The 72,089-nt window shown below is 43.8% G+C and overlaps 2 protein-coding genes across 5 annotated transcripts in view; one reads left to right on the top strand and one right to left on the bottom strand.

Annotated features, from left to right (window-relative positions):
• Positions 1-15,563, top strand: part of TASP1 (taspase 1) — a 60,357-nt gene extending 44,794 nt beyond the window's left edge. For 2 of the 4 annotated variants that reach the window (XM_035110063.2, XM_035110064.2), the window contains exons 12-14: positions 1,298-1,408; positions 2,701-2,774; positions 11,382-15,559. In XM_035110063.2, coding sequence (XP_034965954.1) covers positions 1,298-1,408; positions 2,701-2,774; positions 11,382-11,474 — 278 coding nt within the window. In that variant the 3' untranslated portion in view covers positions 11,475-15,559. Of the gene's footprint in view, positions 1-1,297; positions 1,409-2,700; positions 2,775-11,381 lie in introns of all 4 variants that reach the window. The other 2 variants (XM_060272424.1, XM_035110065.2) reach the window with 2 other exon arrangements.
• Positions 15,564-41,341: 25,778 nt separating this feature from the next.
• Positions 41,342-71,380, bottom strand: ISM1 (isthmin 1). Its single transcript, XM_035110066.2, has 6 exons — positions 69,950-71,380; positions 51,553-51,792; positions 48,935-49,208; positions 47,966-48,109; positions 44,803-44,892; positions 41,342-42,785 (listed from the first exon to the last, which is right to left on the bottom strand). Exons 1-6 carry the CDS (start codon positions 70,070-70,072, stop codon positions 42,268-42,270), a joined length of 1,389 nt encoding a protein of 462 aa, XP_034965957.2. The 5' UTR covers positions 70,073-71,380; the 3' UTR covers positions 41,342-42,267.
• Positions 71,381-72,089: the final 709 nt, after the last annotated feature.

Genomic DNA, 72,089 nt, shown 5'->3' with positions numbered 1-72,089 from the left:
TTCTGAAAGCGTATGACATTAATTTCAAATCACACAAAAGAGGAATGCATTAGTTTTATTTGGCTAATTTAAAAATAATTACAGCTTCTGGTATAGCACCTTTTTTCAAAAAAGCATGTTTTGAATTTGAAAGGAAACATTTGTCAGACAGTTGTTTTCTGCTCTCTTGCCAACGTTTCTGACGGGCTTCTCAGCACGGAAAGCACAGGATGCAAACAGCACTGACTTTGGCCAGCTTTCTTTAGTAGTGGGTACTGGAACTCATAGAAGTCCCAGTATTTTAGGACCTGCTGTTTATTGTCACTTCAGTGGTAGCGTGCTTATTCTTCTTTGAAAACACAAGAAAAGAACGTTTCAAAATGCTTTGAAGAGTGGCTGAAATGCTTCAATCTGAGTGAGTGATCTACTTCTCTGCCAGTATGGGATGGGATTCTGCAGGGAGCTCCAGGGCCTAATGCTGTCGTCTAGGCCACTCCTCTATCTGAGGCCACACCCATCAATGGCCCTGCTCCATGGCCCTAGGCAACCCAGTCAGATGGCTGGAATGTGTATTTGAACTGTGTTACTGCCTGTCGCTTGCCTGAGTGGAGAGATGTGTGTGCAGAAACCTCTAACTTCTCTATGGCTTAAATGTGCTATATAGTACTCCTTGGTTTACAGAGGTTAAGACTCTGCACCCACGTTTTGTCTCTGGCTTCGCCCACCACTTGCCCACAGCCTCCAGAAGTTTGCCCAGGAGGAAATGTGACCCTTGAGATGGAAAAGATTCCCCACCTCTGCTATAGGGCTTAATTGGATCCTTCCTCCCTTTCCTATATGGTGCAGGGCATACCGGAACACAAACAAGCTCTTAACTTTGCACGTGTACTGAGTAACCTGCACTGCACAATCTTGGACAGGAGTGAAGTGGTTGATTCTACATATGGGAGACGCATGTTGGCCTCTTGGGGAAGGTAATGACCACATGCATTATTATGCGCTTTGCAGTAAACGCTTCTGGTTGAACATGAATTGTATCTTTTATCATTTCCTCTAATGAGAAATGTAATGGGCCTAATTTGATGTGAAGGACAGAGAAATGGGACCACCAGCAGACAATGAAGATTTATTTTTATTTTTGCATACTCAAGTGATTCCTCAGATACGCAGAAAAATGCTACTTGTTTTAAAACACATGGAGGCAAATGCCAGAAAAGTTCTGAAGTTCTGGAATTGAGGACATTAATGTATTTCGTACTATATAGTGCACTTTAAAAAAATCTATTTTCATGGTCCTCTCCCCCAAATTTCTACCCAGGTTCACCTTTTCTAGCCAATGAGGATGGTGTTCTCGGAGGTGTGATAGTTCTCCGATCTTGTTGGTGTTCTGCAGAGTCGAACTCTCCACAGGATAAGCAGTCTCTACTAGGTAAGTGTGTGAAGAAAGCCCTATTGAATATCTTATTTTTAAGTTCTTTAATTTAGATATATTACATTAACTGCAGCTTGTGAGAGCTGGGGGAAAAATGAATGGGAAGTCACAAATTACAACTCATATCAATTAGTTATCCTATATAATAAAGTCCCTGTGTCTCTGCGTCCAGTCCCTGTGTCCCTGTGTCTGCGCTGCTGCGCATGTGCCCCACGGACACAGGGATTGGACGCAGAGACTGGACGCACACGCACACGCTCTCCCCCCCTCAACCCTCTGCCTCCACGCACTCCCCGTCCCCGCGCACTCACTCACACCCTCGAATGCCAGAATGCAGTTCTCTCTCCCTCAACGGCTTCCCCTCCAAACCGCTGTTCCGCGCCTCGCCTCCCGACTAACAGCGTGAGGGGAAGAGGGAAAGGGACCGCGAGGGATTGTGATGCGAGCGCGTGATGGAGCGTGTGCGTTCGCGTCCCCGCCACTGCCATCCCCCACCCCATCCCCTCCCCTCACCCGGCGTGAGGTAAATCCTGGGCCCGGTCCGGCTCCCGCAGCCGCCGCGGCCCCGGAGCCCGATGCTGCCATCTTGGTCCGCCTCCTTCTCCTGACAACCCTCCCTGGCCCATGAGAGGAGCAGTGGGGCTGCGGCCTTCCCTCCCTCTCTGCGCTTGGCCGCAGGCCACGGCAGGAGAGCGAGTTTGTTTACTTGCTTTCCCGGCGCGTCCCGCAGCCGAGCGCGGAGAGGGAGGGAAGCCGTGGCCCTGCTGCTCCTCTCACATATGTTCTAGCGCCCGTTTATTTAACGGGCTCAATGACACTAGTAGCCCATAAAGCTGTCTAAATGTCAGCATTTTACTATTGGCTGTTTCCAGTTTTGTTCCTTCATTTGTGGAAGACTGCTTGTTCCATGAAAGGTTTCCATGAGTGAAAGCAGAAAGAAAGCAGTTTTTGCCAATTATACTTTTCTTACTCTGCCCCCTCCCTGCCTCATGCTACCTTACATTCTGTTTTCAAGGGATCCCTAAGCCCCTGCAGTGGAATGTGGCTGGGAGAGTGCAGGGTGCTGAAGGAGAAATTGGTGAAAATTACCTCTTCTATTCACCAAAGACTATGGGGGGATAGTATGTGTCTAGGTCCTCCTTCTATGCTCTCCTGAAGGGAAGACATGGATAATCCTTGCTATCTGCCTGTAATTTAGCATGATTTCTCTTGCCATCTGGTCATGGCTCTACATGGGCTTTCTTTTACACTTAATAAGTAAAGCATTACTGTTGTGTTTAAACCCATAGTAGAGTTCCTGTGGAGTCATACAACAGAGAGCATGTGTGTCGGGTATATGTCAGCACAGGATGGCAAAGCTAAGGTAAGTCACAAATAATACTTAGCATGTAAAAAATTGTGGTTATCTTGGGGTGTGTTTTCTCCCTATCCTTTTCTTGTCCCAAAACAAAAATAAAGGATGCTGAAGGGTTGTAAATTTCCTGATTGGATTTGGATTCTGTCTTCCCATGTCCATCCCAAGCCTTGGCCCAGTTCAGATATCATGGTCATGCTATTTGTTTAATGATCACAGGTGCTTATTTGTGCCTTATGCACCATCCCCTTTTCCTAAGTTGTTCATACCGTAGGCCACAGGGTGCTCCCAATTACCAAATTATGTTTGGCCATGATGTTTTGTGTGGGTTTCTTTCTGGCATAGCATACCTGAAATAGCGACTATAAGCAATAGAGAATGAATAGTGTTCTTCAGCAAATCCACTTTAAAAAATTGGCAAGAGCATTTCCTTTTGCTCCTGCTGCTTGGTCAATCCAGATCTTTGACCTCTAAATACTTTTGGGATCAGAGTTCTGGAATAAAGCAAAAGTAGATGCACTGATGAAGTGAAACTAAAGTAAATAAGTTTCAATGGCTTGTAAGAAGATGGAATTGGTGGGTGGAAAGTTAAGCCTGCCTCTGAGAAAGCTGAGGAACAACAAGCCTGCCCATTGAATGGTCTAGATACAAGCAACACAACTATGGGTTTCTTTTTAGTCAGGTGTTTTACAGGGAGGAAGTAAAATTAAAGGGACAGGTTTTCCTTTCAAGCTTTTATTTTAACTAGTCATATTGCAAGCCAAACTAATACAGTTCATTTGCTGATTTAGCCATATGTGAATATTTCATGGCATTGTGCAAAAGATACAATAAAAATATTCCTTATCAAAAGGAAGCTGCCATTTTGATGCCTTGCTCTTCTGGACTTGTGTAATGACACTTGACGTAGATTCAGAAAAATAAGACATGTCAATCCTTCAGCTTGCACTCTGTGCCCTTGTTCCTTATGACACCTCACAGTATCCAGTTTCCTGCATCCAAATGTCTTTATACCAAGAAAAATGGCTTATCTCCCTAATTCCCAGAGAGTCAGTATTTTGGGAGAGAGGAGTGCTACTGCTACTACTGCTGTATTGCTAGGCAAGTTCAATGTTAGATTAGAAGTACTATAATCCTAAACTTTATGTAGTACTAGGGTAGTATGTGCCTTGAAGGCAGCCTATGAGGCAATGATGCTAACAAGGCTAATAGTTCAGTTTGCCCAGATATCTTTTCCTACTTGCAGACCCTCCATCGGACATCTGGTGTGCATTGTTTTCATACTGCTGGCAAATTCTCCAGCTGGCAATTTTGATTGGGCTGACAGACACAGCTGCTCTTCTTGGTTCACTTTTAAAATATGCTTGTGACCTTCCTTTAGGAGAGTTAATCCTTCTCTTTCTTTTGAGCCCATGGCTGCAAATGTTTTCCAGAAAGTAAACCGCAAATGTCATGACCACTTAACTGCTAATGCTTAAGAAACCAACTGCTCTTGTAAAAGATGAATTTCTGTGTTCTTGGGAGTTGAGACAAACTTAAAGATAGCATGTAGAACTAAGAGAGTGTTTTTTTCTGTATAAAACAAGGTGCTGGTACTCATATATTGATAAAAGTGCTGTGTGTGCCAGCAGAAAATAGATGCTAAAGACGAGGGGGAAAAGAAGAGCTGGTACCTTAAAATAATATTTGGTGTTTGCTAAAATACTGTTCTTTTCTATATGTTGCTTGCTTAGTATGCAATGCCTTTGGCATTAGATGTAGCTCTAGGAACTTCTGTTTTTATGAAAATAGGCAACAGATTGTGCTACAAGATCTTGTTGATGGATTTCCCTTTTATTTGGAGGTTTGCCTTCAAGAATAGCACTTCCCATCATGAGGTGTTTTTTCATGGGCCTGCTCTCTCTCTCTCTCTCTTGACCAACCACCTAACAATAGAAGCACCAGACCCAGCAGTTTGTCCATTGGCTGCGGTTACTTTTTGGGTTGGCTTAATAGAAGTAGACAGCAAGAGCGGCCTGGCTGTAAATGGCTAATGATCAAGGTTTCGATTAAAGAATAGTAGCTCTCTGAGCTTGTAACCACTCTCTTTTCCAGCAACTGTATTTAGTCTGTCTTAAAATACACTTTTGAGGAGGAAGATGGGAAATGGTTGGTTGGGAGGAAGCAACCCATTTGCCTGTGGAAATGTTATTTTGGGCTACAGTTCAGTACAGCTCGCTTTCGTGCCGTTTCTGTCCTTCAGCACAACACTTCCTAAAATTAGTGCCGTGCTTCTTTGAAAACAGCATTGAAATAGGCATGTAGAAGAAGTCTGATTCAGATCTTCTTGAAGATTATAGAGAGGCATAAGTAAGTGCCTGAGGGAAGCGTGGTGCAGTTTCACTGTGGGTTCATGTATGGGTGGTAGGAAGGCAAGTGCTTATTATTGTGGGGTGGGCTCTTGTTCCTTTTGTTAAATGCTCTACAGCACGGGTGTCAAACACAAGGCCCGGGGGCCTAATCCGGCCCGCCAGACCTCGTCATGTGGCCCGCGTAGCCGCCGCCGACAAAAACCACTGACAGTAGTTCTGGAGCCTGCGATTGGCCGAGGGTCAAAACCAGGGGCGGGGCTGCAGGCGGAGGCCGGGGCGTTGGAGCCGCGCTGACAGCCTTGGCCAGGGAATTCCAATTTCGAATGAGGCTGAGGGAGGCGGTGGCACAGCGGCCAGACGGGGAAGTGAGATGCAGGAGGAGGAGGAGGAAGCCCGCCGAGGAGGTAGGAAAGCCCTACAGGCGCCGCCGGCAAAGTTGGTGCCGGGACGGAGCAGCACTGGATTTTTTTTTGGCGGGCTTTGCTGTTGTCTCCGAGAGCGAGTGAGGCGGCACTGGGGAGCCGCCGCCCGCCGCTTCCCTTCCTCTCCTCGGCTGCATCCAGGAGGTGGGCGAGCGAGCGGGCGAAAGGGACGCGGAGTGAGCCTGAGGGGGAAGTAGGCGAAGCGCAACAGCCACTCTCTTGATGGAGCCGGGTTTCTCGTCCCTCTTCCCCCGTTTTCTCCTCATAGACACTCGGGAGGGTGCCTGGCTTTTGCGCTGCCCCCCACCCCCGAGCCGCCCTTTGGCTTCTCAGTTCTGGCGGAGCTGCTCCCCGGGGGGGGCGGCCGGGAGGGAGGCGGCGGCGATGGCACGGGTTCCTGCTCTTCCCGCTCTGCCGCCGCCTCCTCTCAGCCCCTCGTGATGTAGGGCTCCAGATGGAGTCGCCTCGCGGTTTGAGTAGGTGGGAGGGGAATTTTTTTTGGGGGGGGGAGGTTTGCAAGCCTCCTCTGCCTGCAGTCCCGGTAGGGAGAGGCGGCGGTGAAGACGTCAACAGCGCGGGTGGGGGGAAGAGCAGCTCTGAGGCGAAGATGCACGTCCACTGGGGCTGCCGCCACCTTCCTCCTCGGGAAATCCGCTGCCCTCCCTCAGCGTGAGGGGAAGGGACTCTGGCGCTGAGGAGGGAGGATGCAAAAGCAAAGCAGGGAGTTGGTGCTGCACCGCATGTTCCTGCCCCTCTCCAAAGCATGGGGTGGGTTGCAGCGTGTGGCATCCTGCTTAGCGGGGTTTGGGTGTGCGCAGGGCGGGAGAGGGAAGCCCTCTTTCCATCTGCAGGTTTTTAATCCCAGCAGTGGCTTTCTCCTTCCTGCCGAAGGATTAGTTGAGCCCCCCCCCCCCGGAAGCCGTCGATCCCCACCTTTTGTTCAAATTTCCCTCGTTTACATCCCCTCCCACACGCGCCATGACGCAGGAATGTGATCCGCGTGGGGGCGGGAATGAGCTTACATTATTACAAAAAACAGTTATAATTGAATGCAGTGACAATAATTTATGATAATAAAGAGTGGACACATAGTCCTACAGACACAACCGGCCCTTTGAGGGTGACCAAACTGCTGATGCGGCCCCCGATGAATTTGAGTTTGACACCCCTGCTCTACACGGTTGCCAATAGCAGAAATGCAATCCCTCACTGTACCTTTTTCTATGCTTGATGGTGGACCTCACTCAGCTTCACCTAAGCTTTAACACAGGGGTCAGCAAACTTTTTCAGCAAGGGGCCGGTCCACTGTCCCTCAGACCTTGTGGGGGGCCAGACAATATTTTTGGGGGGGAAATGAACAAATTCCTATGCCCCACAAATAACCCAGAGATGCATTTTAAATAAAAGGACACATTCTACTCATGTAAAAACACGCTGATTCCTGGACCGTCCACGGGCTAGATTTAGAAGGCGATTGGGCTGGATCCGGCCCCCGGGCCTTAGTTTGCCTACCCTTGCTTTAACACGTTCAGTCTGATCTGCTGAGCAGTAAGCGCCACTTGTTGCCGTAGTGCTTCCAAGCTTGTTTACGTAGGACTATAGCATTTATGTGTGTTTAAACTGTAGCCCTCTTGTTTGTGTGGAAATATCAGAGATTTCTAAAACAGAATTTTAAGGAAGTACAGTTGGGGTGCTTCCTCAAAGTTGTTGCAGTGTAGACTGCTACTGTTCAGGTTTCCATCCTCTCCGTTCCACATATTCCCATCACTACTTTTCTCTCCCTCTTCCCAATAGTCAAGCATTGTGAGAACTCTAAATAGACTTACTTCTCATTGGGCTGGGTTTCTTGTAAGGGGCATGCCTCTTCAAAGGCAACTGTGGGGTGCAGCGCTCATCACGCTTCAGGCTGAGGGAGCTGGCATTCGTCCACAGACAGCTTTCCGGGTCATGTGGCCAGCAGGACTAAATCACTTCTGGAGCAACAGGACACCGTGACAGAAACCAGAGCGCACGGAAACGCCGTTTACCTTCCCGCCACAGTGATACCTATTTATCTACTTGCACTGGTGTGCTTTTGAGCTGCTAGGTTGGCAGAAGCTGGGAGCTCACCCCGTTGCGCAAATTTGAACCACCAAACTTCTGATCGGCAAGCCCAAGAGGCTCAGTGGTAGACCACAGTGCCACCCGCTCCTGAATATATATATTATGTGTGAAGCAGACTGAGGTGGTTTTTTCTCTTCCATTTTTATATAGATGGCATATAGCTATCATTTCCTGGTTGTAATGGAAATGGAAAAACAATAGGCCTACTTTTTTAAAAAAATTATTCCCCGGAGAGGGGAGAGAGCTCTCCATTGACATCAATGTAAATATTAAATATATCCACCTCCCTCTTCCAGCACTCTACTCTCGCTCTCCTTCCCACCCAGTTATCAGTTTTTAAAATCTCTTACTCAGTATTCCAGGCAAGTTATTATAGGGCTCTATGGTGGGAGAGTTGGGGAGGGGAAATGAATTGGCCCTTTTAGGATTTTTTTTAGCATCTTGCGGTTACCACGACTCTGCCAACCTAGCGATGGTGTGGTTTGGGCTTATAGCAACCCTAAAGTAAGAGCATGAGAAGAGTCGAACTGGTACCTGTGCCCTTTTCCTTCTCCCTCCTCAAAAAATACCTTGGTGCTTGTTGAAAATCTAAAAACGTCAGAAGCCAATGGGTTTGAGGCATTTCTTCTTTTAATATGCAGAGCAAGTGTTCTGAAAAAAGAGAGTAGTTTTATCATGCTGTGGAATAGAACAGCTTCTTGACATAGTAATACCTGCCACCTATAGCTAATTGGCTGGTATCTAAGGTAGCACTTTTGCAACTGCATGTTCTCCAGAGATGTTAGGAAATTTCGATACAGTCAGAGTTGGAATATAATTGAGTCTAAGATGATTTATGTTTTTAGTTAGTCTAGTATGAAGTCTAAATTTTGAATACGCAGTCAGTGAAGACACTCCAAATCCAACTGCCAATTTTAAACCTATTCCTTACACTTTGAATTTGTGCCGCGAAGCCTGAATCATCCCCTAGGCCTGGCTTCTATATTTTATTGCCAAATGTACAACCCCCCCCCCCCAATTTTCTAATAATGGTAGATTTCAATTTTGGTCCAAAGGAAAATAAATGTGATTCATTTCTGATCGCTACAATATAAGAAAGTATAATCTTTTCTCCATTCTGAGAACTCTGTGCCAGCTCTCAGCAACATACTGGCGTTAGTTTATACAAGAATGTTTTGTTCTTGTGCTATAAATATATTACTGAAGCCCAGTGCCTGTGTGTAGTAAACAAATGTAAGTGAATGTACATAATTGGGGGGGGGGTGTTTCTGCATTTCTGCCATATGGCAGCAGAACTGCTGAAATATGCATGTACCACTGTGTAATGTGTTCATGCAGTATTCCTTTCTTATAGCTTGCTTTCTGTATGAACATATTGTTTCAAACTATTTATGGTGTCCGTAAATTAGCTAATACTTATCTAAAAATTAAAAGGTTCCTATGTCCTTTTTTGGTGGGGGACGGGGGGACAGGGGAGAGACATGTGTTCCTTTGATTTCAAGATTTGGGGTATATTCTGTGACCCATTTACACTGTTAAAATGATCATGACTGCCTTTATACATACCAGTTACTTGTTTTATTGAAGCTTTAAAGCAAGCAAAATGGATTTTTCATTTCAACACAGTTTCTTGCAATTCTATCAACTTGTTTTATAAAATGAAAACATTTGTACAACATATTACTTTCTTCCAAGGAGCTCATACATGGTTCTTTTCTCTCTCCCCACTGCCCCCCCCCAATTCTCACAACAATTTTCCGTGTGTATGAACTTCATGGATGAGTGGAAATTTGAACTTGGGTTCTAGACTTGATTGATTGATTGATTATATTTCTATGCTGCTTTTCATTCACATGAATCACAAAGCGGCATACAAGCAATAAATAGCAATAACATAATAAAACTTCACAAATGCAACACAAATCATACAGAATAGTCAACAAATCTTCAGTAAAACAGTTAACAATCTATAAAACAATATTTTTAAAAAAATAAAAAGATAAACAGAAAAATTACAACAAAAGTCATATTATAAGGATTCAGAAAGTACTACAGCGATGTTAAGAAAATAGCAACCAAAAAATAAACTAAGCACTGTTGAATTCATACAGGCACTTTCCCCACCTCCATGACTCATAATCTTTCACTCGATTCAGTCCCTTAAAAGACACATACACACAATGCCCGTGGCAGCAACTCTAATCACATTAAGAGTGCAGATGTAATAGTCATAGTGTGAATTTGGCCAGGAGCAAACTGCGTGACTAGCTAGGGATCTGTTGAGGAGAAAATATGCTGAGCACAGACCTGTCTTCAGTTCAGCAGACTTTTCTTGAAGGCAGAGCCAAACCTGTGTAACGTAGTAATCAATCCAGACCTATTTCCATAACTTCTTCCCTGGTACCAGTATATAATTTGTATCTGATTATCTGGAGTGACTTTCCTTCTTACTCACCCATTAGCAGACCATAAATCTAAAGCCCATTGATGTATTTTATGCCCATATTTTTACCTCTCTCCAAGTCCCCTGTTTTCAGCACAGTGGAAGCCAGAAAAATGCTACTGAAGAAAACTGCAGTTTTCCAGGAACTGAGTAATATATTCTCCAAATGTTCATTGTGTTGAGACATTATTAGATTCCTTTCCAATATTAAGTGGAATGTCTGATTGTAAAGATTAGTCTATGCCGGGGTAACCAAGATGGCCTTCTCTAGATGTTGGATCCCATCAACCCCATTCTGCATGGCCAATGGTTAGGGATAATGGGTGTTGTAATGGGTGTTGACATCACATTGGCTGCCACTTGTATACAGTGTTAGGTGGATAGTTTGATATATGCCAGCAGCTCTTAGAACTCACAACAAGCCTTCTCAAAAACTGTCTTGATTCATTCATGAGTGCATTCATAGGAAGACATCCTTTGAAACATTAGTGCTGAATAATCCATTTAAAAAATATTCCCTTTGTGCAAAAGTATATATTAGTAATGCACTATTGCTGATATCCCACCTCCTGAACCTTCATGTCTGCTGATTTTAAACAAAGCATCCTAGTATGTGTGCGAGAAGAGGGATCGAATTGTTTAGTACTTCACATAAGTGTATCATAGCATGAAAAAAGTGTAAAGGGTGACTGACTTGTGCTAAAATAGCAAAGCACAGTTAGCATATTAAAGTACATTTAATAAACTTATTCCCATGGTGCATGTGCACATCTGTGCACACACACACACACTGTGCCATTGTAATGATGAGTGTTAAAATAGGATTATATTTTCCAGTACAAATTAAGCATTTACTAAAGCATAAATCAGTTTATGTACCTTATTTAATAATCACGTATCTTGGAGATGTTATTTTTCGGTTACAGTGGTACCTCAGGTTACGAACTTAATTCATTCTGGAGGTCCGTTCTTAACCTGAAACCGTTCTTAACTGAGGCGCGCTTTCGCTAATGGGGCCTCCCGCTGCCACCACGCGATTTCCGTTCTCATCCTGGGGCAGAGTTTGCAACCCGGAGCAACTACTTCTGGGTTAGTGGAGTTCATAAACCGAAGTGTTTGTAGTCCAGAGCATTTGTAACCCAAGGTACCACTATCTGAGGCTTCATGTTAATGAATTATAATTCTGTTATCTATTTTTATTTTGTCTTTTCTTTTGTCTAGTGGTTTTTTAAAAAATCTACCTGAAGTCTCACCAATTTCTCTCTTGTTCCCTGATTTCTCACCAATTTCTCTGCAGACCCACATTTCAAGACTTCCCCCTGGAGCTGTGGCGGGGCAGTCAGTGGCTATTGAAGGAGGAGTCTGTCGGCTGGAGAGCTCAGCAAGCTGAACCGCTCCTTGTCTGGTCAGCAAGCAGAGCACAAATCCATTATGTATATTAAGCTCCTTGGTGTTTTAACAGATGTTGAGGATTTTACTCTCATTTTATACTCCTTATTGCAACCACGTGCACCCTAACTTGAAACAAGTGCTGCTGTAGCTTTATATTCTTTGTTTGAATGTATATGAGAATTTGTCTCCCAGTGGAATAGAAACTCTGTTCCCAGTTGTGCAAATGAAAATAATGTATGGATAATTTAATGTTACGGAACATTTTTATGTGTTAATTGGTTAGCCTATAAGAAAATTCCAAGGGAAAATGGTTAAAATTTGTGCGGTAGTAGCAAATGTTGTTGTTTCACATTGTGAAGCTCGAGGCTTCTGAGCTGCTTGGAATACAGAAGTGACCAAATGCTCTTTACATTATTTAATAGTTTCAATGGGTCCAGTGGTATCTTAAACATGTTCTTTTCGCATATAATATATATAAACAGTGATTGGTTTCAGTGAAATAATTTGGAGGGGGCTATGGCCTGACTTTTTGTTCATACCTATTCAGTTGATGGTACTTTTTTGGCTTAAGTATTGCATACTTCAAGCAGTTATATGTTATGAAAGGCTCTGTAAAGATAAGGTACAGTCATAAAGTTGTTACTTTGTGTATAATGGAATATTGGAATGTAAATAAGAACAAAGTTTATTGGAAGAGTCAATATTATTCCTTGGTTTAAATATATTTTTAAGAGAATGGTGTAGAAATAAACATGATATTACTGGATAAATAATGTAAAGTGTATTAAATTGATGATGAAGAGGACCCTAATTCTACCTTTCTTCGTCAGTTCTTTAAATTCCAAATTTGTAGTAAAGGTATATAAATGTCTGCAATTATATTTACATGTTATGAATATAGAGTTACAAGTGGCCTTTTGAAGAATTTATACAGCCAAAATTCATGATATTGCATCATTTTATATACCTGATTCTTAGATATGATCTTATTGTTTCAGGATCTTCAGCTGTTTAATTGTTTGCATGTTTACAGGGATGTAATGGCTATAGAACAATCTTATTGAGTACTTGATGAGCTGTCAAAATAGACTAAGGGAATTTTCTTGGAGATTTTTTATATTGTGTTGAAAGATGTTATATGCAGCCTTTAGAAATAATTACTTGGCATCATCCAACATATTCTTAATCCCACAACCAACTTTCCTTGGCAAATTGTTGTGCCATCACTCTGTTTAACTTCACAAATGAAACATTATTAAAAATTGGTTTTAATCAGTTTCATTCTATTTGATATGTAAAGCATGAAATCTCAGTGGTAAGAAATATCTGTTGATCTTTTATTCTTTCAGTTACGTATTTGAACATGATGTCTGCTGGTTTGCTAAACTTCATCACAGGAGCCTACAAGTTGTTGCCACAATAGCTGCATTTGGGTGTGTCTAGAATCGATGCACGAAACTTTAGCACTAAGCCTACCTGGAAATGGGCTCAATGCAGCAATGCCACACATTTATCTTCTCACCCAGAACAGGCATAGGGAGAACCATTTTTGTCTGGTCTGAAAAGATGCCATTTTTTCACAGCACTGATTTGCTAAACCTTCTGTCAATCACACAGCTAACTTCCCTTCTTCAAATCAGGGCTGTGTTACAGTGCTAATTGGTGGCTTTTGTGTGTTGGTCACTGGAGCCTGATGAAAGGAGAAGTGGAACGCCATTTAAAAACAATGCACTATAAAAAATGAAATTCAAAGTGAGCAGCCTGCCTAAGGTGCAAGGAGAGGGAATGATAGTCATGTTTCAGCTTGGAACCAGATTGCATAGACAATGAAAAGCAAATGTTTGGGAAGCTCACCCTGCAGCAGGGGGGTAGGGGAAACCCACATTCTTGTTTGCAGGCTCACAATTTTTACCCCCAACATTTCTGCTTCTAGACAAAGGAAGCACAATCTGTTTCTCACTCATGATTCCAGATACTATTTATTCATAGTAGTCTGATGCCCGGCAGCAGAGATCGTAAATTGGTCACATCAAACCTGTGAAAGAAGGGAATTGGTTCCATTGTTAAACTTTTTAATACACAAAGCACCATATTTTGTTCATTCTTGCGATAACCTCATGAGGCTATTAGAAGAGATCCAAACTACTGCTTGCTTCCCTCCATTGTAAGAATTGTCAGTTTACCCTTTGCTCTCTGTTCCTCAGCCAGTACCAACCCGCACAGGGCCAGTCTTATTCACCCAGTCTTTATATGCAGGGTAAGTCCCTAACTCACCAAGGGTTTGACTACCCTCACCTGGTGTAGCCAGCCAGTCAAAGCCGTTCCTGTGGCGTGATGCTTGAATTACATCCAAGTGCAATTAGGTGCAATTTCCCCCTTTACACTTTAGGACCAATTAGAGCATTTCTCCCAGAAATCTCCACCACTCTCCATATTTATTTACAAAATAATCTTGCATGTGGGTTTGTCTCAAGATAGGCTTGAAGAGAACTGATTATGTAGCTTTGTGTAATGCCACGTTTCAATGACCAGTGGCTTCAATTCCACTGAGCAACCACTGATCAATCTACCGGTACATGCTTTCTGTCTGAGCACTACCATCTGAGTGTCTACAAAGCACATTCGGTGGCAGGTGATCCGATGGGTTTCTAGTAAGTTCCATGTAGTTATAGAAAAAGAGGTGCCGGAACACACCATGAACGCTTCCCTCGTTTTCTTAGAATGGCAATGATGCCCACCTGAGAGGTGCCAGAACTGAGTACTGGTGAGTTCCAGCTGAAAAAAATCCCTGGTACCATGTAAGTATTGCATTCAATACATAGAGAATGGATGAAGATAGCGCAAAGTTCACCTAGTGTTAGCAAGGTTTAGTTTTATGTCAAGCATGAACAGTTAGAAGATCCAGAATATAAGGTACTATATTGTACTCCATATATTGTACACTGATAAAGATACAGAGAGGCAAAACTAACAATATTAATCAAGGAATGACTCATGGTAGATATTTGTTTAATATTATTTGGTTTTCTTTCATTATATCTACAATATAACATAGAGTGAAATATATACGTATTTTTAAAGGTAAACAATGTTTCTGTGCACTCTGGTTTCCGTCATAGTGTCCCGTTGCATCAGAAGCGGTTTAGTCATGCTGGCCACATGACCCAGAAAGCTGTCTGTGGACAAACGCCAGCTCCCTCAGCCTGAAAGCGAGATGAGCGTAACTCCATAGTTGCCTTTGACTGGACTTAACCGTCCAGATGTCATATACCTTGATTACCTTTTTTTAAATGTGCCGAGTCTTGTTATTGTTTATCCTTTGGCTTCGAGGACCCCTTCTCTCTCTTTACTTTATCCTGGGATTTTAGTTTTATGTAAGCCAGTAAGTGATCCAGATTGAAAAGCTTGGTCTGTGTAGCATTCTGAGAAATAAAAATTAATTATTAGCACGATGAGATTTGAACACTAAATGCTTGCTGACAAAGCCTTGAAAGTGCTCATTTCACTGCCACTGTTAGGATGTCAAATGAGGGTGTGGCGTGAACTAAAGTTTAATGAATGGGCCAGGGTTCCTCACCTAAACTACTGTTCCTAGCATCTTGGGTAAATTGCCATTGGCCTCGTTTCCCTTGAGAAATGGGCCCAGAGTGTGCCTTTTAATTTTAGGAACAAGAAAGGATTATCAAAGATAAATGAATTCCAACATAATTGAATTCTAGGGTCCCTGGCACCATGTAATTTTGGCTCTCGGCGGTAACTGATATTGTCCAAGGAGAAATTACACACTTGTTGGTTGAAATTATAAAGGAAGGGCAATAGATGAAGTGCATGTAAATACAAATTGCTTGTACACTGTTGATTTATGTTAATCAAACACGCAATTAGACTAGTCACGCACTAGACAGGTTGGAGCCGTGATTTCCAACTGGTTTTTCTTAACAAGGCTTGGCCATGCTCTGTATGGTATTACATCTACAATAATAATGTAGCCTATTATAAAAGGGAAGTATTTTAGAAAGCTATAATATAATATTATAAAAGGGAAGTATTTTAGAATGCTAAGAGAATTTTAGAATGAAAATCTTTCATGTGAATGATAGGGAGACAAGAGCTTCCACAAGGTTTAGCCTGGAGAAGAGAAGGTTAAGGGGTGATATGATAGCCATGTTCAAATATATAAAAGGATGTCATATAGAAGAGGGTGAAAGGTTGTTTTCTGCTGCTCCAGAGAAGCGGACACGGAGCAATGGATTCAAGCTACAAGAAAGAAGATTCCACCTAAACATTAGGAAGAACTTCCTGACAGAGCTGTTTGACAGTGGAATTTGCTGCCAAGGAGTGTGGTGGAGTCTCCTTCTTTGGAGGTCTTTAAGCGGAGGCTTGACAGCCATCTGTCAGGAATGCTTTGATGGTGTTTCCTGCTTGGCAGGGGGTTGGACTGGATGTCCCTTGTGGTCTCCTCCAACTCTATGATTCTAAGGTTTGCATAATAAGTGTGTGCTACTTGTGGGGAAATGCAGGTGTGTGTCTGAGGGCACCTGATATTATTTTTAGCCCATTTTAAGATTACTGTATTCATTTGGGAGAACCTTTTAAGAGAATGCAGTTACTTCCAAGTGGTCTGGGAGTATTTTTTTTACAGCTCTTTTAGCCTGCTTGTTTCAGCTGTATGCAACACCTTTTGACTGGAAGAAGAAAGACAGACTACAATTGTCCAGAGTATTCCTAGCTGGTGAGTTGCTCCTTGATGCTGTGCTGCAAGGAGCATTAGCTCTAAAATTATAATGCCTTCTGGGGTTTGTAGTCTTGGAATATACCATCAACTTGCAACTTGATCACCTGCAGTTTGATGAGCTTGCATTTCTCAGGAGCTCTGTCTAGAGTGAGGAGCAGTTCTAGACCCGTGGTTCCCAACGTGGGGCACACGCCCCACAGGGGGGCAATTTGATTTTTAAGGGGGGGATATTTGAGAATGAGATTTATTATTATTAGTCATGGGGGTGCATCAGGATTTTAGAGATGCTAGGTGGGGCATGGCAAAAAATAAATAAATGGTTGGGAACCACTGCACTAGACGATCTGTGTTAATTTTAATGGCTGTTGTCAATGAAATCTTATGACTGCATTGACAGGTCTGGAATCCTGGGACAAATCTATTCTTTATCTCCACTGCCCCAGCCACACACACAGACTTTTTTCTGATAGGCCAGGCTTCTACTCCAATGCCAGAATTTACTCTCCTTTGATTCTTGCCACACGGGAGTTCAGCATGAAAAAAGGACAGGCTCTAAAGTCTACAAGAGGAGGAAGGATTAAATATAAAACTGGCGAAGAGCCACACTGAAGGATTGTAATGTCGGTGTTTGCAGTACTCTAGATTTACTGTGACCAGTGTCTAATGACTGTGGGGGAAATTACCACAAAGGGAGGGAAACCAGCTGCAGTTGCTGAAACTATAGTAAAGGAAGCCAGTTTAAATGAAAGCTAGCCATTTACTATGCCTTGAAAAAGCACAGTATTTTCTCAGGGCGGTAATTGACAGCAGTATTTCACAAGGCCTTGGATAAACTACAGAACAATATAATACTGACATCTACAGCAGCTAGGGATTCCACCAATATGTGTTTATCTCTTAAATTGCCATTGGTTTTATGATATTTAGATGTTATGTTTTGAAATTGCTTAGTGTAGTCATAAAACACTATGTGATTATGCAGTCATCACTTTCTAATAATGCCTTCATGCACACTTGGGAGGCCAGCTCACAAAGATACAATCAGGTGATTTAAAAACAAGAGGGGAAATTCTTGATTTTGTTAATTAATAAAAACTATAAACACTGTTTTCTTCTTTTCTTTCCATTAAAGAGGACATACCTGAGACCAGTTCAATGTTGATACGCTTAGCCCACCGGTGATGGGGGAATAACCCTTCTGCAAATTGTGATGCCTTGCAGCATATTGGTCATTCAGTCTGAACTCCTTTTTTGTGAGAGTTATTTTGAAACATTTTTGCTCACAACTAAGTAAGAAACAAATCACAGAGCGCTAACTACATTCCAGATGGTTCTGCTCTTGTTACATCCAAAAGAAAAATTAACGGGAGGGGGAAGCTAATATTTTAAAACAAGGTTGACTAAGCTTGATTGAGCTTTCCCCTGAAGCACACCATGTCCTCTTTCTGAGAGCGGTCTTGCAAGTTGCAAAGAAAAAGACCTAGATTTCTTAAGTAATCACTGGATGAGTTATTGGATTCAGATGTATTTGAGATGCACTGGGATCCATCCAGCTAAGTTCTCCTCAGTCAATCCCATTGAAATTAGTTGTGTCTATTAATTTTAATGGGTCTACTTTGAGGTATGACTAGCAATGGATTCAACCCAGTGTTCCCGTTTTCTCTTGCTCTCTAAAACACACACTCAGTTTGGTTTTAACAGAATTCAGTAAAACAACTACAAGTTTCCAACTTCTGCAGTGTGTTGAGATCTTAAAGTGGCATGCAAAGTTTAGCCAAATTGAAACACCGACTTTTTACCTAATTCTTTCCTGGAAAGCATTAAGCTTGGCAAAACCGTTATTGCTCAAACTGCATTTAACAACAATGAACTGCATAGAGGCAGACGTCTGTGACTCTCAAGGCAGTTACAGTATCTGAATTTTGGAGTGAACTTATAACTCAAAAGTTTAAAAATAAGCTCTACAAAGCTTCCTCTCCTTATTCACCCTCCCTGAAAGAATATAGATACATAGAGCACCATCAAAGTATCTCGGTTCCAGCCATTAGTTTGCATTCTGTTGCTACTGTCCAGAAAGAAGGAAGGCTTTGCTAAGGAACGGCATTGCTGAGGATGCAAATAGACCCACTATTGCAGATGTGTCTGTTTTTTGCTCTATCACTAGTCATAGCCAGCTGCAACAGGTCAAGCATTTACCCTGCAATACTTGCTGTATGTGTATTCTCTGAACTAAATCCCACTTAATTCAATGAGACTCATCCTTGGGTAATGGGTGTTTGATTGAAGCCTTGTTATCTATCTCCCTGCCCCTTTTGAAACATCTTGTTGAGCCTTGAAGAAGAAGAGAGTATCCCTCTGTTTGCCATTTTGACCTGCTTTCTAATACCTCTGCATCATTAATTACTGTTTTTATTGTATTTAAATAACATTTTGTCTAGAAACATGGATGACTGCAAGTTGGCAATTCCTGACCATGACAGGGAGTTCAGAACAATCCTTGACTTAAGCCAGGCATCCCCCAAACTTCAGCCCTCCAGATGTTTTGGACTACAATTCCCATCATCCCTGACCACTGGTCCTGTTAGCTAGGGATCATGGGAGTTGTAGGCCAAAACATCTGGAGGGCCGCAGTTTGGGGATGCCTGACTTAAGCTTTCAAAACTCATCATGCCCAATCAGCTGCATACATGTTGAAAGAATTGTCACCAGTATAACAATATTCAAAATATTAATCTGGACGGTGAATTGAGTTCTTGTCTTATAAGCCTACATCCATTGCGATCTCATCTTTGGTTTGTTCTGCCAGCCAAGTGCCAAGAGCAATAATGACTGACTGCCAGTTGGCCATTAGCCTTTTCACTAGTCCTGAAAAGTCATACTGAGGAAATCCATAAAGTTTTCATATGTGTTGAAAAATGTATATATTTCCATGTAGGGTATGACTAATGGCAATGCAAGCAGACGGCTTGTTCATGTTTAAAGCTGTATAATGGAGCCACATCCTTAAACACCCAGTTTTGGCATCGAAAGCAGTGTGAGAGGTGAGCGAGGTTGTCTTTCTTGGAGCTCTTTTCCAGTTTGGTTCCTCAAGCTGTGCATAACATAGTTGCCTGAAACTGCCACCCTAGGAAATACTTAACCCTATGCCACATTTACACAAGTCATTTCTTTTTGTAGAATAGTAGCCCAAAGCACTGCTGAGAGAAATACCGCACATTATATTGATAAATGAGTACTGTATAAGCTCCCCAAAGCATGCTTGGGCTGTGATACATTTTGTATCAGCACAGTATAACTTTTAGAGATGCACTATCTCCACAGAGATACCTAGGATTGCAGCCCTGATTTCTTGGAATGGGACTCCCTCCAGTAACTCCCATAATCTACATTTTCTCATTAGATGTCAGCAGTTATTCTTGCCAATTCAGGAAAGGTAACTTTTAATGAAACTTTGAGAACATTCTTCTGGTGCAAACTTCTGCTCCTTCGGCACATTTCTATTTTATATAGACTTACCTTCCAAGTCCCGGACTGCAGAATCCGGGACCGGCAGCCGTGTGACACCAGAAGTTGCGTCGACGTAACTTCCGGTGTCGCTTTGCCCTTCTATGGGCACCAAAAATGTCCGCCGCCGGCTTCAAAAGTAGCTTCTACGCATGACCGGAAGTGCGTAGACGCAACTTCCGGTGTCACCCCGCCCATCTATGGGCACCAAAAATGGCCGCCGCCGACACCGGAAGTCGCGTCTACGCACTTCCGGTCATGTGTAGATGCGACATTTGAAGCCGGCGGCGGCCATTTTTGGTGCCCATAGAAGAGCAAATCAGAAAGAAAAAAAATGGCTGCTGGCAGGAGAAAATAACAGAGAAAAACGGGAGACGAAGTGATACGGGGGACCACCGGGAAAAGGTAAGTAAAAACGGGGGTTTCCCGGGGAAAACGGGGTACTTGGCAGCTATGTATGTAGATGATATGGCTCTTAGCTTTACTTTGGATTGACTTGCTGCTTAAAAACCAGCTACTTTTTCATACTTCTGTAAATGCTGAGTGAATCTTCTCTATTCCATGCTAAGCATGCTAACATCTAAAACATTAATAGTTCCTGCCATGATACAAAAACTATTTTGGCGGAGGAAGTATGGAGAGTGCAACATTTAATATCTCCTATAGGTCAAATAATGCTGACCTGTATATGGTGAGTTCTGGCATCTATTTTTCAAGAAAAATAGCACTGAATGCAACCCAATGCATAATCTCAAAGTCCCAAGCATGTTATCCCTTAACAACTCAATAAGCCTTTCCTTGCTTGTCTGGTGGTGCCACCAGTCTGTCTTCCTTTGCTTTTAAAGGTAATGAAACAATGCTACTCTTCTCTGAAGTCATGGTCAACCCCATATGCTTCTTTCAAGTTGACCTGCAAATTAATTGTTTTGCAGCAACCATAAAGGTTAACTTGAGGATCACCAGCCTTCTTGGATAATGGTCACGTTTTGAATTTCGATAGTCCTGGGGGCACACATAACACAAGATGGCTGCTGCAGAGTGCAGCATAACACAAAATGGCTGCCATGGGGAGCAGGACAGAACCCAAAATGAGAGAGACTACCATCCCAAGTGACCGTTTGCTTACAGTGGGAAATCAGCTGTATCCAGCTGGTCCTCATTATGAAGGTCTCTTTCACATACACTCTCTGACTAATCCTATTGGTGTCTATGACCACCATGGAGCATTCTTCAGTACCAGGAACAATAGACAAAGTAACCACACCACGCTCATTTCACATTAATCACTTAGAAGGTACCTCCACATTTTACCCCATGACATCCTAGGAGGGCTAGAGACTTACTTTTCCGTCTTCATGGGTGCATGGTGCCTGCAGGTGCTGGGTTGGTATCGACTTACCTTTCTAGGGCAACTTCTTATTATCACTTTCAAATATCAATAGTGAGGTTAGCTGAGGGTTTGAATGAACTGACTGTCCCACGATGACCCAGTTCAACTTCATGGTCTTCTAAAAGGACAGATGAAATTAAGTGTCAATACAGTGATGCACCCTGAGGACTTTAATGGGTGTCTGTAGAAAGGGGGACAGGGCAGAAACAATTCAATGTTGAGTTTTAATTGTTGTAATTCACCCTATTACATTAGGGAAAGGGGCATGTAATTACACACACACACACACACACACACACACACACACACAGGGATATGTGCCTGTCCTGGAAATTTGGTGTCCCTCTTGCTTCCTTCCACAATAATAATTAGTAGCCATCTTAAGGTCAGCTTAAGATGGCTACTATTTTTTTTTAAGAGAACAGGATAGAAATTGCATTAGGCAATCTGCCTTAGGTTATGAGAGAGCATACAGAGCAAAAGTTTAAACGGCATTCTTTGTAAATAATTCATAAGCAAAGACAAGCTTAAAATGAACTCCTATTGAAGAGGAAATTTAATGGTCACTTTAATTCATCATTTCCCTGCCAGCTCAGTGTAGATGGTCCTTGATGCATGGAGGTCTGCTTATTAAAAGTGTGTGTGTGTGTGTGTGTGTGTGTGTGTGTGTGTGTGTGTGTGTATTAAAAAAATATGGAAGAACAATGATGCTGTAATACCGAGAAAGCAAGGAGCTAACCTTCCTTGCCTTTGATTGCAGATCTCCCTGGCTATTCCCCCCTCCCATCTACTGGATTTTCTTTAATGTAAAGCACTTCTGCTTGTACGAGACAGAGCACCCAATGTCCACTGATCCCTCTTAATCACTGCAGCCTCTGTCTCACCTAAAAGGTGGTTCCTGAGGGTTGGGGGACCCTCTGGATAAGAAGGCATAGAGGACTTGCAGTAGGTAGACAGGACCGAGGAAAATTTGGTTCCTAGATGTCCCTATTTTTATTGGAGAAAGGTTGGAGGATATGTGCCTTGTGCGAGTGGATCACATTTCACTAGTGCACAGCCACCATTGTATAAATCCTTGATTTCCAACTCTCAAAGATGTAGGACAGGAAGTAAGGATAGGGATTTGGAAGAACTCTTGGAATGCAAGTGAATGCATGAGTGCACAGTGTTAGGCAGCAAGCCTATACCCACTTACCTGGGGGTAAGCCCCATTGAATTCTGTAGAACTTCTTTCTGTACCATGTCTTCATAATACCTCTCACATGGCCAGAATGTTAAGCAGATCTGTGCAAGGAACCATTTCAAAGCTGCACCAGGCCAAAGCTTTTGAGTCACCAGGTTCTGACATGTAACTTTTGCCAAGGGCGCAATTGCTGAAGGACATGCTTTGTTGCTCCTTTTGCTTACACAGTGCCTTGCCCAGGTGGGCGTCTGTGGGGGTGGGCGAAAGCTTTCTCCCTATGGAAAATAAACATTGCACCTCTGCAAGGCACTAGCCATTCAGGAATACAAGTCCCATTTCCAACCGTGAGCCACTTCTTGCTATAAGGGGCCTTTGTTTTAGAGAGAGGAGTGGTGGTGATATTTGGTAGTGAAAATAAACATCGGAAAGATGAGGCTTCTCCATGTGGCCCATCCAAGCAAATTCCAAAAAGAGCAGTGTTACATTCTGAACAAACAACACACTTTGTTGTTGTTGTTGCCCCCCCCCCTCAATTTATTATGTTCTCTTTTCTGTTTTATCTACCATTCATTAAAGTAGAGCTATTCATTATTGTAATCTGACTTTTTTTTTTAATGCAATGATTCAAACATTAAATTAATGGACCACCCTTCTAAATGGTCTGAAATAGAAATTTGATTTGGCAATGCCCATTGCCCATTTCTGTGGGGGAACGTTGATCAAGCCTAAAACTGAAAAGTGGAGGTGTGGGGAATGGAATTGACGATACAGTTTTACATTCTGGTCGCGAGGCAAAATAAACAGGTTTTGTGACTTTCCCGGTTGGGACGGGTCTATTTTTGGTCTGGATGTGGGAAAATGTGACCAAACTCTATTCTGGGTAAATTGCTTCACATGGCATTGAGTTGCCAGTGCCCAGGGAGTTTGCTGGAATAAGAAAGGACAGCTGAAGCCAGAACTTAGTTAATATTTACAGCCTAAGACATTACGATACCTGAGACAGAGAAGCAAATGTCACACTCGGATATCCCTGCGCACCTGAGTTAGAACACCACATGCGCCTTTATCTGGCATTAAAAATAAGAAACATCTATCATTATCGCTGGCCTTTCACGATGATCTAATCTCAGCTTAATAAACAGATATAAATTAGCTTCATATATCCACACATATGCCTACTATGTTCCTTCACATGAGTGGGTAAATGTGAGATGGGAAGCCACAATTAGCCAGCACATCCTGCTAAAGCCAAATCAGGAACGATGGCTAATGGCTTCCAAACATGATACAGAAGCCAAATTTTAATTAAACCCTGCTTTTATACACTGGCTTGTTTGAAAGCCTTTAACCCTAGCTTCCCAGTTCAACATACAGTAATGGAAATCTATGGTTAGCTGTGGCTTCCTGACTTGTTTTCTTGCTTGCGGGACAAAGTGGCTGCATATGGGAGCAACACAGGAAACTGCCTTTTACAGAGCCAGACCATTAGTCCACCTAGCTCAGCATTGTCGACACTGGCTGGCAGCAGCTCTGCAGGGTTTCAGACAAGGGACATTTTCATCTTCCTGCAGATGCCAGGATTTCACCTGGCACTCTGCAGGCAAAGCAGATGCTCTACCCTTGAGCTATAGTAATCTATATATCTGCTTATTAAACTGAGACTTGCTTGTCCAAATGAGGCCAATGACTAGGCCAAGTCCACAATAATGAATGTCAAGGATGTGGGACTTGTTTATTGTTGGTTGGTTGGTTGGTTGGTTGGTTGGTTGTTAAGCATATGTGTGATTCTGATTACAAAACTGCTCATCACAAACAAAGATCCATTGAAAATGTAACACAATAAAATAACCCCAAGAGCAAAATATTATAAACAAACAAAATGTAAACAGAACCTAAATGAAGCAGCTGTTCCTGTTAGACACAGCAGCAGAGATTAATGGTACAGTCAACACAGAAATGGTAAAAAAATAATTTAAAAAGCAGGTCACAGCAACCCATCCATAGTCCTGGAGACCACAAAAGCCTTAAATTGGCATCTAAATGACACAAATGTAGGTTTCATCCTGGGGAGGGCATTCCAGATGTGGCAGGAAAACCGAAAGGGCATTTTCTCTGCTTGCCACATGCCTAATATTTGGAAGGCTGAGGCAACCAGAGAAAGACCTCAGATGAATATCTTAAAAGACTGGACAGGTATAGGAGAAGGCCTTGGTACGTGTGCTGTGTTATGAACTCTGTGAATGCCACTCTTCCCGTTAGCCAAAGAGGCACAACAGTTGGGTCCATCACACACTCCTTCGTGGCAAAAAATTTCCTTTCCAAATTATCTGCCATATGATCTTGGTCAGCTCAGTGGGACCATCTTCCAACAACCTTGTTTTGCAGGTCTCTAATACTTCCATGTTGCCTATTTTCATTTATTTATCGAAAACTGATTTTAGACAATGATTTCACTACAAAAATGAAATTAAAAGCAAGTCAAATAGCAAGAAACAAATGTAGCAATTGGGCTTTAAGAGTTTAACATATTTAAGGTATTTAAAATGTTGTTTAAATGCTTGGCTGAATTGTCATTTTTTCATTCTTTTTCCTGGCACGAAGGAGGAGGAGTAGTTTGGATTTGATATCCCGCTTTATCACTACCCTAAGGAGTCTCAAAGCGGCTAACAATCTCCTTTCCCTTCCTCCCCCACAACAAACACTCTGTGAGGTGAGTGAGGCTGAGAGACTTCAGAGAAGTGTGACTAGCCGAAGATCACTCAGCAGCTGCATGTGGAGGAGCGGGGAATCGAACCCGGTTTGCCAGATTACAAGTCTGCCACTCTTAACCACTACACCACACTGGCTCTCTAGTCTAGAGAACAGCTGGTGCCAGGGCATACCTTGCTTGTAAAGGTATTCAGTAGCTGAGGTGCCACTACCCCCCAAAAATCCCCACTCCCTGAAAATGCAAGCCTCACCTTTCCAAAAGAGACTGTGTTTGGAGAAGGGCATCAGTCAATGATTTTAGTGTGCAGACAGACTGATATGGGGGGAGGCAATCCTTCAAGCAATCCAGTGCTTTAAAGGTAAGTACCAACACTTTGAATTGGACCCAGAAGCAAGTAGGCAGCCAGTGAAGTTCTGTCAAAACAGGTGAGATACACAAGCAGAGCGAGCAGAGACTTTGGCTGCTGCATTGTGGGCTATCTAAAGCCTCTGAACCCCTTTCAAAGGCGGCTCTATGTATAACTCGTTGCATTAAGCCAGACAGGATGTTACCAGAGCATGGATAACTGTGGCCAGATGGAGAAAAGAAGACAGTGGAATTGTGGCAGAGCTTGGATTTGAGCACCATGTGTCTCTGCTCATTATGCCACATGGCCAATGGCTTGCAGGATCAAAGAACAGTTAATGAAATATATTTCTTGAGGTGATGGCAGTCATCTGCAGAGGGCAGATGACTGCCATCACCTAAAGTTCTTAATAATTTCTGACTGGGGAGGGACAGTATACATGCTTGGCAGATCCTTCAGGCTGGATTAAAGAACCCTGATCTGTGGCTCCATGTGCTTTTACTCATTAAATCACACTTTGATGGTCTTTGTATACAAAAGTAAGATGAATCAATGCAGGTGGTGGCTGCTTCTGCTGCCCTGAAACCTTTTGCAGCATTTTGACGGTGGCATTTGGGCTTTGTACAAGGCATGCTTACCAACTCTCTTAACCCATCCTGAGCCTTGAACTAGAGATCAGGATGCACGTTTGCTCCACTGTAAAGTGGCAGCCGGGGTGGGGGGGACGTCAGCTGATTGGACAAAAGAAGGCTATGCGAATTCTCCATCTTCAATCTGTTCACCAAAATAATTCTGAAGTCTGATGCATCCCAGTCTGTGCCTGCTCTTTTATAAAGCATGCTAATACCTCTGTTTACTGACTTTAAAGAAACAGTTTAGATCATTTGGCAACCGTTCATGATGGCCAGGAGCCAGCCTCTTAGTACAAGTTCAGTGCTGTAAAAATGTAAACAGTTCCAAATGGGTAACAGCTGGAAGACTGGGGATGTAAGAAGTGGATCTATATTAGCTCACGGAAATGGGGTGAGGGTTGTATGGATGATGACTTTGTTCCACACAGGTTGGCCACATGTCCTGCTTTCCATGCTTTCCATGTGCCCTCCGTACTTGCCCAACTGAAGTTTGGTTTAAAGATAAGCAAATGTAAGAGTGGGGAGAGGAGAGGCCTAGAAGTTGCCCATCAACAATGAGCACCCAGAGAGCAGGCTGAGGAGACACACACAGGTCTCTTGCTGATAGTCTTGCCCACTAGGTACCCCCCTTTCTATTTAAACCCCACTAATTATTTCTAAATATGCACATATTAATTAGCATGTCCAAAATTTATACAAATCCATGTCCTCTTTTTCAGTGATGCTTTTCCTCTTTCTTCGCAATGCAAAAGCAGCCACCCTGGTTCCACATCTGGAGTTTTCAAATATTTGCCGTCCCCCATTGCCATACTGGACAGAAGTGCTGTGTGTCATAAACCATATGCTAGATTTCTGTGGACAACTATGGTAGTAGAAAATTGCTTACGCTTTGCTTGTGTGATGGACTATATATGAGCCAGACCAACATGTTCTGCTTACAAAAAGCCTTTCAGTTGTCCATAATAGGTATGCTTCGGAAGTAGCTAGATATTGCCCCAAATGCCAAAAAAAACAGACTTCCAATACAGGAGGAAATGAAGCCCAAACGTTATCACTTATGTATTACTTTGTAAACAGATCCTTGATTCTAGGTTTGATTGTCTCATCACAACCATTCCACCATCTTCTGTTCCCAGAATCTAGCTGCTGGTCATCTTACTGGGCTCTGTCCTTAACAGATGCCTGACTGTTCCATGTCAGTTACCCTAGAGCAGAATTGTGGAGGCTGCAGTCTTCCAGATGTTGGACTACAGCTCTCATAATATTGGGCCATTGGCTATGTTGGAGTCCAACATCATCTGGAAAGCCACTGGCTGCTCACCCATGCTCAGTCTACAGCATGACTGGCGAACCTTTGGTGAACAATCGCATGTTGCTGAACTACAACTCCCACCAGTCCCTGAGAGTGTAGCCAATGGGTCTGGGATGAGGGGAGCTGCAGTTCAGCAACATGCAGAGGGCCAAAACTTCCGTACACCTGCTCTACACCCATAGATCTTACTCTCTTTGTTTTTCCCTTATTGGTCTTACAAAGCAGGAGCCTGTTCCCCTAAGGTACTTTGAAAAAGCCATCTCCTCCGTACATTCATTCTGCCAAAGTGCTGTGCCTTCCCTCAACCAAGCAAAGATGCTTGTCAATCAGACCAGTGGCGGAGGAAGCCGCTCGAGCACCCGGAGCGGCAAACATGACATGCACCCGGGGGTGGGGCGTCACTATGTAGCATGCATGTGCGGTGTCGCTACGTACAACGCATGCGCCGTACGTAGTGACACTGCACAAGCGGTCTACATAGCGGTTTGCCGGCGGCGTGGTGCCAGGATCCTCTGCTCGCGGTGGAGGATCCTCCACATGTGGCTGTGGCAGAGTGAGGGCTGCTCGCGCCGCCGCGGTGGGGCGCCGCCTTGTCACCCCGGAGATGTGGCACCGGGAACGTACCGCCCTCACCGCCCCCCATTGCAATGCCACTGAATAAGACCTGTCCTCATCTTAAAGCAATTATTTCACCCTAAAGGTTTTGTATAGACATCAGACTTCCACTCTAAATACGCAGTGCATTTAGCAAAATAAGAATGGAAGCAGTCGTTCTCTTCATTTAACTTCTCTGGCATGGATTTTTTTTGCGTTTGGGGGGGGGGTTGCATTTTTTTATTTTTTAAAAAGCCCTGAATGAGGCTGTTCATTCATACGCAATAAGGAGAGCTGGAGACTGTATTTATTTTGTCCATTTAGATTTTAATCTTCGGCAAGCCACATGAGATGGCGCTCATCCAAGGCTCTAGTTCCCCTTGGAGCACATTTGTAGAAGCCGTTTTCAGAAGGATGGCTCATAAAACACTAAACAGCATAATATATCTGATAAAAGAAACCACCCCCCTGCCACTATTTCCTAGTGGGAAGAAATATTAAACCTGCCTCCTCCTGCCCTCAAGCACTTCCCATCCTACCTTCAGCCATTGCGGCGCTGGTCGTTTGCAACAATTGCATTGCACTGAAAAGCAGACAGATGGGCTGGTGCTCGTGTGGACGTTTCTAGAAAGGCCACCACAGCATCGGCATGGCATTTATTGAGCAATGTCACATACCTGTGCCAAAACGTTTGACAAGAGGCGCAACAAGAATCTCTACCAGAGGATCCACTGTTTGAGATCAAGTTGCTGGCGGGACCAACGCTTATGTGAACAGTTTTGATCTTAGAGCCAAATGTGACTGGGGAAACCAAAGTAGGAGAAAACAAGCTTGCTCCCTCTTCCATGTGACAACCATTGAGATATTTGAAGATGGCTATCATATCTCCTCTCAGTCTCCTCTTTTCCAGGCTAAACATACCCAGTTCCTTCAACCATTCCTCATAAGGCTTGGTTTCCAGACCCTTAATCTGAAGGCAGCCCTGTTTAGGGAAGCTGTGAATGTTTAATAGAATATTTTATTTTAATATTTTGTTGGAAGCCACTCAGAGTGGCTGGGGAAACCCAGCCAGATGGGTGGGGTATAAATAATAAATTATCATCATCATCATCTTCGTCGTCATCATCATCTTGGTTGCCTTCCTCTGCACATGTTCCAGCTTGTCAATATCCTTCTTGAATTGTGAAGTTGTAAGCTAAAGAAGCTGTCCCTAACTGCTATGAAAAACTGTGCAAAAATGTTTTGAAGGTACCGTGTGGCTGAGAGATCATGATGCAGATATGTTGGTATTTCCAAATGGCAGGGACGGGGAATCTGGGCCTCTCCAGACAATGATGGACAGAAACTCCCACCAGTTCAACAACGTCTGGAGTGCCACAGGTTCTCCATCCCTGCCTTTAGACATGTGGATGTTATTGCAGGACAACAGATGTGAAATAACTGTGTGACTGAAGGATGAGTTGTATGAATCTCTTAATTTTTTGATAGAGACTTAAAAATAAAAAACTTGATGAAACATCCTAGTCTGGATCCAAAGGGCTGATGACCTTGCAAAGGAATTAAGAAAGTCATTGTCCAATGGGATGTTCATTCTTGAATGTTCTTTTCCCCAGCTGATGTGTGATTTTCTTTGAAGACCGGGCAGCTGTAATGGAAATGCTAGGACCTTTAAAGAACATGGAGTTCTCTGCAGCACAAGCTGTGTCCTGGCTTTTTCTGATAGCTCAGAGAAAATCCAAAACTATTTATGCCTCTTTTTCTTTTTCTTGCACCAACTCAAATATAGCAACAAGAAAATGCCACATAACTCATGAAGTAAAGGCTGGTCTGTGCCAAGGGTAATATTTGCATTTGGGAAACATGACCCAGATTGTATGAAGCAGTAGCCTCCGCACGGCCTCCGAGGTTTCTTTTGGCTGGATGTTTATGCGGACAGTCTTTGCTGTTCATTCATTTAATGGCTGAGAGGCAGCTGAGTGTTTTTACATGAAGAAACTGGAATACCTCAGTTTTTACTATTTTGAACCACGCTGAATGCTGTCTTCACTGCGGCACTGGGGGAAATGTGGCAAAGTGAACACAGTGCTCCCAAGGTTCAGAAACAGTGAAACTGATGTGCTGGGCTCTGGGCAAACAAGTGCCCCTTGTGTTCTGTGGTTCTCAGCTTGGTTTTCCAGTGGGCTGAGCTCCACTGACAACTCTGTTCTGAGGCCTTACTCTGATGCATTTGTTTCCCTTGAGGGCTGCCAGGACTCAGTTGAAGAAGAAGAAAAAAAGTGGCATGATATGGCCTCTGACATTTAAATGATGCAATGCCCTTTAATAAGAAACTGATGTGTATCTTAAGAAGGTGGCCATGCACGAGGCAAAATCCTTGTTGGCACATGCATGTCTGGCCGGGGGGGGGGGAGGAGGAGGAGAGAGCTAGCAGGAAGAGACAAGAGGTGTCTCTCCCCCAAATTGTAAAACAAAATGGAGAGTTTTGCTGGGTTTTGATTCTGGGTTCCCTGACTTCCAGATTCAGCTCAGCCATAGAAGCACACCTGGGACCTTATGCAACTTTAACAATTGCAAAACTGTGCTTCTCCAGTGATCTTCCAAGGGGAACCATACCAAGCTAGGTTCTGTCTCTAAAACTGTTCACCTCTTGTGTAACAATATGGCAACTTGGCTAAACGTCTTAGTATTGAGAATAGGGCTTTTATCTTCTTGATTTTAACTATCGGTATTGAGATCCCTTACTAGGGGTAGGGTGGGGGTGAGGCTGGCGAGGAAGGCCGCTGGACTTCCAGTTGTCACCCCATCAGCTGAGTGTTGGTTTCAGATTTGCACTGCTTCTTAGTGCTTGTCTTTCTGCATCATACAGGGGTACAGAGAACTGCATTCTGAGGAAGACCCACAATAAGAGCTGAGTGCATATGAATTCTGACATGAATATTATTACATCGTCTGAAGGTTTTTTTTTAGTAATGTTGCAATGTTCCTTGGGCTTTATTGTTTTTGCTGGTGCTCTCGCCAGGGCCATGAATGGAGAAGTTATTTTGCTTCCTTAAATGAAATTCCATGTGGCTTCTGTCCCAGCTTTGTTCTCCTCACGTTCGTGTATGTTTACTCGACTCCTTTGTTCCAGATGGGTTTCTCCGCACTGGTGTAAACTTGCCAAAAAATCATCAGAGGACACTGATCCTCAAAATGCCCAAGTTCTCAAGAATGCAGCCCCTGGGGCCAGGAATGATTTCATCAAAAGTGACTTTCCAGCCACTCTGAAACCTTTCATGTCTCTTGTGAAATCTGCCATCTTCAGGCAAACAAATCAAGAGCCAGATGATTGTCATAAATGCTCAGATACTCCAGCAACTTAAAGCCCCTCTTATTTTATCAAAGCAGACAAGAGTGCTGTGACTACACTGATCAGGTATGAAGCTGCTAGAAAGACACACGTGAGTTCGACTGGCTGTCAGCTCCCTGACAGCAGCAACCACTTCTCATCGTTTCAAAGTTATAATCAAAATAAGTATTTGGGAGTTTGGGGGTACCCAAATGTGCTTTGTGACCCTTCTAAGCTTCTGACAAATTTTTACTGCCGTTTATATTTGTACTTAAAAGCACAGTAGGTGCCACGAGAATTTATTTTTTCTTTCTTTCTTTTCTTTTTAAGAAGAGGAGGAGTTTGGATTTGATATCCCACGTTATCACAACCCGAAGGAGTCTCAAAGCGGCTAACAATCTCCTTTCCCCTCCTCCCCCACAACAGACACCCTGTGAGGTGAGTGGGGCTGAGAGACTTCAAAGAAGTGTGACTGGCCCAATGTCACCCAGCAGCTGCATGTGGAGGAGCGGAGACACGAACCCGGTTCACCAGATTACGAGTCTCCCACTCTTAACCACTACACCACACTGGCTCTCACGAGAATTTATTTTTGCCAAACTAAAAGAGGGAAATTGGATTTTACTAGGGAGGCATTAATATTATTGGACTTTGCTTTCTGTGACTTAAGGTAGGAATTTGACCTTGTAAGGAACAATTGGGCATAAAAAGGGAAGCAATGAATCTTCTCAATTATGGATTTTCTCAATTTTGCACCCTCTTGACTTAGTATCCTGTGCAGGAGAACTGTCTACACTGCCCTAAATCCGGCGCTGGAAAAGGAAGCCACACAGCAGATCCTATGCACAAAAAACTGGCGTATCGGGGAGAAGATGTGAGAATTGATCTACTTGACATCAACTGGCCTCTATGGTATAAAGTAGGACAACCCAGATACAAGTTAACCACCTCCAAGAGAACTAGGTCAGCATTCCCCAATGTGGCCCTCCAGATATTTCTGTACTATAGTTCCCATCATCTTTGATCATTGGCTCTACCAACTGGGGCTGCTGGGAGTTATAGATCAACTGATTCAAACAATTGTGGCACAATGAGCACATCTGAGGTAGGAAGGGCCAACTGAACCTAGAAAAACCAAGGGCAATTTTTGGACAGCTAAACACACCACCGTCATGAGTATGGCATTTGCAGGCTGACACAGAGATGCTACAGAATGTAGAACTGCAGCAATTTTGTGGCAGAATAAAACATCTGTTGCTAGAAGGTTGCACATGTTAAGAAAGCAAAGACATAAATCCCATTCTTCAGACAGTGGCAGATTTTGCTTTTTGTGCTAGACTCAGTGGGATTTCAATCAAGTCCTCTTGGAACTGTCAAGCCCAATTCCAAGGTTGCTGCTACTGCAAATTTCCCTATATTGCTGTTTTTCTTTATCTCTTCCATTTCCAATTTCTCTTTGGACCAGCATTTTCCAATATGGAGGTGGCCAGTTCAGACAAACCAAAAAGCAGCAAGAAAATTATTGCCTTGTCTTGCATCAGCTACATTATAATAGTTGGTACCTTCCACATAGGTGGAATCTACACACCCGAAAATGCTTTTTTAAAAAAAGGTTTTGAAAAATACATTGAATTTGGCATAGCTCACTGTTGCCATCTAGTGTCACATTTGTATATTGCACTTTATAACACATTTAAATGTTTTGTTTGCAGCTGTATAGCTGAGTCCCTAGTTGCTTCTCAGTAATCTTTCCACCTCAGAGGTGGCCCACCAAAAGCTGTTGAACTGCAACTCCCACCATCCCAGATAATTGCCCATGCTGGCTGGGACCGATGGGAGTGGGAGTCCAACAACATTTGGAGACCTGTAGGTCCGTTGGTGGCCCTGATGCTAAAGAAGGGCTTGAGCCACTTGTCTGCATTCCTAGAATGGTTGGAATGTGTGACGATAGAGCTTATAATTCAGAGTTATTCCTTTAGTATCAAGATTGTGAGGTAATGTGAGGGCTTGTCCTAAAGTCACATGTCTCAGGCAGTTTCAAAGGGAGAGAGCAGAATTTCCCAAACTTAGTCTTCAGCTGTTTTGGGAATACAATTCCCATAACCCCTGACCACTGGTCCTGCTAGCTAGGGATGATGGGAGTTGTATTCCAAAAACAGCTGGAGACCCAAGTTTGGGAAATCCTGACCTAGAGGTTGTTACACAGGTTTGTCTTGGAGGTGATGAACTTTTGGCCCTCAAGCAAACATGGACAATGGCCAAGGATAATAGATCTCATAGTACACTAACATCAGGAGGGCCACAGGTCCCTCACCCCATCTTAAAGACTCTGGGGAACAAAGTCATTCCAACATATTTCTCTAGGGCAGTGTTTCTCAAACTTGGGTCTCTCACTGTTGTTAGACTACAACTCCCATCATGCCCTAGCTAGCAGGACCGGTGGTCAGGGATGATGAGAGTTGTAGTCCAACAACAGCTGGAGACACAAGTTTGAGAAACACTGCTCTAGTTTGTGGACCCAGAATCACTCACTCAAGGTGCCCAGGGTGCCAGAAGTGAAGAAAAAGGTATTGACTGAATCATTACAGCAGGTAACATAGCAGTTGAGCTTTTTCTTATCCGGACATGCGTTTTCCTCTGCTTCAAAGGAGAGTTTGTACAGATGAAACTGGGCCTCTCTAGCCATGCTAACTAATGAAGGCAAGGAGAGAAACTGAGCTGTTCTGACTTTGTTGAGTGCTCAGGGGCTTCACTATCAATGGCCCTGCTTCCATGTTTCAAGAGTAGAGCCAGGGCTTTGTTTTCGGATTCTCCAGTAGGTAGTTACAACAAGGGGGGCCCCACAGTGTAAGGCACAAACACAGGGCCGGCTCTAGGGGAAGGCTGGGTGGCACGGGGCGCCAGGGGAGCGCCACGCAGCAGAGCTGCACCTGCCCACCAGCCGCGGCAAGAAACAGGGCGGGGCGGGGGCGCCGGAGCGATCTCCGCACCACGGTGCCAGGGCGCCCAACATGCTTAAGACGGCCCTGCACAAACACAACCAACCAAACTCTTTGCTGTTCACCCTTTTTGATGGTATTTCCCAATCCCCCCCTTTGCAAACATCTTCCACAAACAGAAACAAGGCGCACAATGCAGAACAGCAACACACTTAAAATAATGCCACAAGTGGAAGAATTTAGCGCCCGGCAGTGTCTCCATTTCATGACCCTCCTCATTCTCCCACCTCCATTGACGACTCCCATGATTCTGGAGGGTAGGCCCAGCCCAATGTTTTAGGATATTGCACTTTCCAAGAAAGAAACAAGGAAACATTTTCCATTCTTTCCTTTTTCTTTTTGGCACAAGTAGTTGTAAATTATTTCCAGGGACAACAAATCTACTTCAGGAAAATAAGGGAACAAAAACAAGTGTCACCATCCTCATGAAAATAGTTATGAGATCAACCATATAACGCAGTTGGGAAGCAAGGGAAGGTGGAAACCAATTTCCTTTTCAGAGTTTTACAGTGTTCTATTCTTAAAAAACAACAAAAACAAACCATCCTATTGGAGTAAACCCATTAAAATCAATGGATCTCATGTGTTTGTACTTTACCTGAGTATAATTAATGATGGATTATCGCCCGGTATCCTGCAGAAAAGTGTGCTCCTTTCCTGCTACTAATATGTTTGCAATGTTTCTATAGCCCTTTCCACCCAGACATATCCCTTTCAAGCATAGTGGAGCAAAGCGAAGACTTTTTGTAAACTTGGCAAAGAGTTCTGCCTTGTCACAGAGTCCTTTGCAGTGTAGCTTTCTTTGCTGTAAACATGTTTCAACAAAGCAGAGTGTTTTGTTCTGTGCTAGCAAACAGCTCTAGGACAATGTATCTCCAGACTGTCGTTGCTTTGCTTGAGGGATTCAAGAGTGTACTTCATTGGAAATTTAGGTTTGTGCAATTAAAGTTCTCTGTTGCGCTAGCACAACAAATTCACTTACAGAACAGAACAAAACAAAACAAAATGTTTTGTAGTCAGGAAAGTGACAGAGAAGTTCTCTGAAAAGCATGAGGTGAAATCATGATTATTGGGAAGATCTATAAACACTCCACAAGTGAATCATGATGAAGGCTCAATAAAGACCACACATAGTCAAATTTCTGCCTGGGTTTTGCCCCATCAAATCAGGTTGAATGCTTAATACATAGGTTGGCAGGAGGTGCCCTATGAGAAATTCTCAGCAATCGCAGCTGGAATGAGTAGCCTTTATGGTGATGATTTTGCTTATCACCTTGAAAAGTTCAAATGCAACTTAACTGCCTCAGGGCTCTAAAGGCTGATTGACTATAAAGCATCTCATAACTGACCCTATGAAATCAAACTGTAGCCTTTATCCCTGCCAGCTGCCACGTCTCCTTCCTGCTCTGAAGCTCTGCTCATTGGTTTGAGCAAAGAACTCGGCTTGCTTTGCCGGTTAGAGTGTGGTGCTGATAATGCCAAGGTTTGCAAGTTCAATCCCCAAATGGGACAGCTACATCTTCCTGCATCGCAGTGAGTTGATCCTCAGGGTCCCTTCCAACTCTACAATTCTATGAAAATGAGGTGCCCATTTATGCTGGTGTGCCAAAGTCTCCGTGCTTCCCCTAGGCAGGTTCCTCCTCCTTAGGGAAGGGCTGTAGCTCAGTGGTAAAGCATCTGCATTTCCAGGCAGAGCCAGGAATGTCCCAAGGTACCATAAGGAGCCCTTTATTGCAAATGGCTGGCTTGGTTTGGAAAATAATGCTCTCACAAGGGCTCCAAAGTGTAAGGGATGGACAATGTTCCAATTTCCCCAAGAAAAGTGGCTTTTCCTTGCCTCCTTCTCCTCTTAAATTTAAAAAAATGTTTAAGTAGCTCCCAAAGGCCATCTTTTCTATGTACAGTATTTCCAAATGCAGGATGTATGAAGAAGAAGCAGGTCTGGAAAATATGTTGCAATACTGGATACAAATTTACTGCATACTGACTATGGGAACACACACTTAGAAATAAGGCACAGGCCAAAGGGTATATTCAAGTAACTGATTTTTTGTTCTTTTAAAAAACGGTTTAGGAACCTTTGGCCTAAAACAAAGGACATCTGGTATCTGAACCTGTCAATGGTATATAATAAAGCACAAGCAATCTGGCCAGGGAGCTGTTGGTGTTTGTGTCAAGCTCTGCCCGATTTAGCTACCTGCACTTGCAGCCTGCATAGAGAAGATGTCAAGGAAAGGTCAATCCTTTCCAGCCCTGACCATCTTGAAAGTTCAAAGCAGACCATAGTTCTGTCCCGCTCTTGCCTGGCAGAAGGCGACAAAAGGCAATGAGGTGTAATTGGTTCAGTCCTGCTCAAATTGGACCCATCACTCCATTGATCTCAATGGGCTTGCTCAGAGGCGTCCCATCCCGTTTCGCCACCTGAGGAGAAACAGGAAAGTGCTGCCCTGCATGTCCATCTGGTACCCACCCCACCGAAACCTCATTTCCCAGGGTCGCAGGACTGCAGTTTCTGGGTTCGGGAGAGATTTCGCAGCCCCATGAAGCTCTTACGAGATCTCACTGGAACCCACAAACTGCCACTGCCACTTCTCCATAAGCGGCAGCAGTGCCCCTTGGATTCAGCCGCCTGAGGTGGTTGCCTCAGTCTGCCTCATGGATGGGCCGGCCCTGGGTCTAACTCCAAGTAGCACTTGGTTGCAGACACTGCGCTGTGTCACATTTATTGTGTTCAGAGGAATCACGTAAACCCCTTTAAAGGAGAAAATACCAAACGCCCTCATCATTCTGTGTGGCTGACTGGAAAGCTACGAACCTGTTGCATGTGTGATGTTTTAAAAAGGACTGTTTAAGAATCAAAGCTCGGCCTTCTCTTCATGCCTGGGTTGTCATTTGAAGTGCTGCCGTGGAATCTAAGTTTTGTTGAAACTGTGACTCAATACCAATCTTCTGTGAAGTACAAAGAACATCATCTCACCTACCCGGTGGATTTTCCATGTGTTCCTAACAATTGTACTGTCTGGGAGTGAGCTGGAGAGTGAAAGACTGGGGGATTTCCTGCCTTTATTTACAGACCTGTGGGCATGCACATGCACTAGTAATTACCCAGTCAGTCCCTTAATTTGCCTTGTACCATGCGGGTGCAGTCTAACGGAAACTGCCCGAGCAACTTTCCACTGAAAAATTATAACCAGATACATGTTCGGAGGGAGAATGCCACACATTTTTATCGTCTTCTGTACAATTGGAGGGTGGAGTAGGGGGAGGGGGTTGTAATAGGTCCCCCCCCTCCCGCCTTACATGCTGAGGAATGTCTTCCACGGCTATGTTTTTACAGTTACTGGAATTTTTTCCTTGTGCCCTACTTGCCCCCACCTTTAAGCTATTGCAAATGCAGCTGAACAGGTCAGTGTCATCTGATGGCAGCGTTAGGTTTGCAGTGGTGAATGTGCCTCAAATCTACTTCCAAACTTCATCTGTTTTCTCTTTATGGCCACAATCCCAGGGCCCACAGCCCAGGGGCCACTTAAAGTCATGGGTTTGAACAGGTTTAAGTACGGCCAGATCAGTGTTGGATTGGGGCCTGTGTACAAGCAATCTCTACCCCCTGCGCACACACAACCATCCATTTTTGGCTTGGCGCAGTGTTATCTGTCGTCGTAATGGAACATGATAATTTTGAGCACACCCAAGGGCACAGACTTATGAGACGGGTGAAAATGTACGTGCTGAGATGTAAGGAAATGGACATTTCGATGCTAATATTTTATAAAAAATAAATTGGTGAGGCATGCCTGGAAATAGCCTGGAAGTAACTTGCTCATCTTGTGGGCTTTCCACCATACTATGAATCACTTGTTTACTTCACATAACAGAAATTCAGCTGTATTCCTCAGCTATAGGCGGGACATTGTAAGTGAGAGGGGAGAGTGAGCGGGTGCGAGGCCTGTACCTCAGTAGCAGGGCCTCTTCTTTCCATCCAGAATGTTCCAGGCTTAATCCCTGGTGTCTCCAGATGGGGTTGAGAGAGACTTCTGCCTGAAAACCTGGAGAGCTGCTACTAGTCCGTGCATGTAATACTGAAATTTGGCAGGTTTAATCCCCTCAAAAGGGTCCAAGAAGCCTGCAAACTTCATCTACTTCTGCCTCATTTTTTTAAAAAAAAGTTATAGATTTTTCCTTATATTTTTTGTTTGATGGTGCCCATCACAAAACTCTATTTGTCTGTAAATTGGTAAGCTCTGTCCACTCAGGAGGGGCTACTATGCCTGCAAATTTCATCCAATTTTACCAAGAAGGGGAAATATAGCCATTTTTAAAAATTTCCCCATAACAGTGAATGGGGGAGGCACGAAACTTTACTTCTCCAAATCAGGATTCAAATGTGCACCAAACTGGGCAGGCTTTGAAGCACTTCAGACCAAAGCAGGCTATTTTTCCAAGGACTGAATTGGGGTATGAATTGGATCTTGCAGTCAGTGCACCACCCCGCCCTCCTCACCCAAGTTTGCACAACATTTCTGTGGCAAGCATTTCTGAGAGATTACTGATACCAGTTGGGAGGCGAGGTAATATTTGAATCCTACCTCCATGTTTCGGCATTAGCTCGAACTCTTGAATAATCTTCTGCCACACCCGCTTGGCCTTCCTTTGTTCCTGGCTAGCTGATGTGTTGCTTTCTCTATGGTTTCCAATTCAATAGTTGCTGGTCTAACCTAAATGCTGTAAGCGCACAGCTGGCTGAACCTTGGCTCAGTGCAGCTCACACATGTTCATGGTGTATGCATGTTCTTGGGCCATAGATACCCAAGCTCCCCCTGCCCTCCCCAGCACTCTTTTTCCACCATTCTATGAGAACAGAGCAGTCATAAGGCAAACCTGCGCTAAAGAGGCAGACCTCTTGTAAATTATGTACTGTACAGTTCCCACACACAGAGAGACCACATTAGTGATGTCTCTGTGGGTTGCTCAATGCTTGGCGTTAAGGTTTTCTGATTAGGGACACGCCATGTTATGTTAAGGAAGATCTAATTACATTAGACACAAACGCACACTTCATTATTTACAAAATCAAGCCGTAGCCATCAATGGACTGCTCCAAGCTGGAGCCAGAAGTAAAATTGGACCCTGCTCTGTCACAGTTGTCAATGGGATACTAAAACTAGCAGGCTATAAAATTCATTTTTTTCCCCAAGCAAAAACAATAACATTATTATTATTATGATTTTAAAATGCTATTCCTGAAGACCACAGAGGGAGAAATATTTTTCCTTCTGATCTGTTCCAGGGCTGCTGCTGGGAAAAGTTGAAGTGAGCCTGAAAACATATTGTTGTGGTCTGCCAAAGTGTTTCTAGTCTTGGCAGGTCTGAAGCAATAGGATTTTAATGAATGAGGTGAGAGACAAATTATAAAATAATTCCCTCCCATCACCTTGACAAGTCTTGTGGCAATGGCTGATATTAATGTTTTATTAGACCTCGCTGTGGAAGCTATATTTAAATTTTCCTTATTTTTCATTCTTGGTCACAGAAACCAATGAATCTGTCCCCAAACTTGGTAAGGAACGTATTAGCCTTATGGAATGTATTAGCATATACAAAAATTGTTTTAAGATGCTTTTACTAGAAGACACTGTTGGTGGGTAGCCTGCTCACTCTTCCTGGTATTCCTCCCTCACCTGCTCAGGCTTTCTTCATGGAGCTATAAGCATTCCTTCACATTTCTTCCGTTGTATTTAACATCCACATCATGAGAATGCAAATGAACAGATGTTTCATCATGGCTTTATTGATAAACCTGGATTTATGCACCAGCTCTCTATGGAACACGATTGTCCCTTTTAGAAAGTCCCTTTGCTTGCCACTTTTAACTCTGCCGAATTCATGTTAGCTGCAGTTTAATAAATATGCTACAAAAGAATGCAGTAAAGTTATAACACTCCATCCCTTCACTGATTTTTCTATAAAAAACTTTGTTAAGGAATAGACTTTCTTTCGTAAAATACTATGCATTTATTTGGTATATGGCCAAATGACTTGGTATAGACTCAATAATAAATAACAATAAGGGCATATTTTAAGAACAAATCTCTTTACAGTATGTTCCTTCAGAAGATGAGTTTGAACAAACAACAAAGGTATCACATGGAGTCTGCTTTAAATTGTTCTCCCATGGCTGATTCATTTATGTTAGCAAAGCATGATGCGTGTGCATGGGCAGTAAAGTGGTTTGGGCCATATTCCTTTTGCTGTGGTAGAGTTTGCCTGTGTAAACATAGACAAGTGCACTTAAATTCACTGTAGGATTCAGTAGGCTTGAGAGTTCTCAAGTTGGTTGGATTGGGACTTGCTCTGCAGTGGCATGGAGAAAATGTTCCCTGCCCTCCTAACAAAGCCACTACTGTACTACAGAGAAGAAATTAAAGTGGCTTCTACATGGAGACTGTGTATCATGTATACAGACCCTCTAGGAGTGAAAGCTCATAGAATCAGCAACTGTGGTTTATGAATAAACTGAACATGGGAACACATCGGTCATAACATGTATCAGACCCTAATGTGCATGCGCAAATGTGCATTTCTGACACTTTTCCAATTAACTGATCCGGTTATGTGTGTGTTTTTAATTGCAACTCCCAGTTTTTAAGATACCGCCCACATTTTTCTTTATGCACAGCGGGTAAGCCTGCTTCAAGTTGCTTAAGGTTCTTTTGCTTAGGACTGCTTCACACATTGTGCAGGATAAATCAAAGTTAGTCAACAAAATGGGCAATCAAAAGGGAGATGCAGCCAGTTCTGGGTCCCAAAAAAATGTGGCTATATGATACATGAGTTTGCTGTGTTTACATCCTTATAATAAGACAGTGTGTGAAGACGACTTTGAGGGACTTCCATGCAGCTTCTCCCTCCCCAGGCCTTATCTTTGAGTGGTGGCACAAAATAATAATAGTAATGAAAATGTGCTTTACATCTGCTCACATCCCTGGAGCTATTAAGAGCTCTTAGTAACTGGACCTCTGCCAAGCTGAATTGCAAGGCAAATCCAAAATGGGAATGAAGAGAGTTTTGCTTTGTCTATTATTGTATCTACCAGCTTCGTTCCTCCTCTTGAATAATTACTGCCCTTCCCATTAAAAAAAGCACCTTTCTTTTTCTTAAATATGTCTAAATATTTTCATCAATATATCTCTAAGGAAATTATGCTGCATTTGTATTAAATAACTTATGTATAGGAACTGTTTAATAATGATCTGGTTATAGTCCTTGGCTTTGATTTAGTAAAAGTATTTCAGAGGTACTTGTACACTTTGCAGAATAAGGGATATTTGATTGCGTCAGCCACACTTTAGGTATCACAGTCTTTTACTCACCAGAGTCAATCACACAGACATACCGTAGCATTTGACACAAATCAAAGTCCCTGACTTCTGCACAGGCACAATGGCAGCGGATGCTGATATTTCTCTCTGCTGTTCTGAACAAAAGTAGTACCAATCAGATGCAGTTCTCAGATGCATTAGATCAGGCATTCCCAAACTTCGGCCCTCCAGATGTTTTGGACTACAATTCCCATCATCCCTGACCACTGGTCCTCTTAGCTAGGGATCATGGGAGTTGTAGGCCAAAACATCTGGAGGGCCGCAGTTTGGGGGTGCCTGCATTAGATAGATAACCCACCAGCAAAAGCCCCATAACTGGGGTTTGCAGTTGAGAAATGGACTCTTGAGTTCTGTTGCTTCAACCACGGAAAGCTGAGCTTTTCCTTACCGGAGCATGATTTTAAAAGCACAAAACCTTACATTGGTGCAGAATGCATAATATTATGTAAATGTCTATTTGCACAGGGGTCCATATGCAATTTCTATATGCATATATAAATAACACACTTATGAAAAAATGTGTACTCTATACAACTATATACAGTTAGCTGGGGTGGGTGGAGAAATGGGACATTAAATCTGTATGCTGAGAGTTTCTTTGATTTGGGGTCCTGCAGACCAACCGCCCGTGTTCCACAGACTCTGAAAGAGGTTGGCTTCTTTCCCCTGCCTCTCCTTCTCAGTACTCTCTTGCTTCCTGAAACTGTCTGTAATAGTCCTCCTCTGAAGGGTTCTCTGTACATTTCTGACCATTATTAGGAGGCCTGGCTTCATTATAGCGGCTCCAGTCCCCTTTGCAAATGATCCAAGGCAAGATGTCCACTTTGTAATGAAGTTCGGCGGAGAATTCTATGCTGATCAGATTAGGGGTGCCTGCTCCTTTGCCCCTCGTGATTAGCTGCATGATGTCGTCGTAGCAGCAGTGCTGTGCAGCCAGGGTCGTACTTTCCAAAGACAGCATGGACCGGATGCAATAGCGAGCGGTTGGCTTATAGATCTCGAGTTTTTCCTTTGGCCCACTCGCATCTTTCCAGCGAAAGCTTTTCCGCTTAAGCCGGTCGTAGATATCGGCCGTGCTGTAGGCAACCTCCGTGGGGTACGTGCAAGGGCAAGCAGGGAGGTCGTTGATCACTTTGTGCATGTACTTCTTTAAGAATTCACTCTTGCAGCTCATCCACCTTTCACAGCTGTCAGTATCTGGACAGTAGAAAAGGGACACAAGGAGAACTTAACTGTGCTTCAAAGATGACAAAAATGCAGGATTTTGACAGCGTTTAGCTAACATCACACTCCGGTAGTCAAGAGTTTGCTTTGTGTTCTATCACAAAATCAATTCCAATATTATTTTAAAAACGTTTTAAGGCCCTGGAAAACATGCAACAACAACAACTATTTATTATTTATACCCGGCCCATCAAACATTAAAAAGAGGGCTGCCTTCAGATGTCTTCTAAAAGTCAGATAGTTGTTTATTTCCTTGACATCTGATGGGAGGGTATTCCACAGGGAGGGCGCCACTACCGAGAAGGCCCTCTGCCTGGTTCCCTGTAACCTCACTTCTCGCAGTGAGGGAACAAGCAGAAGACCTTTGGAGGAGGACTTCAGTGTCTGGGCCGTTTAGGGCTTTAAAGGTCAGAACCAACACTTTGAATTGTACCAGTTTCACTGTCAATACAGTCATACCTCGGTTTGCGACCGCAATTCGTTCTGGGGAGCCGGTTGCTCCCCGAGTTTGTCGTAAACTGAGGGGCTCTTCTGCGCGTGCGCGAAGCGCCAATACAGTGCTTCTGCGCATGCGCGCGCTGTGCAGATCGTTTCTGCACATCCGCATGCCGTGGAACCTGGATGTAAACACTTCCAGGTCCACGGCGGTCACAAACTGATCGGTCGCAAATGGAGGCAGCCGCAAACCGAGGTATGACTGTATGTGATATGTCAATATGTCAGCCTTTCCCCATGGAGTGTGCATATTGTCAGAAGAAAAGATATATTCTTTATTATTATTATTATTATTGAGATGATTATAGTGAGTAAAAGTAAATAAGAGGAAAAAAGGACAGTAAAGGGGGAAAGAAAAATGATAATTTTGTTTAAAAGCAGAGGAAAACAGCAATAACAAAATAACCATAATGTACAAGTAATGTTACCAATCTGGTATATATGTCGATGGATTAAACTTTTTGTTTCTCTCAAGCATATGTTCATGGGTCACAATGGTTTTCATAAATACATTCCAAATAACATTTAAATTTGCCCATGTATAATCTTCATCTGAAAGCAATCCATTCATGTGTTGCAAGAGTTGTTGTATCATCTATCCATTGACCAAAGGGGGCTGTATTTTTGTCCTCCCACATATCAATATCAATCTTTTGAAAATATACTGTGCATTCTTTAGCTACACTAAAGCTGAAGCGAGTGTATTGTAGTGCACCTAGTTTTCATGAGGTTCCCTAATGAATAAAAAACAAAACGTGGGTTAGAATTTGGCCGAGCACCCCTCACCCCACCCTCTGCCTCTGTGAAGGCCTCTCGCATGCAGCTGCACAGAGACACTGGAACTATAATCTTAACGGATGATATTGAAACAGCTCCTTTATAACTGAAACCATAAGTGGCTCACATTCCAGACTTGTAATATGTGGGGAGACAGCAAGATATCTGTGCAAATCAGGATATGACACTAGCAGAACCCTCATGAATGATGAAGTGAGGATCTGCATCTGGAATAAAGAAAAGAGTCAAACCTTTGTGCAAGTTTTAAGAAAATCCTCAACCTTGCTCCAAGCAATGCTTTCGCATCCCATAAACAATGCTCCGGATTAACCATGTCTTGGCCAGCACGGACAGATTTTGCAGCGCTACCTGTTGGATGCAGAGTCACCCTGAACATATCACGTGCAGCTGTAGTATTCAGGTTTTTGCCTTTTGTCCTCGAGTAACGAACTTGCAATGATTCAAGAAGGCTGTGGCGCAGCTGGAAGCAGAAACTTTAGTCCAATGTTTTCCCTTTGGAAAGCCCACTGGGAATGGCTGCTGAACAATGTGTAACTGGCTCAATCAAAACCCACACATTACAAAGATGGGGAAAATTTGAGTGCTCCCTCACAGCACCTTCTTAGAAGTGTCCTAGGGAGAAACTGTCACACAGATTGAAGCCTGCCTGCATCATCTGGCTCTGAAAGAAGATAACCCCCTGCTCCTATCTGCTTACCGACTTCGAACAGCTTTGTGGCATTGAATTCTTCACTTCCTGCGAGCAAGCTCACTTCTGTTGCTGCTGTCCTGAAGGTGTCTTCAATCCCTATAGAAAAAGGATATATATAGTATATATACAGTAACAGAACATAATAGAAGGCAGTAGAGAAAACAGGCTTGCATTAATATCCCACTGATTTCTTATGTACCTATAAACATTCATGCCGTCATTGTTACCTTTATTTTATTGGATTTCTTAACCACCTGTCACCATGAGGTCCCAAGGGGAAGGTTACAACAGCAATATAAAAATACAATATTAAAATCGGTTAAAGCTTTTGCTTTAGATTCAGAGAGAATGTGAGAGAACCCAAGAGAATGAAAATCACCTCTGAGCCTCAGCAGTCTTGCACTTTAATACAAAGGTTCAAGACAAATGTCCCCCCACCCCTCTCTGACACCACCCCCTCTCTCAAATATTTTAATATTGACTTGAGATTAATACCTGATACTACTCGCTGGTGCCATTAAGCACCTTCTGAATGGTTATGTTTCTCTGAACATCACAGCAATAGCCTATAACTGCCAGCGACTGGAAACTTAAGTCGCAAGATCGTTTTTCATTATTTTCGGCTCGCAATGCCAGCAAACGAGTGCTGAGCAGAGGAGTTTTCGACTGCTACGCAAGCAGATTTTTATTTTATTTTTACAAAAAAACCAGGATGTACTACTGGTGTTGCAGGCTGATGAAGACAATGTGACTGACAGACACGGTGGTGCAAATATTTGGGCTATTAATAAATCCAGACCTTAAGAAACCACCCCAACATGAGAGGAACAACAACAACAACAACAACAACAACAACAACAACAACAACAACAATGCCTGCAGATGTTCTCTCAGCTGTGCAGGAACATCTTATCTGGGGCCATGTTTAAATGACCTAACCACACGAGCAGCGAAAGAACCACCTGATTCCACACACACCCTTCATCTCCAGCTGGGACAGGTGGAAGCACCTTATAAACAAAGTTTACATTGTTTGGAAAATGTCTTTGGACAACGAAGGCAATCCTCTGTCTGAAAGATGCTGCTCTGTTGAGCTAGGTGCCTCTATGCCAAGTCAATATTAACAGCACCTTTGAGACCGAGTCTTGCCTTTCTCCCCCTCAAACATGCACCTCACAGATGCAGAGTCCTGGGCTAGTCAATTTAAACTGCACTCTCTAAGGTGGATGACTTTGGACTGCTATTTTCATGCCTCTATTCCTGTCGACAACAGAAAGGGGAGATGCGGGGCGGTGGGCGGATCAAAAAATCAAGGTTGCTATCCCATAAAAAACAATCAAGTGGGGAAAAAATCCCTTAAATAAAGCAAAGATGGCACTTTCTATGTAGCCTAAGACTATGCGCATTCTGCAATGCACATCCTTCAAATTGGCATGTCAGCATTACGCATGACAATTCTGGAGAAGTATCCGCAAATTATCTTTGTAAGTTGAAGACACAGTTATTTGTACAGATGTTTTTCTTATCCTTGAGCTTTCCCTTGCCCGTTGTTCCAGACACATACCCTCCCTACAGGTTATGGAAAGTTTGTTGAGCTAGATACCCAAGAACCCACCATGAAGGCAAAATTCACGGCAGTTTAGTTTCTGCCCTTGACATTTCCAAGTTCTCAGTGGAGCTCTAATGAGGGGAGGGTTCATTCTCTCTGGCAAATCCTTGGGCAATTTCTACTGTGATGTCATGTTCCTTTCAAGGAAACCAACATGGCATAGCTGCCAAGTTATCCCCCTTTTTAAGGGATTTTCCCTTATGCTGAATAGGCTTCCTCGCGAGAAAAGGGAAAACTTGGCAGCTATGCAACATGGCCAGCGGTCAGGCGCCAGGTTGAGACACTCCATGTTGCCCAGGCATTGGGTTATTAATCTGGAACATACTCTGGTATGAATTGGGCCTTTTTTGTGGTTCTCACCATTTAGGGCAGGGGAAGGATCTCTTCTTTTCATAGCATTGTTTGAATTGTGTTTATTGCATCCTGGGTTTTGTTTTGTTTTTGCATCTGGTTTTTAACTGAGAGTTTTTAATGCTGTTTGTAGTTTTATGGATCTGTATGTTGCTCTGATACATTTTATTTGAAATAATAAAGCAATGAAATAATAATAGTTGCATGATGAATGAATATGCTTTTTTTAAAAAAATAGTGCTAATGCTCTCTCCACAAGTTAAGAATTCCCCGAAGATCTCAATGTGTTTTCTAGTTGCACTTTTGCATCTAAATACAGGCCGTGATGGAGGGATGAGTGGGAAATATCAGGGGAGGGTTCCATTGCCTAAGCTAAAGTATAGTTACCAGCATGTTCACATCTGAGTGAAGGGCCTCCCTGACCTCACTAGTGATGTGTGTGCAAGAGTAATTGTTTAGCTAAGGTATCACATCCAAGGCATTAGGCTTTGAACTGTCATAGCTGTCTTGATCATCTCATTTTGCATATTGCTCTCTTTCTTTACGCTTTGAATGCTGGTGTCACTGCAAAAACACCAAAGCATCTTATTCTCTTAGCACTTATCTTTTTAAGCAATACAGTCATACCTCGGTTTAAGTACACCTCGGTTTGAGTATTTTCAGTTTAAGTACTCCGCGGACCTGTCTGGAACGGATTAATCCACTTTCCATTACTTTCAATGGGAAAGTTCGCTTCAGGTTAAGTACGCTTCAGTTTAAGTACTCCACAGACCGCCTGGAACGGATTAATCCGCTTTCCATTACTTTCAGTGGGAAAGTTCGCTTCAGGTTAAGTACAGACTTCCGGAACCAATTGTGTTTGTAAACCGAGGTACCACTGTACAATAATGGTAAATGCAATTAGAACTTCAGAAGGCAGGATACTCTTATTTCCTATAGTACCCCATCTAGTGCATCGTGCAAGAAATGCAGGTCTCTCTTGCCTACATCTCTGTTGGCTCTGCTGAAATATGAGGCACACAGCGTGAACAGTGCTCCTGAAGGCCCTTTAGAGAAGAAAAGCAACTGGCTCTGCCCTGAAGGCACAACAAAGCTGATAATTCCAGATATGGGGTAGCATATCCCATTATTTTAATATGGTGCTTTTCAACAGCAAAGGGTTGCAAGCAGCTGTGCTGTTCAGGTCAAAGCAATTAAGCGGAGCCTAACCTGGACAGTTGGGCCTGTCACATGTCCTCGATTCAGTGGCTGTGCAGGCATAGCCACAGGTTCTGGTGCGCTTCTGATTGCCGTTGCCACAGGTTATACTACAAATAGACCAGGGGCTCCAGTCTCCTTCCCCATCTATGTAATCTGCAAGGGAGGAACAAGAAAAAGCAGGGGAGAACTAGCCGGTAAACAAGAAAACGCTTGATTATAAAAGTAGAAATGGCAAGAAAACAATACATGTTGATATCTGAGGATGGGCTCGGATATTAAGTGGTGTCTTCAACAAAACATTTGCTGCTGTTCACAATGCCAGTCAGCGTTGCCTTTTCTTGGGATACTCTATCCTATTCCTCCCTTCCCCAGTTTTCCATTCCATTCTCATTGAACAGGCTGACTTGATTTGGCTTCCCCACCCTTCCCCACAAAGTTTATGTGCGCGTCTGCAAATTTTGGGGCTCCCTCAAGCTGGCTGATACTTCCCTCTCCTGTGTAAGTGGGTGTGCTTTGGCTACATGATAATCAGAGAAGATCGGTATTAGTGCATAGTATATATTATCTAAATCTCAGGAAATCAGTTAATCTGAAATAACTGAAACACATTTCCTTTTCTCTCTCACCTGTGCACCTGACCTTCCCTTCCCTCTTATTGTCTGTGGTGCCCAGACACTCTCCGTAGTGGTGGGTGCCCTCCCAACACCTGCCTCCCTGTTAGTGCAGCGCCGGGTGGTGGCGAAGTTGTGCAGATGCACAAGACTGGTCCCACTGATGCCCCTGCGTGCCCCCTACCTCATGCCACCCTCCTCCAACCTAGTCCAGGTAAGAAGCAGGAATGCTGGTGTCAGAAGCACCTACTCCTGCCCTCTGTGCCTCTGCCCCACCTCACATTTCCACTGCTGATGGTTCCTCACCTGCAGAGCACTGCCACCAATCTGAGGTGCTACAAACAAGGGATTATGAAGGCTCACTCACCATACTCTGGCTGTTCCTTTGAGTCAAAGGTCCGGTGACTAGGTGCGTGGCTTTCCCACCCACCACCGACGGGGTTCAGGAAGTTGCTGTCTTCGGTTGTGCTATCATACTTGTAATCCTGGTCCCCGCTACTCATGCGGGTGATGGTGGGTGCTGATCTCTGCCACCAGTTCCTCCAGTCTGGTGATGGGACAGGCCAGCTGGGTTTGCTGCCTTCCTTTCGGAGATCCTTCTCTGGTTCAGAGTCTGGCCCGTCAACAACTTCTATTGTCACCTGGATAATTCGATACAGCAGGCAAATAAGCATTCAGGTCTCTACAGCTATGTCCCAAACACCAATCCAAGGAAGGAAGAAAAATATCTTGACATGCCAGTGAAAGGTTTTGTCAAGCCAAGACAAAAGGCAAATGCCACCTGGAACTTGCAAGGGAGGGGGAAAGGATTACAGTCATACCTTGGATCCCAAATGCCTTGAGAGTCTAATGTTTTGGCTCCCGAATGCCGCAAACCTGGATGTGAGTGCTCCGGTTCTTTGGAACCTGAACATCTGACGTGACTTCCACGGCTTCCAATTGGCTGCAGGAGCTTCCTGCAGCCAACTGGAAACTGCGCCTTGGTTTCCGGAATGGATTCCGTTCAACTTCCGAGGTACCAGTTTGTGTGTGTGTGTGTGTGTGCAACAAACAGAAAGGATGTCTGCTGTCTTCTGTCAGACTGGTCCTCAATTAGTGGAAGAAGACTCACAAGTAGATCAGGCCTAGGGAGGTTTGTAGTACTAGCATCACCAATATTGACTTTTTTCTTTGGGTTTCTTTTTAAAGAGGAGTAGAGGCAGAGAGCAAAGGTTCAAAGAAGGACAGAGGTGCCACAAGACACTTTGTTCTTGTTTATGCTGCATAGAATTAACGTGGCTCTGGAAATGTGAGAAACAGTGACTTAAAAAACTGGAGGAAGAGGAGTTTTCACAAAAACAGAAGCAGCGAGGTATCGGAATCCAAGCCCAGGAGCTCCTCACAGTTGGTACACATTTAAATAGGCTGGGAAACCGAAGGGGGGGGGAGAACATCACACAGAAAATAATTTTGGCAGCCAAATTATTGGCTCGACACATGACTTCACTTTGTTTCGAAGGAAAAGAAAGTGAAGCCGTTGCACCCTGAATAGCCTTGCACCGCTGGCATGACCGCATGAGCTGGCATGTGTCAAATCAATGGGCAATCAACAAAAGAGCTTTTCACCAAGAACGAAGAAAATCTCTGATCCCCAAGGAAATATGTTACTGGCTTTTTAAAAAAAGCACCTCATTTTCAAGGACTTCCTGTGAATTCGTTTACTTGAGTGCAGTGGTGCATTTGGCTGCTGATTTGGCAACGGAGTTTTAAAAAAGCATCCGTAGCACAAAAGTAACAGCTGCTTGGGTTACCCTTTTCAAATGTCTCCTTGTCTTGCTAATACTGAAACAATTGCACAAATGGAAAAGGGGCTGAATAAAAATATTTCATTTCTGGGAAAGATTGAGCCAAATAATGCGTAAACAGACAGGCACTGTATTCATTCCAAAAGGCACTAGGTAGAACAAGTCTCAAAATTTTGTTCAAGGCTATTGTCAGTGACTGACTGCTGTCTTGTATTGCAAACATTTTAAAAACAACTTACCCAACTTTCTTGTAAGAAAGCCCAAGGAAGTGTTTATTTTTAAGTGTACACGTCGGGGAAAGGTAGAATAAGTTATACATATCTACTTGAAAATATTCTGTATATGGTTGTATCCCATGTTCGTTATTGTTCTTCTCAGAGTATACCCACTGAAATTAATATACGCAAGTTACTCGTTTTTTTATTTAATTTCAGTGGGTAGAACACAATGGATAGAACTAACATTGCGTGCAACTCATATCAGATTCTGACATTAAACCAGTGACATATACAAAGCGATGTGCCATTTTCAGGCAAACAATTCTGCTCCAAAATATTGCAAATGTTCTGGCTGATGACTTTGGAGGAACTTGCTCAAAGTCTAGTGTTTGTTTCAAGTTATGCGTTTTGTCCCTGTTCCACAGTTCAGTGGTTTATTTCCATTCAAGCTAATGTTTACCCATAAGGTTTTGTTTTCTGGGCTCATTTCAACATTTGAACCAATCCTCTTATACAATATTCTAGGCAAAGCAGGTCCAAACCATTTCAAAGAAGCTACGTGAGTGTTTCAGCACCACACGTTTACTGTTTAATTGCAGTGAAACATCTTCAGTCAGATGAATAAAGTTCCAAAGAACTTGTGCCAGACATCTCCACATTTACTTCAACTTTAAATGCATGACCTTTGTTGCAGGGTTTGCTAAGATACTTTTGCTTTATGTTGATAATATGCTTTATCATATTGACACCAACAATATACCTTTTGAACAGAATAATCCATCTGTTTGAACAGATCAATCAATCCATTTACCAATCACCTCAGCTGTATGATAAATGAAAACCTGGGGGAGGAAAAGCTCCTTTCTTACATTTCTTGTTTTCCATGTGGTTTGTAGGTTTCGTGAATGAAATTGTACCTTTGTTAGACACTGTTTATTCCATGATTCAAGTAAGAGCCTAAATAGGAAAGAAGAGTTTTTTACCTGGATGTTTGGGTTTTGCCCATTGATGTCTGCTTTTGAGAGGTCAGGAAAGTTTGGGAGATCCAGGAGGAATGGCCTGGGCCCATCTCTTTGCAAAGCTGTATGCCCATTCTCTTGCCTGAATCGCTGCTTCGTGAACGATTTGTGCGCTACATGGTGGTCAGGATAATCCTGTCTGTCCTCAGGGTTTAGTGTAAAGCTAGCTTCAGGTGATGGAAGGCCATCTGTGTGGAGGGCATCCTGGGGGCAAGAAGCAAACACCAAGATTACACACAGCAAGTAAGAGAGACGAACAAGAGTTAGCAGAACACAGTGGGCTGGTTTACATGTCACAGTTAAACTTGATAACTATGCTTTAAAGGTGTGCTGGTACACTGGCAAAAATGGTGTTCACTTTGCTTCTCCCCCACTCTAACAATGGTTTGCTCCTGCATTGCCATTTGCCTGAGGCAACCCTAAGCCAGGGGTTGACCAAAGCAGTCTTGAGTTTAGCCCCATGCACAAAACGTTTTGCACATTCACTTTTAAGCCACGCGATTCCCCCTCATTTTATCATCACAACAGCTTTGTCAGGTAGCTTGGGCTGCAAGATAGTAACTGAATTACCCAGTGAGCATTACAACTCAGGGGCTTTTCACACCGACCATTTATAGTGGAATAGTCACTGTTTGATTCGACATTTTTAAGACTTGACTTAAAAATGTTAAGAGAGTGAGTGCTGGGTTTTCCTTTCCATGGTAATAGTGAGCTGTGCCCAAACTGAGAAAAGTTCAGTGGTTACAGTCACACTCCTAAAGTGTCTAGCCATTCAGCATGCTGAAGAGGCCAGCCCTTTTAAATTTATTTATTTTTAATGCCTAGTATCCCAGAACAATGATCTTGTGGAAGTATAGGAAATCGGAAGAGGAACTACACGTCTGGCAAACCTGGTTATTGTCGGCAGCTAACGACTGTTGTCATGGATCAGATGTTGACTTAGTACCATCATCTCTATCTGCCACGACTCTCCTCTGAACCCAGCTCTCAAACCAACAGCTCGTAGTGGTCCAAGGGAAGCAGCATGAGACAGATGTACTGTATTCCAGACTATTGCCGTTGACCCCCCCCCCCTTTCACACAAAGAACCATACAATGCTCGTCCCCATGCCTCACAACTAAAAATATTGAGGATCCATCTTTAAGCAAGTTGGATTCCTTACAGTATAAGAAGCAGCAGATTTCCAAGTACATTATTCTGGAATACTAGCTGGAATATGTATGTTGACGTCATGCAGCAGCAATGTGTCAAAAAATCTGAAAAACCCAGCAACCATTATGCTAAAAATGGAAAGTGTGGAAAGACCCTAAGTGAGGTTTTCAACCTGGATGTCACAGGTCCTAGTCTGAGACCTAGTCTGCAGGGAGTTGTTAACTGCTATATCTAGAAGCTACGAACATGAGTTTGACCAAACTGTGGGAGGCAGTGGAAGACAGGAGTGCCTGGCGTGCTATGGTCCATGGGGTCACGAAGAGTCGGACATGACTAAACGACTAAACAACAACAACACATCTAGATTATCTCCTTTTCAGGTTGACTTCAAGTGGGTCTTCAGTTCTTGCAACATGGTAGAAAAACCCTGCAGTTGCAGCTTTAAAAGCATGCAGCTTCTCAGAGCTGTCTGTAGTTTCCAGCAGGCAGCTGCTCTCTGCTCTTTGCCTCTCCTCCTGCCCACTCCCCCAAATCATTCACCATCTCCTTGCTAAATATATTTGTGGATCCATCACCTGTCAAATGGTGTTTCCCTTAGTGTGTTGAAAGCATTTTGTCGATATGGCTCACAAAAAACAAGGATTTCACCAGAGATTCAGAGGCCAAAAAGCATCTTGTGCTTAAACAGATTGCCTCTCCCAGGATGAACCTTGCCTTTTCAAATATAACACTTGTCCACTGCGTCCTCCTGGGGCTTTAACTTCAAACTGTAACAGAAAGGTGTTATATTTGAAAAAAGCAGGGTCATCTGGGGAGAGGCAATCTATTTAAACAAAAGATGTTTGGGGTGCTTGTTTATAGAAGCAAATGCCCTGAGTGTCAAGGGAATTGCACCTGTGGGCTCTTTCCTTCATTTGTGAAAGTGTCCATGGCATTTGCCAGAGTTCAACTCAGAAACAATTTTTGTCGGCTTAGTAATGCTCACCTCAAAAGGAGATGTGAGCATTCAAAGCCCCAAATTCTTCTCTGGTTGCTGTATGTCAATCGTATGTTGTCAACTGCAAGTTGGTTTTCACTTTACTGTACAGTACATGGCAAAGGTGCTGAAAGTACATTTGTTGGACCTTCCTGGTATGTTCCCTCCATGTGTGCCTACATAAAGCATGTTTCCATCTCAGTGTTTGCTGCTCCAAACACCCAGTTTATGCTACAAGCACCCTTGTTACGTAGAATGAATCATAGAATCATAGAATTGGAAGAGACCACAAGGGCCATCCAGTCCCACCCCCTGCCAAGCAGGAAACACCATCAAAGCATTCTTGACATATGGCTGTCAAGCCTCTGCTTAAAGACCTCCAAAGAAGAAGAATCAGCATTTAGCGTTTTGAATGATACAGTCTGGAATACCCTATGCCAAAGGATAAATGGACATAAATCTGACATCAGGAATCACAAGACAGAGAAACCAGTAAGAGAACACTTCAGTCTCCCAGGACATTCTATACAAGATCTCAAAGTAGCTGTCTTATTACAGAAAAAATTCAGAAACAGACTGGAAAGAGAAGTTGCTCAATTGCAACTTAATACCAAACTTAAAATCATGGAGAGACCTGGTCTGAATAGAGACATTGGATTCTTATATCATTATACATGTCAAAGCTATTTTTAGCCATCTCACCCCTTGCTTTTTCCTGTAAGACCAATTGCAGTCGTTAACAGTCGTCAACAGGTTTAGCACACCTACCAGCCATTCACCCATTCCCACCACCCTTCTGAGTAATACCCCTCCCCACCCTCTCACTATATACAGTATAAGGGTCTGGTGATTTCTGTTTCAGTGTATCTGAAGAAGTGTGCATGCACACGAAAGATCATACCAATGACAAACTTAGTTGGTCTCTTGGGTGCTACTGAAGGAATTTCTTTTTATTTTGTTTCGAATCTGGAATATGTAAAGTGTGGGAACTACCAGGAATGCTAATGGTTATTCAGAATAATTTCTGAGAACAAAACAACATTGTCTTTAATAAGCATCTGACTATTTAAGGCCTAGAATTAGCTGGACAGTGAAACCAATAACATGCCTAGTTCTCAAAGTGTTGCTGGCACTAAACTACAGTATCTGAACCGGTTAGTGTTTTCTTGTATGCTATGTGGGCCTAGGCTGGTGGGTTTGAAAAGGCCTGTGGGGGTGAAAGAAACGTCTTGATGCCTTTTATGTAACTAGTAAAACACCTAGTGTACAATTCAAGTTTCCACAGCACCTGGTTTATAATTAAAAATGATAAACGCAAGAGACTCCAGGCTGAAATTGTACAAAAACTGTATGGCAGACGCCACACAATCTCTTCCTGCAAGAAGCAAGGAAGCATGCAGAAATAAAGTTCTGCTAAACGTTAGAAGCCTCCCTCTTTGAAACTAATGAATGCGGCTTCATTTCGACATTGTTCAAGCCCTAATACTCCTCTCAGCCTATGCGCTATTGTTACAACATCAAAGACCCACTGCTGGCTCAGATACAGTCAATATGAAAAGAGATGGCCCCCTAAATTTACTGCTTGACTGCGTTCTCTTTTAAACGGATAGCACCGTGGTCCTCTTTCAAAGAGGTATCGCAGACATAGATCTTCTTTATAGGACATCATGTACAATAAAGCAGAGCTATAACTTTGTAAAAAAAGAGAAAGAAAGAAACTAACAACATGAAGCACCTTTAAAGAATCCCCATGAGGTGAACATTCCTTATAGAAATATCTCTGTGGTTACCAGTTTTTAAAATGCTTGGTACAGTCTGGCCATAGTTCAAAGCTCTTTGATGATGTATCATTGTTTAACTAACTAACTGAATTATATTTTAGCTAGGCTATAACTTCACATGTTTTATGCTCTGAAAATTATATATATTTAGCCCCAAACATTAGGAATGAAGCAAAATGGCAATACTTATTGCTGGGTTCCTCACCATAAATCTACCCAATGCAGAAAAAGATTTCTCCCTCCCCCCAACATGAATGCTTCATTGAGACTTATCTAATTGAACTAAAAAATAATAAATGGGGCGGGGGGATCCACAGCTCTATTAAAACTATTTTGTTCCCAGTCTTGAGCAGTGGATGATTTGAAGGCTACTTGGTTCAAATAAAGCCTAAGATCAGTTACACATTATGCTGCCAGAACCCAAATCTCCATTCACGATGGGAAATGTAATCCATCCTTGTTACAGAGCTATTTTAGCATTTGCAGATGCTACAGCAATGTTAAAAACGGGGCTATAACATGCTTCAAGGGCCATGGAAGAGGCACATGCAGGAACAGGAAAGCCAAGAAAAACAGGAAGAGAGTCCCGCTCACTTCCATTAGCACCATGGGGTGTAGGCAACTGTGCTGGTTCACTTGGGAAAAATATTAATCTAAAAATCACGGTCGGGCAATACCTCCATGAGGCCCAACTAAAATGGCACAAGGCAAGTGAGTAAGCTTTCATCTTCTCCAGAGCTCTTCCTTAAGCTGGATGTTATGCAAAGCGGGATGTGGGGGAGATGGAAGAGCAATGGAGATATTACATCGCCATGACGTAAGAGTGAAGACAGGTGTAGCCTTTCCAGGTGAGGTGGACGTGGCTTTGCTGCCCTGTAGGCAAGTGCATTTGAGTGCAGTAAATGGTACGGAAGGCACCACACTTAAGAGTGCCCGAGACAAATGAGACACACACTACAGTATGATGTCTCTCGCCACCCTTGGGAAGAAAAGCTTGAGAAGAAAACCAACCAACCAAAAATCCTGAGAGAGCACCACTGGGAGGCTTGGTCAAAAGAATTCAGGTGCTTAAAATGAGATTTTTTGTGGGTTTTTTTTTTTTGCTTCCTTATAGAAACTAATCTTCTGCCCTGAGCCAGATTTCATAGAATTCCTTCAATTTTAGTTTGTAGTAATTTGTGTCTCAACAGCAGGATCATCCACTAGACATTGGAACTGGCACATAGGCAGCCAATTAAGCCCTAGATCTCCTACGGCCAGACTGACTTGCTCAATAGAAATGGTAGCCTTGTTGTTCTAAAAATCACATAATCTGAAGAAGCTAATTTTCGCCCAGGATAAAGATGATTGTCCACAAGCTCATATCCCCTATTAGGCTATTAGCATTTACAGAAGCACTACAATAACACCATACCAATTTATACAATAATGTATGGGAATAGCGAATATTGCTCTTTTGTGTGTGTGTATATTTTCATTTTTATATGTATCGTTGTGTTTTGTTTTTTCTCCTTCTCATTTTTCCTTCCTTCCCCCCTGTATCACTTTATTTCTTTTAACTGAAATCATCTTAATAAAATATAAATATTTTTTTTATTACAAAACTTTATTATGTACAATCGATACAATAAAATGAGTAATACATCTCTAATGAATACATTGTTCTTATTCCGTTCTCACCCAATAATATCCCCTTGAATCCCTCCCCCCCCTAACCCACCCATTGACTTCACAACCGTGTCTAAACTCGTCCCACTATTCCTTTTGGTTGTTCTGCATACCTTACTCTTCGGTTTTATGATATTACATAATTTCTTTTAAACTTTCTTTATATCCTTATTTGCTAACTTTAGTTGTTGAGGAGCCCTTTAAATATCCAAAAAATTGTATGGAATTTCTAACTTTTTTTGTAAGTAATTTAGGAATGGTTTCCAATTGCTTTTTGATTCTTTATTTTTTTTACTACTAAAAAAAATATTTTTAAAAGTTTATATCCCTAACCTGCAGGGGTGGCAGTCTAGTGGCAAACAAATGTGAGAAAGAGAGTGGGCTGCACAACTGAGTTTCACGATTCAGTTTTAGAAGTGGGTTCCAATCTAAAAAGGACTTGTGATATTGTGATGCCCTTGAAACAATGTGCTGCTTGCACTAGTCAAAGTGCAATACTTTCCCAGTCAGAGCCAAATGTAGTCTTCAGAGAGGATATACATTGGCTCCAGAACAGAAGTGAACTGCAATTAATATGTGTAGCACATACTGCAGGAGCCCTCGCAAAACCTCTCCTGCTAAGACAGGAATTTACAAATACAAGTGGGGTGGGGGTTGTTTCTTTGGTAGGAAGACAGAGCTCAAACACAGATCCCCTCCAAATCTCCATCTATCGTTACAGTATTCAAATGCCACCCTAAGAGTTAAGCATTGATACCAGTAGCAAATAATACATGTAATGTCTAAACAAGATTTCCACATGCCTTTCACATTCATGCAGCCCAAATAGCTTTAAAAGCATCTCCAAGTACAGTAAAACAATATGGGGCATCCATTTATCTAGCTGGTTCATATTTTGTTGGGAGGAAGAGAATTTTGTGAAGCAACATCCAATGATATTCGTAGACATGAGTTTGAGCAAGGCATGCTTGGCTTAGCTGACACATGAAAGAACTCCAGGAAAGGAAATCTTCTAATTCTTCAGCACATGCAAAATAGCTGCAGATTTACAGCAGGTGAAACCCACAAACAGGAAATACCCAAAATACCACCTGGGTTTTGAGTCAGCTCCAATATTTGCTTCCAGGCAACTCAATATGAAAAAGAGGAAAGAGCTTGTTTATTTATAAGAATATTTCTAAAACACCAAATCAAGGCGGTATACAATAACACCATTAAATTACGTGTTCTCTGCACACATACCCCACACAATTCCACCCATGGCTTCCATTCCCGAGGTTCGTGAGAAGCAGTTTCTGTTTTAATGTTGTTCTCAACAAAATCCACACAGGGGAACACCCTATGGAACTTACCTACTGGGTAGGAGTGCCATTAATTTTCACATGCTACTACTAATTACTAATATATGTAGCTGCTTACTAATTAAGCAGCTACATATATTAGCAATTTTGTTAAATGCTGTTAATACTAAACACTGAAAGTAACCTATTGTCGCTTCATTCCAAGGAGGGCTAATTACTGTACCAAGGAAAGGATGCAAATGAAGAACATTCTCCATCCTCAGAAAGCTGCCCGACAGTTTATGACTGCTATTCTCCAAGATACAACTTATCTACCTGCAGGGATGAAATACTTTCCTTAATCTCTTGCAAATTGTCCCTCCCTTGGAAGTGTATCATTGCAGCCTTAGCCTATGTGAAATGAAAGCTGGATATATACAGGGAAAGAAGAACAGGAAGAGGCCCCTGCAAACAGTCCTAAAAAACAAAAGTGCTCTTTGTTTTAAAATATAATGTGCTTAGACCCTATTTTACAAAATGCCAAAACCCACAAAACAACAACTTTAAATGTTACCAGAAGATAGTCTGCATGTAGTTATGCATAAATGAAAAATTACCCATCAGCATTGCACAAAACTGCCAGTAGGGTAGAATAAACTTCCCAAAAGTGTTATTAGTCATCTGCCGTTTCTGAGATGTTTATACCTGAAATTGAAGTTGGGCTGTCATTTTCTGACTTCTTGGTCCCATACTTCTTCTTCTTCTTGTAAGCATCACTGGGCATGTTTGTGCTAGAGAGACTTTTTTTAGGATTAATCATGACATTCCTGCATTGTTTGGCAGATCTTTGTGCCCTTGTTCCAAAGAAGCAGTCCGCTTGTTCTTCGAAGAGAACGGCATCATGACACGACTTAGATCAGAAGTTTTAAAGACATTGTACCTTCGTAAAACTCCTTTTGCGTCACCAAATAGTCTGCTGAGAGACTCCTGCAAGTTCACTGCAGAACTCATCTATTGGAGAAGATCCTGGGAGAACCTGCCATTGCCCAGGTTAACAGGAAGCCCGCTGCCCTGCATTGCATGTATGGATGGGCAGTGGCAAGCAAGCTGACTTTAAGGATCCCTTGGCAAGCTTCCAAGGAACCTCCAGCTTCTCCTGCATGCAGCTCAAAAGCCACAGGTTTATATAAAATGGCCATAACTAAGAGTAGCTTCAGAAGTTACTGAAGAAAAGGTACCGGCAGGATGAATAGTCAATTCCCCATCCAGCTCACGGTGCTTCTTATAGCTTATTCTGCCTGTAGATGTGGATACAGTGATTGTACAATCAGCTAGTGGATATTCACCACCAACACCTATGTCTGCTATAAGGCACTGAGAAAATGCACAGGAGTGCGCAACCGTTAGATTTTGGCATCAGAAGACGGGACCTCTTTTATAAAAAAAAGATCTAGATGCTTCAGGCATGTAATAAATATTTTACATCATTAGAGTCTGCTCTAAATACCTCAAGGAACAGACTTCCAAAGCACGTCTCAGCTGATGAATTTCAAATGTTTGCAATCCATTGTCTTAATGGAAAACACAAGGAAGCGTGGCGAGATCGTTCCTTTGTGTTTCATGGAAACTGGCATGCCTCTGACTCTTCTGCTCTGGTGAGCCAGGTGGCCTTGGGTGAAGTGGCCTGGCCTGAATGGTTTCCTGCAGTAGAAAATATCCGAGCTCTCAGAGACTAATAGGCTGATCATCTTGGCTCAATACATCTGAGAAGGATAATGGTGAAGGTAAGGAAGAAGTAGACTAAGACTAATCTGATTGAAGCAACACGAATAGAAGTTCTAGCATCCATTAGATTCAGCAAAGAAGTCCCATTCCTTTGGTTGGAGAACTGCAGTGCAAAATTCAGAGAAGTGCAAATTTCCAAGGGTGGGTGGGTTTTGGTTTGCATATTGTTTCACAAAGTGCAAATTAGGTAGATTCACCTTGAAATGAAAACTGAATCAAATTTCTCTCCAAACCTTCTAGAGATACACCAGTGGTGAAACCCTGCTGTGGTTCAAAAGTCATATCACGTTGCAATGGTTTCCCCCTGAGTGAGTATTATGTTTAAACCATTCCTCCCCAGAACTCTTTTGCTCCTTGAAAATAAAGGGCAAATTCTTATTAGAAACAACCACCCTTTGGTTAAGCAGATATTGCTCATTAGGAAGAAGTCAGGCATGCTGAACAACAGTTATAAACTGCGATTGCAAACCAGCAGGAAGTCTCAGGAATGGCTCCTGTTTCCTGCCCCACCGACAAATTCTCCTCTATTCCATCACCAACTTTAAATGAGGTTGCGTTACCTAGGTCCCTCTTAACCAGGTCATGCAAACACACTTCAGACTCTTCTGTCAAGCTCTAAGTCAGTGATAACCATGGTTCCTTCTGATGAAGGTGCCATAATAAATCACAGTTGAGTGTTAGAAGGGAAGGGAAGGGAGGCAGAGGGAGGAACTCATGCTGGAGTGGTGAAGGACTGCCGAGGAACATGCGCCTATTCTGAAGGACTAGATAAAAATATGTATAGTTTTATTCTTTGTAGATGCAGAAAAACACTTGCATTCCTAAGGGACTTGAAAGTATCAGTCAAAACCTGCGACATAATATAGTGGAATCTTGGTTGTCGAACGTAATCCATTCCGGAAGACTGCTCGACTTCTGAAACGTTTGACAACCAAGGCACAATTGCTGGTCAGCAAAATCCATTGAAAAAATGCGCCTTGGAAGCCATTCGACTTCTGAGGCGCGTTCGAAAACAGAAGCATTCACTTCCGGGTTGTTGGCGTTCAACGTTCAACTTCCGAAGCATTTGACAACCAAGGTTCCACTGTACTTTTATTTACTTTAAAGACATAGTAGTGACAGTGGATACCTTTTAAAAATAAATAAATATTCAGCCTGCATCTCTTTAAAGAACAGGGCTTGAAAGAGGATGCGCTGTCACTGATATCCGTTTTACTAGTCAAAATGCAGAACTCTAGACCAGCAACAGTAACCAAAAGCAGACAGGAACCTTGAGAATCAGAACTTTTCATCAAATGAAAGTGGTTTTCCCTCAGTTATTTGTTTAAAAGGATGAAAATGTAGCCAACTGCTTACGTGCACAAGGTCTGGTTCTTCTCCACACCATCCATGTATGCATATATCTGCACACATTTGGATGTACATGCACCTATCATCTCCTCCTCTTGTTGTAACTGTTCCAAACCAAGGGGAGCACTTCCGTGCTCCTGTGTCCTCGATCAATTTGCTTTCTCTTTTCTGCACCGTTTCCAGCTCAACCAATACTCTTTTTGAGGTGTGGCAGTCAGAACTACACATGGTATTTCAAGGGCAGATGTGACAAAGATTCACAGAGAGGTATTAAAATGTTGGCATTTTCATTTTCAATGAGCTATCCACCCTAACCCAAGACTTCTTTCCTGGATAGTCACTACCGCTTCAGATCCCATTCATGTAAATAAACTCTGTACAAATAAATTAATGCAATTATCTCCAATATAACTGCCTGCATCCAGAGGATTAGTTAGAAAAAGGAGAGGAAATATTTAACAAGCATTTTTCTCCTAGCTGGCAATAACAACCGCAAATCCTGTTTTAGATTTTAGGCTCCACGCTGTCTTTATGTCTACATTAATACTGATTTTAGCCGAATTCTCCTTATACGAGAGTGTTTGGCAATTTTGCCTTCTGTGCCTTTATCTTAGGAATTCTGCATTTGATAATTCATTTTTATTTATTTTTAAGATTTATTCTGTTCATATCCCACCCTTCTTCCCAAAGGAGCCCAGGGCGCCAAACACTTCTGTGATAAAAGAATACAATTACAGTTAAACATTTTAAAATCATTTTTAAAAATGTTAAAAACGGCTAAACAGTTAAACACAATTTTTTAAACAACAGCAATCCAGACGTAATCAAATTAAGCATCTAGATAGGTCTCCTGAAAGTGACAAATCTGCAGCAGGAGTCCTGTACAGGGATTAAAAAAAAGAATAAAAAAAGGGTAAAGGACCCCTGACAGTTAAGTCCAGTCGCAAACGACTCTGGGGTTGCAGTGCTCATCTCGCTTTACTGGCCGAGGGAGCCAACTTTTGTCCGCAGACAGTTTTTCCGGGTCATGTGGCCAGCATTAATAAGCCGCTTCTGGAAAAACCAGAGCAGCACATGGAAACACTGTTTACCTTCCTGCTGGTACCTATTTATCTACTTGCACTTGACGTGCTTTCGAACTGCTAGGTTGGCAGGAGCTGGGACCGAACAACGGGAGCTCACCCAGTCACGGGGATTCGAACCGCCGCCCTTCCAATCGGCAAGTCCAAGACTCTGTGGTTTAGACCACAGCGCCACCCACATCCCATGTACAGGGATATTATCTGCTTAATGTCAACAAGCAGGAAGTTCCAAAGCACACACTAAAGGAATGACTCCTTACAAACTTGTAAGAAGCTCTGTGCGGCATGCAACTTCCACAGACTGAAGTGACTGAATCAGCACATATATATATATAAGGACTCCATACTGTCCCAATTCCTGGGATTAAAATGGAGACTTGGAATTCCAGAACAGAACGCCCACTCATTCATCTGTCATTTGTGTGTCAGAATGCATCACCGGAGAACGAGCGAGGACATTTTTGTCCCTGGAATTCCAAACAGGGTGTGAGAGAACAAAATGTAGTAACAATTTATGCCAGGGTAGACTGGGGTTGCCAGATATCCTTTAAAAAAAAAGACAGGAATTCCTCAGTTATTGGTCATCGGGTGAGACTTTTGGGTGAGTCACCAGGACTGGCAGCTGTGGGTACTAGAGGCAAAATAGCAAAGATGCTTTGCAGGAGTTTCAGATGGGCCTCCAAAGTAGGTCAAAGTTTTGTTGGTATTCACTGCCCGAGCTGGTTTAAGAGTAAAACTGCCCACCACACAAACCAGAATCAAAGCAGCTTTTAAAAACATGTATATATAACTTGCACAAAAAGACATCTGGCTTTTCTAGCAGCAAAGTGGCAAATAAGAACTGCGGAAATGCCCATTTAGTGTTGGCTAAGAAGTTTTTTTAAAAAATAAATAAATGCCTCCCATGATTTCTCAAGGGTACACTTTGTGTGTGTTTCTACTTCATTGCTCTCTAGTCTCATTGCTTATTTACTTGGCTACCTGATGTTTGAATTTGGCCACAATGGGCAAGTGGTGAGGGCAGGGAGAGGAAAGGGGACAGGCTGCCACAGTGAGCACCCTCAAGCAGGGTGATAGGGTGCTCTCTAATAGACCCATTGTTCACAACCCAACTCAATGGGTGGAGAGGGGGGGGCATCCTTTGGGTCCCGTAGGTTTCACCCTTCCCAATGCTAGACAGTATGGTCACCTTTACAGCCGTATTTTCTCCATAATTTGTGTTTCCATCATCATCATCACTATTTCCTACGTTAAATCGTAACAATACAAATGAGAGTTCTGACACTTTTAACATCTCTCTATTTTTCTTCCAGTGCTCAAAAGAAGCCTGCCATGGGTGTGTTACACTCAAAGTCATAAACCATGTCAGACTTATATTCCCCAGACGAAGAGAAAAGCACAAATATCTGCTCCTAGTATCCTCTTAATCTTCCTCTGTTGTGTAACGAGTAGCCTCTCTAATAATAATAATAATAATAATAATAATAATAATAATAATAATAATATATTTATACCCCACCCATCTGGCTGGGTTTCCCCAGCCACTCTGGGTGGTTCCCAACAGAATATTAAATACACAATAAAACATCAAACATTAAAAACTTCCCTAAACAGGGCTGCCTTCAGATGTTTTCTACAAGTCAGATAGTTGTTTATTTCCTTGACATCTGATGGAGGGGGGTGGGCGGGTTCCACCGGGCAGGTGCCACTACTGAGATTAACAATACTGATCCTATCTTTTCCTGCCTTTCTATTCCGACAACAGAGTGAGGCATCTCCAGTTCTCACACTGGGATGGATTATAAAAAAGATTTACTAGGGGTCATATTCTAGGAGTAGCCTCCTGGGATTCAGATTATCAAGGTCCCCTCACCCAAGGTTCCTTCCACTTTTTGCATTTTGATTGTGGAGGCCAAATTTAAAGGACAGCCCCTCTGTTTCCCCCGGAGTTGTCTCATCCAGCAGCAGTTACTCAGCAGGGCTAATATGAAAGTCACCAAACATGCCTTGAAACTCCAGTTGGCTGGTGATTTGCTGATTGAGATTATAACCTCACTTACTATGCAGTTATTTTGGAGTAAACTCCATTGAACACAGGGGAGCTTACTTTTGAGCAATCATAACCCCATAAGGAATCATAATCTGAAAAGCATTGGGCTGCAAAAGTCAAGACATTCTTGAGGTCGCAAACAATGACACTGTGTGGAGGCACCCTGAAAACAAAAAGCTCTGGAACATTTCTGAGCACCTGCCACCCCTTCGCACAACCCCTCAGAAATGCTGCAAGAGGTATGCAATCCCAAATGCTATGAAAACCAAACTGTCTGCAATATTAGATGCAGATATTTGCCAACCAGCTAAAACCATCAGCCACCTGGTTTACTACTGTTTGTTTACAGCACATCCAATAAATCTCCTTTTCCATGAAAGTTTCCTTCCTATTTTTAAAGGAATATTCCTATAGAACGTAGGATAGATTTAAGAGAATTCAGAATCCTCCCTGGAAATATTAGAAAACTGGGAGCTAGCAAATATTTCAGAGGCCCCAAAGAATCAGTTTACTTGTGCTTTGAAATGTACAGCGAAGGCAGGTTACTATAATTTTGGCTAGAGAATAAGTAAATTTGCAACTTGTGTTTCCATCTGTTTAAATGCTTAGTGCGACATCTGATATACTCTTTGCCTTTAATGTCTGCAGGATTCTGCTCTCCCAAATCCCAGAGCTGCAAAATCAATTGAGTTAGGAAGTATATAACTTTGTATTGCTACACATGGCAGAATCTATGAAAAAGATCTACTGAAGCTCTTGCTCTGCAGTGTTTCTCAAATGCAGAAACTTAATTTAACAGATCGTTTTATGAGGAATGGTGAGATTTCATGAAATCAGCAGTCCATATACAAACACATAAGTCGCTGTTAAATAGAATCTGCCTTTTGCCTTTTTTTTTTAAAAAAAAACACCCAGATAAGTCACTCCCAGCTCCTCAATTCAGTAGCATATAAATAACTCCGCTGGGAGTTAGTTTCACCTAGATTTTCATTTGCCCAGCTGTTTCCCTCATTATGTTACTGGCCTGTAAAGAGAGGCAAATTCAGGGTTATTCCAGTGGTACCAAACGCCTCATAAAACAACAACAGAATCTTTCTCAGATTTACTGTTCTACAGAAGGCACTTCAGGGTCCCACAAGGAAAGAAAGCATCATTCATATAAAAAAAGTTATAGCTAGGCATCTTGAAGATATTGTTAGCCAGAGTGAAAGTTGTTCTACTAGGACAGCCTACAAGAAATGGGTCAAATGATGACCCTTTGTCAGTCAGAACACAGTCCAGCGGCCCTCCAGATGTTGCTGGACTACAGCTCCCATAATCCCTCACCACTGGCCATCCTGGCTGGGGTTTATGGGAGTCAGCAGGTTCCCCAGTTCCGGCTTTGTTCTTACATCCTTCAAGCTCTCTCCTAACAAATACTCTTTCTCTCTCTTCATTTTGGCCGTGGTGGTGGGGATTTTGTATCTGCTTGGTCTCCCTGGAGCAACTTTAGGCTGGACTAACAAAAGGAAGCAGCTTAAAATAGGAATTCAGCTGCTGGGCAGCCCAGTGTCACCATTTCCCCATATAGTTCTTTCCCATGTCTCTTCATGCAGAAGTGCATCCTAAGTTTGGTTTCATGCTTCAAAGCTGCACTGAGGTTAAGTTCTAGGGGCCACCTCCTCATGCCATTCAGCTATCTCAACCTCCTGTAAGCAGGCAGGGCTTTTGTGTCCTTACAAACAAGGGGAAGCTCCTTTAAGGTATTGTCCCATTTTAATACCCTAATTTCAAGTTGCAGCCATGCAGCTTTAGATGAATAAGCACCCTCACAGAAACATCCTCACGTCAAAAACTGACCAGTTGTGGGAACTATGCAGCCTTCTATTAAGAAGATGCTTGGGGGGGGGGTTTAGAGAGAAAGGTACTTTCCTCCAAAACGCAGGATGCAGCTGTCATTGTCCCAGCACATTATGCCGTTCTGAAGGCTGAAACTTTGGCAACATAAATGTGGCCTTCCTGCATCCCATCTGCACAAACTCAGTCACACCTACCCGGAATTTAAAAAAAAGTAAAATGAGGACAGCATTTATTGGTTTCAAAGGAGGGGTGAGACCAACCTAGATGGGGAGAACTTAAACCTTGCTTGCTCCTAGATGAAGCACACATTATTAGTTTAGAAAACACTGAATCGTCCACATGGTTTTTGAGGCTGGTTTTTAAAATGTCATAAACTATCTCAAAACTTTAAGGACTGGAAAGAGATCAAAATAGTAAAGTATCTGGGCTCTTCACTTTCCAAAATTCCCTATCCACAGATGGATGTAGAGACTATAATAAGAAGAGAGGTTCCCACAGTATCTATGCAGCACCTGTCACTCACACAGGTGACTCCTACTTCCTGCCCTGAGATCTTCGGATAAAGGCTGGTATACAAATCTGATGAATATAAATCAATTTTCCTTAGGCCATGCCCGCTTCTCCAGAGCACATTTCTCACCAGCCCTGCTCTGTGCTCCTGCAAGTGCTTTCACCTGGCTGGAAGTGTGAAAATGGCTTTTGCTTAGGTGGATGGAGCCTCTGAACAGCTGGAATGTGGTCTGCTGTACTGCTCTGCACACTTTTGCCTCTGGGCATGCCCGCCACTGGCATGTGGCCCCTGGAAAGTTCCCCAGGAGGGAATGTGGCCCTTAACATCGTGGCTAAAAATTGTGGCCCTTAACATCGTGGCTAAAAACTACAAACCAGTTAGTCCCCATCTTGAATCTTGCTACTGCCATGAATTTACTAGCTGGCCCATAGGTTTTCGTTCTCTCTCTCTCCCCTGTGACATCTGAAACAGGGCAACACCGCCCAACCTCACAGGGGCGTTGGAGGGAGGACAAGATACTTTCTTGGAAGCCCTCTGAACCCCCGTGCAGTAGAGCTGTTAAAAGCTATCAGAAAATGCTACGAAGCATTACTACAAATCCACGCAAATGATAATTATCTTTTCCCCACACTCTGGTCCACTTCCATGCCATTCTTCCTTAGCATTTCCCACAATGTTTCTAGTTCAGTAGAGAGGAGGGGGGTAGTTCTAGAACAGGCATTCCCAAACTTCGGCCCTCCAGATGTTTTGGACTACAATTCCCATCTTCCCCGACCACTGGTCCTGTTAGCTAGGGATCATGGGAGTTGAAGGCCAAAAAATCTTGGAGGGCCGCAGTTTGGGGGTGCCTGTTCTAGAATTTGGGATGGAGCACACCTGCTGTCACCCGGAATATTTGCAAGAATATTACCACAGTATTATTGTTGTGGGCAGAGGGATATATTCTATTCTTTAGACTCCCAAGTCCACACTGGTTTGGAGATGCTCATAGGACATGTGAAAAATATACAGGCCTATCATACCTGGACTGGGAAAAGGACTTGGCAGGGTGTGTGTTCATGCGAGCTTAAATACAAAGGGGAAAGACAGAGACACCTTTTGCAACATTCACTGGAGGTGTGGGTGGGGAGGAGCACAGAGCACAGCGGGCTGAAACAACCTCTCATGCAACAGTGTAATGGTGATTGGTGTTTGAAGGGTGCAGCAAGTATTTTAAAGTGGTGGAGATGAATGGGTTGAGATCCGCGGCAGGATGCACAACATCTTGGGGCCAGCATGAGAAGATCGGGAGCAAGTCTCTGCTCCACTGCATTTCAGGCAGGTAGGCTGTAAAAACTGGGGACCTTGCAAAAGAGGTAGGTCCCCAAACCCTATGCATGTAGGTTCTATCCCGACCTTTGGAAGAACATGTGGAAGTCTGGAGCAGGGACCTCACACATGATCCTACTCCTCTACTGAAAGTATGAAAGGAGCCAAATGTACAAGTTCTAAAGCAGAGACAGGGAACCTCCAGTTGATGAACCTCATCAGCACCAGCCAGCATGGCCAATGGTCAGGGTTGCTGGGAGTTAAGAGTACAGCAAAATCTGGACCAACCCAGTCTTCTAAAATGATGGTGGAAATAGTCTGAAATCACACAGTGGATACACTGCAATGCATTTTTTTTCCAGGACTGAAAATGAATGCCATAGGGCATAGGCCATGTTCACACTCCTGTTTGCTGTGTGGACTCGCTATATTTCTGTTGCACTAAATTTTTAATCCATGCTCACACAACGCTATCCAAACTGCAAGTAAACCATTCCTAATTCATCTCTAGCCAAAGTGTGAACACTTAGCTGCCAGGGGGGGTGGGGGGTGGCAACTTCTTTGCACTCTAAAGCGGCAACATGAACACACCCTTAGTTAAGCCGAAAGAACATAGAGTAACTTATCAAAAAACACAAGCTCTGCATGCGGATGTTCTCGAGTTCAATCCCCGGCATCTCCAATTAAAAGGAGAAGCAAAGAACACATTTGTATTTCTTCGGAGGTTTGTTCCACCTAGCAGTCAGTATTGTTTATGTGGAGTGGCAGAGCCTCTCTGGGGTTTCAGGCAAGGGAAGGCATTCCCAGTCCTACCTGGAGATGCTGAGGATCGAATTTGGGAACTTTGGCATCCAAGAAGACAAGAAAGGATGGGTAAGACCTTTCTCCACCCAAGACAAAGAAGAGCCAGTCCCAGTCCGGGGGAGTCTTATAAAATGCCTTATACTGAGTCACGACCACTGGATCCATCTAGCTTAGCACTGTCTACATTGACTGGCAGCAGCTCTCCTGGGTTTCAGGTGGGGGGGGGCATCCCAACCAATGCCAGGGGCTGAACCTGGGCCCTTCTGCATGCAAAGCAGATACTCTGCTATTGAGCCACAACCCTTCTTCTCCCTGCAGTGTTTCTCAAACTTTGTTGTTGGACTACAACTCCCATCATCCCTGACCACTGGTCCTACTTGCTAGGGATTATAGTTGTAGTCCAATAACAGCTTGGGAACCAGGTTAGAGAAACACTAACTGAACTAACAACCCGATAGCTCAGATTGATAGAACACGAGACTCTTAATCTCAGGGTTGTGGGTTCTAGTTCCACACTGGGTGAAAGATTGCAGGAGTTTGGACTAGATGACCCTTGTGCCTTCTATGAGCAACTTCACGCTTAGTTGCACCAACATATGTGGCGATCCCAGTGGGTGAAGTAAAAGAGGAGACGGGGTAGGGGAGTGAATCAAGAGGGTGGCTACCAAAGGGACGCCTCGGTTCCTTGGCAAATCCTCTCCCTTCCCACCCCAGAATGTAAACCCGCAAATCTCGACGGGAACCGCGGAGGCTCCTGCAGGGGTGCTCGCTCACCGGTTGGCGCTGGCTGTGGTTTCCCGTGGCGGCGTCGGGCTCCCTGCCCCGCAGCACCGTGATGTGCAAGGTGAGCAGGAGGAGTCCCAGCAGCAGGAGTAGCTCGGCCGCCAGGCGCACCATCCTCTTGCAGCGGGCGGCTTTAGGGCTCCGCGACGGCGACGGCACAGCAGCGGCAGCGAGAGGAGGAGCCGCGGCGGCAGTGGCTGCGGCAGCAGGAGCCCCGGCCGCGCCGGCGGCGTCTAGTGGGGCAGCAGCTGGATTCCCTGCGCCGCTCTCGGGATCAACCGGGCTGGCAGACGACGACGGGGAGCAGGAGGAGGAGGAGGAGCTGCTGCTGCTGCTGCCGCCCGCGCCTCTGCCGCACCGCCACCACCCCGGCGGAGCCACTTCGGGGCGGGAGGCGGCTTCCGAGGCGGCGGCGCGAGGAGGCTTCGGGCGCCCGCCCGACGGCAGCGGGGCCGTGGCAGGGGGCGGGTCCGGCTGCAGGGGGCGCTGCTCTCGCTGCTCCTCCGGCAGCCCGGCGCCCGCATGGGGTCGCGCCCGCCGGCAGGAGCGCACCGGGAGGCAGCTGCCGCCGGCCTCTCGTCCGCCCACGGCCGCCTCGTCGGGCGCCGAGCGCGCTTCCGAGGCAGCCGGAGCAGCGGCGGCGGGGCAGCCCTCGTGGCGCAGCGCAGCCGAGAGCCGTCGGCGCTGCGCCTGCGGACGACGAAGGCGAGGAGGAGGAGGTGGAGAGGGCGCCGGAGAGGGAGCGCGCCTTGCGCTGGAGGTGCCCGGCCTGCCTTCGAAGGCAGCATGCGAGGCGGGGGCGGCGTCCGCCCCTGCTGGCGGCCGGAGGGAGCGCCCCGCTCAGAGGGCTCTCTAGTCTCTAACTCGGGGTACTGCTGCCCCCAAGGCCGGGGAAGGCGACTTCTCCTCCTCTTTCCAGCCTCCCAGGTGCTCCCCGCCCGTCCCCACCACCGGGCGCCTTCGCAGGGGCGCGTACTGGGGTCTCCAGCGCACCCGAGGGCTCCCGGGACGGTCGGCGGGCGCCTGTGTTCTTCAGCCCATGAGCCGGGCTGGGGTGGGTGCTGTCAGAGGGGTGCGGGTGGGGGCTGCTCCGGCCGCCCCCTCGGGGCTTCTGCGCGTCTTGCAGGCTAAAGGTCCTCCCCGGGGTCTTCGGCGTGGCTCCCGAACCTCTTCCCTTCCTGGCTGTAAAATCCTCGGGGGGGGGGGGGACCAGGAAACGTCTAAGTCTTTAAGGGGCAATTCGCTGGAGAAATTGTTCCCGGTCCTAAGACGGCAACGGCGGAGAGTTTGTGTGCGAATCCCCCCTCCTGCTGGCCGGTGTGTCTCCGCTTGCAAGAGGCTGTCTCTCTTCCCCGTCCAGCCAGGCTTTCTCGTTGCGTGGGTCTCATGCTTTTATACCGCGCTCTTTCCCTCCTCTGCATGGTTGCTGTCTCTCTCCCTCCCCAACCCCCCCTCCTCGTAAAGTTTTATTTCTTCTGATCTCGTCAGAGCAGCCTCTCTCTCCCCCCCCCCCCCGTTCCTTGCTTAACTCCCTGTTGCTGTTTACTTGCCCCTAACTGCCAACTTGGATAATTACAGGCCAGTACAGCAGCGGACACGATGCCCTAGTAGGTTTCCTGTATTTCATGAAGTAGGTTGTTGCCTGTGGACAGAAGTCCCCTGACCAAGCAAACCATGTCATACGGAACTAGACACTCTAAGTCGGTTTTAGACATCAGAAAACACAGGCTTTTGTTGAGCATTCATTCTGAAAGGCTTGCAGGCGGTGGTGATGTTAGATAATGTTGCATCAAAGCAACCTTAGCCCACACTTTTGCCGTGCATTTTCTCTTCGCTCCTTCTTGCAAAAGGCTCACATTTGGGGGAAGTGGGTTTGCTGCCCCAGATTGAATCCCACATGAAAAAAATGAAGGCTGGGAATGCCTCATGGGTGCTTGGAGACAGGAGTTTATTGTGGAATTGGCACTGCTTGTGTGTGCAAGTTTTTCACAGCATCCACATGACATCGGCTTCATCAAAATGCCAGCCCATATCTCCCCATTCATTTAATCCAGATGTCCCCTTTCTTTCTTTCTTTCTTTCTTTCTCCTTGTGCAAATTCAGGTTGCTGAAAGGTCTTCTGCAACACACT

This window comes from Zootoca vivipara, chromosome 3 (genome assembly GCF_963506605.1).
Source record: "Zootoca vivipara chromosome 3, rZooViv1.1, whole genome shotgun sequence".
NCBI classification, from domain to species: domain Eukaryota; kingdom Metazoa; phylum Chordata; class Lepidosauria; order Squamata; family Lacertidae; genus Zootoca; species Zootoca vivipara.
The sequence above is the reverse complement of the archived record's forward strand: the minus strand, read 5'-3'. Positions and strand labels throughout refer to the sequence as shown.

What these genes read in the sequence shown, in the direction of transcription:
- ISM1 (XM_035110066.2), bottom strand. Translation starts at nt 70,072, where the DNA reads ATGGTGCGCCTGGCGGCCGAGCTACTCCTGCTGCTGGGACTCCTCCTG. An exon ending in ACCACAGCCAGCGCCAACCG is followed by an intron (nt 51,793 to 69,949) that starts GTGAGCGAGCAC and finishes TCTTGCCCCCAG; the next exon opens with GATGCCCTCCACACAGATGG. An exon ending in GGCAAAACCCAAACATCCAG is followed by an intron (nt 49,209 to 51,552) that starts GTAAAAAACTCT and finishes CGAATTATCCAG; the next exon opens with GTGACAATAGAAGTTGTTGA.